A 72,089-nucleotide genomic window follows, 5' to 3' on the forward strand; every position below is an offset into this window, starting at 1 on the left:
AAAACCATGTAAGACTTTCTCAATGTTTAAAAATGCTTCTTTGGTTTTAAAATCATGATATACCATATGTTTTGGTTCTGTGTGTAGCAAATAGGACGGCTGATTAAATCTAGGTTCATGTTGGGGAATTATTCCTAACTTATGAGCTACTATGCTAAGATAAACGTCATCAATCCATAAATACCTAACATACGGGAAACTAAACACCATTTTATCGGCGACATCCCGTGATACAACATATGCACCCGCTGTGAGATAGGGAGGATATCTATCGAATGGGTAGTCCTCCAGTGAAACACACCATTTTGATGATGAGGACCTATGTGGTTCTGCTTCAAAGTATGCATAACCTACTATAAAATTGGCCATGTTTGATGTGTACAAATTGTTTATGTAAATAAGTATATTTGGCAGAACTAAATAGTGATCATCGTCCACAAATAAAATGTGACTGGCGCTACGACAATACTGGGATGCCCAGTTAAATCCCATGATAGTCTTGTATGTGTTATTGCTGTAAGCGTCGATAAAAGACTCCTGTATGATATCGCCATGGGCAGATGCTTCCTCATCAATTTGCAGTTGGTACTCCGGTCTGTAGGCGAGTAAATACACAATTTGGACTTTTCCTCCATTAGTTTTACCCCATGTTGCTCTAATACCATCACGTAGATGGGAATGGCTAACAGCAGATTTTACCAAAATTAACAGAGACGTCTCCTTATCCGATTTGAAGTCACATTTCTGTTTTAAATGAAGGTAATGAAATGGATGGGGATTTATTAGTTCCATATGCGGAGGCAGTTTCCCGTGCTTTTTGAAGTTCTTGTATACTGAGATAAAATCCATTTCTGTTGGATACGTGAATTCAGAGAACGGTAATATCTTGCTCACGTGCAAAACATGGACGCCTATTATTGCACATAATAACCAAACTAGTACCAGTAGGAATAAACAAAACAGACGGTTTGTTGTCAAGTTGTTTAATGTCCGGGTCAAGTACAACATGTCTCGTATGGAATCAATCCCGTTCCTGCACTGGGACATGATATCTCGAATATCCTGACGGTTTTTAAAAATCAACAGCCTCATTTAGGCATCAGACCTGTTCGAACAGAAAAAAAACATGTGTTATGTAGGATTCTGTATCATTAGACATTTACAATATTTTTTGGAAAAAGAATCAAAGGGATTGGGCACACGTTCTAACAACTTACTATACCCTATCCCGATAAAACAGCACAGTAACTTAATATATACCACGTGAACACAAAACGTTCAGCATATATACATGGACAATCTACTACTTGACATGAAAACAGCAAGGAGAAAGGGTATGAGGGACAGGGGGAGGGGGTATTTCTGGTTGATATGAAAACAGCAAGGAGAAAAGGTAGGAGGGACATTGGGAGGGGGTATTTCTGGTTGCATTAGTTGTCCACTAATTAGTTTCAAACCTCTTCGTTGATTTTATAAATGATTGAACAGCAAGTATGATGTTGACATTTGTTTGGAACGGAAGATCGTCATCTCCCCATATAAGAATATCCAGATGGGGGGATTGGTTGAATATCAATGTTTAAAAAAGCATCGAATAATCTCATTTGAGGATTTGAAAATTAGTGCACAGACTAAAAAAAACTTTTAAGAACACTACATTTACATTCTTGTCTATGTGCAGTAAAGTTAATACTACATCATCATTACCTAATCTGACGCTCTATAATGTAAAACAAAATATGCATTTAAAGGTGCGAACTATTCTTTAACTCATTAAATAAACAAATGAAGTAAAATATTTTCTACATAAGGAGTGCTGAGACAAACTTTAACCGGAAAATATCTGTCTAAAATAATAAAAAAAACCTTGAAGGATGCGCTGCCGGAACTCCGAAAATATATTTAAAAATCCATAATGAACATTATTATATTAATAACGCGCACACTACACGTTCATTGTTTTACATTGCGAGGATATTTTACATAATGGATTGTCACATCTTAATGTGAAAAAATAAAATATAATGTCTTTACATAAATGGGAAACGTTACGTTCACCCCTTATTCTGTTAATACTTTTTTTTTATTCTGTTATAAATGTTTATGGTCGGCAGGAAAATCTAGGGTAGGTCAAAACATGTATCTTTTTCGGTTTAATATATAGTCCCTCTAGCCCCTTAATGCAAAGAGTATAATAAGGGGTATGTGAAAAATCTGTGTTTTTTATCATTAAGGCTCGTGCATTACCCATCTAATGTGAAAAAAATATAATAAGGGATAAAGCGCGCCCTAAAATATTTTTTAAAGTATGATAACTGGAGTTGCTGAGACATTAAAATAGAAAGAAGGCATGGTAAGGGAATGGGATATGACACAAAGTATGAAACAGGTGTGAGAACCTAGGGATAGAAACATTTTTTGAATATTTTAAGAAACATCAATATTACGTATGTATTACGTTGTAAATGTAGCAAAACATTCGCTGTAAACGGCATTGCTTCAATATCTGTTGCTTCCTACCAGAGAACCGTCTCTACCAGAGAACCGTCTCAGTCATGTTATAAATTGTGTACTACAAGGGAAAACGTTAATGCCATATTTGGAAAACCGTTGTATAAATATAGTTTTCAAACGAGTGCTGGTTGGTTATCATGTTTATCTAACTAATGATTTGATGAATAACCCACATTTGCATATTGAAAGTGTAAACGATATCAAAACACTTGTCACATACGTTTGTTATCATTTTACTGGAACATATACTAAACTTCATTTATAATTTTAATATTTGACTTTACAATCGAGATATTGTCTTTGCACAACATTTCATACACACGCATACCTGTATATATATTTTGGCTGATATATAGCATGCAATAAGTAGAAGGATCAGTTCCAGTTTTATTCAGCAAGCTATCATAACAGATATACAAGGCAACTGATGTTGCTTATCCTGCGACAATGCAGTTACGTATGTATGTTAAGCCTTACTTCACTGTTAGAATACGTTATTACTCTGTCAAACAGCTGTTACACTAGCCAAGCACACAGCCATGTCTGTTTGATGTTAAATACGATGCAGTTTGCTAGACATGTTTGAAAATGAAAATAATACTGTGGATATCAATTCATATGTATAACCATTATATATGTGTGTCACATTTGACGAAATGCAAGTAATTTATCTTGCATTTTGGAGTAACTTATTGACTGTATTGTATCTTGCGGTGCGTGTAGATATAATACAATAAAAGAGTTAGTACAAAATGTAACACTTTCGTTTGTCAATTAACAGGACTCATAACGGTGAACGACAGTATATTTCAATATGGGCTCAGGATTCGAACACCTTAAATAAATTTTATGAAGAAGTACAAGCCACAGAGCGTTAGTAAAATTGGCAATTTCCTTTATATAACTGTATGGGTAGAAGTGATAAGGACAGAGAGATAAAGGGATATGTCTTGTTTTCGAGGCAACCGTATTCCGTCCCTTTTTACAAAACAGAAACAAGAACAATTACATATCACAACATATAACATAGAAATAAACAGTCAGTTCGAACCAGGCTACATCAAAATTAGTAATAACTTATTATTATGCTGGTGTTAACACGTATTCTTTCGGCCGGCAGGTAGCCGAATGCTTATTTTTATGATAATAATCTTCCGTTTAAATTATAATTAGCTACTAGTTAGTGTGAATTTAGCAAACCTCGCTAGTAGGGGGCTCCCCAACCCTTGGAAACCTAAATTTCACTACAATGTAGAACTAGAAAATAGTTCATTTTATTTATCACCATTGTTATTGTGTTTTTTTTAAAGACATCATGTTTTAAGGCAGTAAATGTAAAAGAAACCTTTTAACTATTATAGTGTTTAATATGTAAGGACAGAACCCAGGAGTTTGTTAGGTAGGGGCTGTCCCAATCACCTGCTCTCTGGATTGGCAAATGTGATAGTTTGTTTTAATTTATTAATTTATTATATATAATAGCTGTTCTTAACAAAATTATGATATGGTCTATATATTTTTACATTAAGATGATTGATCCCTGTTATGTAACTATATGTTTTTATACTGTGTAACTATATACTTGTACGATGTAATTGTGATATATGACACTATAATAAACAAAATTGACTTAACTTGACTTGACTTGTATAGATATTTGAACGGATGAGGATTGTTAAGAGATTGAGATACCCCCTCCCAACAACAACAACAACAACAACAACAACAACAACAACAACAATTAGGTGTTATCACGCATGTAACAAATCATTTTTTTGAGTCCTGGATAATAATTTCATTATTATTATTTTTACAGTTTCAGTTGTTCAAATCGTGTCATAAATGAAGAAAATATAAAAGTGATTGATACGAGTTATGTACATGTACATATGTGAGATCTTTTGATATTCGCGTATTTTTTCATTATTTTTTTTCTATTTACAAATATGATTCAGGTCAGTTGTCGCTAGCCTGAACAACAATCCCAAGAGCACTATTGATGTTACTGATCATATCAACTCTTATTTATCACATCAATCGAGCTGTCGTCATGATTGTATATTTTAATAACGAGTTCATAAATGGAGAACAATATTCATTAATAATTAAGTAATTCGTTTATTTTCCAGGGAAAACAGCATTATACATAGAGTGTTTATGCCAAACACAACACACATTACATATTTTTCATGAACTACACATTGTAAATAACAACATTTTACAATAAAACACTTCAGTTAGATAAAAATATGCAGTGGTAACCTTTAATATATGTACATTTTGACGTGCAGAGACACCTCGTTTCTCTCACAGTTCTTTCAAGCCGTGCTTGTAGTTTATTCATTACCTAAGTCACATTTTTGCTATCGATTCATTTGAATTAACGTTTTCAAGATGAATTCTTCAGTGTAACCAGCTTTTGGCTATAAGATAGCCGAACAAATATGCGATACAATTAGCAATCGGAAATGCATTACAGAAGAAGTAATTGATTTTGTAAGAGTATTTGCTGTTTCAATATTGTTTTATAGTGACTATGTATCTCCTAATTATACTTGTGATATTTTATCATACATTTTCGGTCTTGTACAAAAGGACGGATTGTCTCGAATGTAAAAAAAAAATCGCATTGTCCGCACTGTCGGTATTATTGTTTTGCATATATATATACATGTACTTTGAATATACATTGCTAACCGTCTGTGATGTCGTCCTGGACAATGATGACTTTATTGACTAGTAGAACTCCATACTGCATACAGTTTGACTCTAACTTAAAAAGTGCATTGCTGTTGTTCTTCGGAATTATTAAAACAGAATCCAAAATTCATTTCCGTCTCGAAAGTCAATCTACATCATGAGAAAATGTAAAAGCGCGAAACACATTTATAAGTTCACCTTGCGTGTGTCATACCACTTCATTGCCTCAAAACCAGTTATGTAGGCGCTGTCACGTCTCCAAACATACCTTTCTGTAGGCGCTGTCACTTCTTCCAAACATACCGTTTGGTAGGCTCTGTCACTTCCTCCAAACATACCGTTCTGTAGGCGCTTTCACATCCTCCAAACATACCTTTCTGTAGGCGCTGTCACTTCCTCCAAAAATACCGTTCGGTAGGCGCTGTCACTTTCTCCAAACATACCGTTCGGTAGGCGCTGTCACTCCCTCCAAACATACCGTTTTGTAGGCGCTTTCACTTCCTCAAAACATACCTTTCTGTAGGCGCTGTCACTTCCTCCAAAAATACCGTTCGGTAGGCGCTGTCACTTCCTCCAAACATACCTTTCTGTAGGCGCTGTTACTTCCTACAAACATACCGTTCTGTAGGCGCTGTCACTTCCTCCAAACATACCGTTCTGTAGGCGCTGTCACTTCCTCCAAACATACCGGTCGGTAGGCGCTGTCACTTCCTCCAAACATACCGATCTGTAGGCGCTGTCACTTCCTCCAAATATACCGTTCGGTAGGGGCTGTCACTTCCTCCAAACATAACGTTCTGTAGGCGCTGTCACTTCCTCCAAAAATACCGTTCGGTAGGCGCTGCCACTTCCTCCAAACATACCGTTCTGTAGGCGCTTTCACATCCTCCAAACATACCTTTCTGTAGGCGCTGTCACTTCCTCCAAGCATATCGTTCGGTAGGCGCTGTCACTTCCTCCAAACATACCGTTCGGTAGGCGCTGTCACTTCCTCCAAACATACCGTTCTGTATGCGCTTTCACTTCCTCCAAACATACCTTTCTGTAGGCGCTGTCACTAACTCCAAACATACCTTTCTGTAGGCGCTGTCACTTCCTCCAAACATACCGTTCTGTAGGCGCTGTCACTTCCTCCAAACATACCGTTCGGTAGGCGCTGTCACTTCCTCCAAACATACCGGTCGGTAGGCGCTGTTACTTCCTCCAAACATACCGTTCTGTAGGCGCTGTCACTTCCTCCAAATATACCGTTCGGTAGGCGCTGTCACTTCCTCCAAACATAACGTTCTGTAGGCGCTTTCACATCCTCCAAACATACCGTTCTGTAGGAGGTGTCACATCCTTAAAACCCACCGTTCTGTAGGAGGTGTACATGGTCTGTGTCGTACTGTCAGATTCTCCAGACACACCGTTCTGTAGGAGGTGTACATGGTCTGTGTCGCACTGTCACATTCTCCATACATACCGTTCTGTAGGAGGTGTACATAAGTCGTACTGTCACAATCGAAAGACATACCGTTCTGTAGGCGATGAGTCGTACTGTCACATCCTGTTTTATACAATGTTGTTTTACTATATAAGGGAGATAGAATTAATTTTGTTTAAATTGTACATCTTACCTTTGTAAACGTTCAGTTGCGCTGATGATATCCTTCTAGTTTGCAGTTAATATAACAATGACGTAACCATTTTGTATCAGTTTTACTGTAGTCAGTAACACAAGGTGCGTACAACTACTGGTTAAGGATATGTTCCCCGCTGGTGTTGACTGAACCCTGCTCTGTCAGAATTATCCAGATGTGACTTACAAGTTTCATCGCCTTTATTGTGTCAATAAGTTATTCCCAGTACTGTATTCATATTTTACCTGTTTGGAATCAATAACGACCGTCATCAGTGGAGCGTTCGCGCCATGCTTTAAGCTAGACATAATCATGGTATACAATTGATTCATGGCTATTTGGGAAACAGTCAAAACTATCATCCCGAGGTAGGGGGAAGCCCTGGGGAACTGCTTGCCCGAGGCCGCTAGGCCGAGGGCAATCAGTTCCACAGGGCTTCCACAGTTCCACAGGGCTTCCCCCTACCATTTTTGTTATTCTTTTCTGGAAGTTTAGATTGTAATACATCACTACAAGAATATACAGATTGAAATCGTTTTTTTTTTTATTCGAAATGGATATTTTCCTTATGCATTGTCTTTTACATATTTTCAAAATTCTGGAACAATTTCTTTATCTCATTTGCTACCTCAGTGAACTGGAAACGTTATCTATTGCTCCAGGTTCGACGTGTAGAAGCAACATATTGGAAAGAAATCATGCCAAAGTCTTTTTTCTTTATAGGACTGATAAACTGGAGAATGTTCAAATTTAGCCTTAATACCCAATTCTTTGATAACGTCGCAAGTTCACATGATCTGGTGCACCCCTGCAGGTCGGGGTTCGAGAAATGAATACACCTGCTGTTAGCCATTGCATGTATCGTAAGAAACGACTAATGGGTGAACACTCTTTTGTGTCCTCTATGTGGGGACACGGAAGCGACCAGAATAAATTTGCTGCATCCATTGCAATATTTGTGATCTTTATTTTTCTCTCTACTTCTAACTACCTTTTAGTTCTTAGCACTTTGCTTGGCAACACCTTTCGACTTTAATGTTGAGCGTTCGCCCAGGTGTTCTATTCCCAGGCCGGGACCTACCAAAATGGTAGTTGTTATTCCCTGCTACAAGTTCAGCATTAGATCCGCGCTATCACAAAAAGGCAAATACACCGATATACCCTGGCTCCGACATGCATACACACATGCATGCTCACACAACAAACATTGAGGCACGTCCTTAAATGACATTAGCTGTTAAACAATAAAAAAACAAACCAAACATGATCCGGTGGCCACTCCACTCTTTGGTTATAACTCATTATGGCTTATGGAAGGATAATACATGTTTTTATAAATTCGTACGCTTTTTCGGTTTCGTAATCATAAATGTTTTATCAATTTTTTTATCTTCACATCAGCGAAACAACAGACAGGAATGAATCATTCGTTGTTCTTATGCAAGGTTGTCCCATTCAAACAACACTATGTTACTTGATATCGAAGGCTTGGCCATGGCATCAAACTAGTATTTAACTATAATTATGTTATTTATTTCTTAAATTATGTTTTCGTTAAGGTCTAAAATTTCTTGAGTGTCAAATGAAATATTAAAATGTTTTTTTAGTGTTTTTTATTATTCACTTATGGATTTAAAACCGTGAATCAATTGAAGAAAACGAAATATGAAACAGATGAGGGGAATGTTAAAATATAATGCTATTCACATAAAGATTATAATTTCGTGAAACCAGGGACGTAGTGCCCAGCTCTGGTTAGCGTACACTTACCATTTTGATCACAAAAAACTATCAGATTCACATGAGGATAATCACTGTTATTACCGATGTTAATATCGTTCTATTTTATGTAACGTGTTTCGTCTAAGTATACTAAAGTCAGACGTGAGCAATATCTATAAACTTTCAAAATTTCACTTCTCAGATGCTAAACATGTAAAGCATAACCGATTATGTCCCTTTAACACTGTGCGGTCTCCTCTACTCCAAATATCGGACAAGTGGTCATATCAGGATACACATTGTAAACGTGTATGAAGAATACGATGCTTTGGTTACTTAGCAACCTTTATCTTCCCTCCCTAATCTCAAACAATCCTCATATCAGTTAATCCGTCCGGGTATAACCTACCCTCACTTTGTTGAACACACAAACACTTTGGCTGAAGACGGAGCAACATGAAGGTAAATATATGTATATATACGATTTTTGAATTGCGATCATGACAATATGTTTTATCAAGCAAACTTCTTTTTATATGTGTAGATCTTTTTGTACAAATTATCTTAATCGATCGAGACCAACTTTCACCGGCATTGTTTAACTTTAAGAAATTACATTGACATTAGTTTTTTTCCATTGGAAAGCATTGCCGGAAATTCGGGGGAAAAAACAGTCCAAGGAAATTTCTTTAACTCCAGTAATGCTTTTAGATTAAAGAAAATAAGTGAAATATTTTCTTTAAGGTTAAAGAACATTTATGAAACTTCAGTATTTTTGTGTGTGTTTTTGCTTTTGACTCCACTAATGTAAAAAGGAGTTCAGCAAAATATTTTACCAAAAAATCTGTTAAAAGGGATTTAAAGATATTAGATATTTTAAGTTATCATGTTTTCATATAAAGGCATTTGCTTAATCTATTTCACTAGGTGCATTCCCATTTTGGCTAGGGACACAGTTAATCTGGCCTTACCTTTCTAGGGAAAGACAGTTCACAAGCGCTAGCATTCTGAAAAAACGTCACTATTGCATTTTACTTAGAGGATTGTAACAAGGAAAGCTAAATCATTTTTTTCCTACATTGATACGCTCTTGATGATGGATCGGTGTGTTGTGGTCACCGTAAATATACCTTATTATATTACACATTTTTACCGTAGGAAAATGTGAGAAAAATAACCAATCACTGGGTTATTAGAGTGATAAATTCCAATATCTTAACTAGCACTCTATTTCTCTCTCTTTTAAACAAAATGCTCATATATATGTGTCTACTACTCTGAGTATTTTCAATATATGGTACGACATATGGTACCTTGGTGAAGATAGGGTAGGTTGCCAATAACAACTGAATGTAGGTGAAGCTGTCCTATTTTCAAATCAGTCAGGGAAGTCCCTCAGTAGCTAGAGACGATGGCACGAGATAAGGTGTGCCGAAATAGCATGTCGACCACAGACAGGACGTTGCCCTTGACATTTCAAACTCGTCGAGTATCAGCAGAAAATAGATAGTATCGCCTAGTTGTCACCAACAGTACTACCGGCCAGTGATAGTCCACACAGCTTAAGTCGTTCACAATGCTGAAGTCTACTCATGTAACATCCAATTTAGAATTTATACGAAACTTAACTTGCTTTGCTTATGGCGGGTTTAACGTGATCGTAACAGCTGAGGGTATATGAAAATGTTTCTTAGTGATACCGTTCAAATGATAGAAGAAGATTAAAGTTTTAAAGTCTTTTGGGTCAACAGATACATTTTTTGTCTATAATGTGCTCTAATGCAGAACAGACAGAAACGCCAATTCTGCAGAGGCCTCATATTAGTAGCCTTTACAAATAAAATGAAATTGGGTAAAGAAGACCTTTTTTACCCCGAACTTGCAAGTTTACTTAAGCAGTTTTTTTTCTATTGAAATATATGCAGATTTTTTTTTATGTAAATACTGTAAATCAATAAAATATTTTGGCGGTATCTTCAATGTTCATATAAAAGCAGATGTAAAATTAGATGTTATTTATTTATTAATGACTAAAAAATAGGGTGCAAAATTATTTATGAGGTTATATGCTTTGATATTGTGCTGTAACCTAAAAACTGAACATTGCTTGTTCATGTAATAAGCAACAATGCTTTATTTCCTGCACCTGTTAAAATCCATGATTTTTTAGTTATTGTAATATATTAAAGGTATAAGGTATACTTGGGTGCTATCCTAATCTTTTCTCTATTATAAGTACTGGTTCAGCATGAACGCATCGTGAAATTGATCATTGTTTTAATTTCTAACGTTTGAAAGATTTCTCTAGGAAAACATTTCGTGTTACTGTAAAATCCGGTGGTCATCTGCAATCATCTGTCTATCATTATTACCTATCTATTTCATGTATCAATTGTTATCCGCCTTCTGTCTTTCATAACTACCTGTCTATTACATGTATAAATTGTTACCCGCCTTCTGTCTACCATTACTACCTGTCTATTATATGTATATATTGTTACCCGCCTTCTGTCTATCATTACTACCTGTCTATTATATGTATCTATTGTTACTATCCTTCTGTCTATCATTACGACCTGTCTACTCATGTATATATTGTTACTATCCTTCTGTCTATCATTACTACCTGTCTATTACATGTATATATTGTTACCCGTCTTCTGTCTATCATTACTACCTGTCTATTATATGTATATATTGTTACTATCCTTCTGTCTATCATTTCTACCTGTCTATTACATGTATAAATTGTTACCCGTCTTTTGTCTACCATTACTACCTGTCTAGTACATGTATTTATTGTAACCTGCCTTCTGTCTATCATTGTTACCTGTCTATTACATGTATCTATTGTTACCTGCCTTCTGTCTATCATTGTTACCTGTCTATTACATGTATAAATTGTTACCCGTCTTTTGTCTACCATTACTACCTGTCTATTATATGAATCTATTGTTACTATCCTTCTGTTTATCATTATTAACTGTCTATTACATGTATTTATTGTAACCTGCATTCTGTCTATCATTATTACGTGTCTATTACATGTATCTATTGTTACCTGCCTTCTGTCTATCATTATTGCCTGTCTATTACATGTATCTATTGTACCCCGCCTTCTGTCTATCATTATTACGTGTCTATTACATGTATCTATTGTTACTATCCTTCTGACTATCATTACTACCTGTCTATTCCATGTATTTATTGTAACCTGCATTCTGTCTATCATTATTACGTGTCTATTACATGTATCTATGGTTACTATCCTTCTGTTTATCATTATTTCCTGTCTATTATATGTATCTATTGTTACTAACCTTCTGTCTATCATTACGACCTGTCTATTACATGTATCTATTGTACCCCGCCTTCTGTCTATCATTACTACCTGTCTATTACATGTATCTATTGTTACTATCCTTCTGTTTATCATTATTACCTGTCTATTACATGTATATATTGTTACTATCCTTCTGTCTATCATTACTGCTAATCTTTTACATGTATATATTGTAACCTGCCTTTTGTCTATCATTACTACCTGTCTATTACATGTATCTATTGTAACCCGCCTTCTGTCTGTCATTATTACCTGTCTATTACATGTATCTATTGTTACCTGCCTTCTGTCTATCATTGTTACCTGTCTATTACATGTATCTATTGTAACCCGCCTTCTGTCTATCATTATTACCTGTCTATTACAAGTATCTATTGTAACCCGCCTTCTGTCTATCATTCTTACCTGTCTATTACATGTATCTATTGTAACCCGCCTTCTCTCTATCATTACTATCTGTCTATTGCATGTATAAAGTGTTACCTGCCTTCTGTCTATATCTTACTGAATATATCAGACACAGATTTTTTTTTTAGATAACGAGTAACTTCCCCTGTCAAGTTTTTCAAATGCTTCATGACCCATTTATTGGACAATCATTATGATGCTGTTCTGGTATAATTGCCCATATGGTTTTATTGGTAAAGTGGAGATTTTGCAATATAAAGGTTCCGATTTAGACCCATGCAGCCTCTTGTTCTAATTATTATTATTTCTATTTGCAAACATTTAAATTTCAAACAACTATAGTTCTGTAAAATCCATTACACCATATAAATTGTATTGAATATTTCTTTAGAAAAGGATTTAAACAAATATTTTACAGAAGTGATTATAGCTATAATACAGTTCTTGATAACATTTACATGACTTCTCCTTTTAGAAGTCTATATTGAAATGTGTGACCGTTTGGCTAACTGAATATCATTGCTACATTTATTTTGCAACGTGACGACGTATTTTTCCCTACTATAAACATCCTTAGGAACCTTGATACATTTAAGAAACGCATCTTTATTTATATTGCAGTGATGATTTGTCACGCTGAAATAATTGCATTAACGTTTATTCTGTATACCAATATGTGTTGCAGCAGTCGTTTGCCTTGTTGGCCGTAGTGGCCCTGTTGTCACAGACATTCGCTCTGCCCTTCGTGGGATCTGTGAACCAAAAACAGCATTACATCACCCAGCTGGTCCAAGTACCCGATAGAGGCAATTTGGGTGTGGACCTATGTCCGACCTGTATCCAGTTCACAGACCAGGCTATTGACGTCCTTCTAAACATCATTCTCAGTAGGTATCCCGTAGTTGCTGTTATATAATTGTTTGAGATCAATACTTTGGTTGTTCGTTAGGATTGATTCAATATCCACATGTGATTTGTGTTTCATATTACTCTTATTATATTAAATGAAATGAAGTGAAACTTTTAGGGTCCCGTTATCATAAATACTCTTTTCATGAGCAATCCTCATCATTAATGGTTTGGAAGTTCAACTTTCGTTCTAATTTTGTTTCTAGGATAGCCATAAATGTTCAATTTTATAAATACAGACGCAATTCATAGAAACGTTCATTTACTCTTTTTTAAGACATTCATAAACTTTTCTTTAATTATATGTCGTTTTAAACCAGTTATGAAATACACACGACACGCCTGTCTTTATTTTTAAAGAAATAGTTTATGTGTTGTTCAATATGTAAGCATTACCAGGAGGTTACTTGCTTGTTTACAGACTCTGGGGTAGTGGGGACCTGTGGAACACTTTGTAGCGCTCTAGCTACCAAAACCGGAAGTCAGGCTCTCGGAGCTGTATGCAATATCCTCTGTGACGTTGTTGGTATCGAGGAATTCGTCAAACTTCTACAAAAGTAAGTAAATATACAATACATTTTTTAGCAATTCTCGGATATAATGAAATTATCTGTTTACCTGAAAAATCAACACCTCATTACAATTTAATTTTGCTTTGTCTCCAGTTATTCAAAAGATTAAGGAACATACTGTTTTAGTCACTCTTTGTTAAACTAATAGAAGTATTTTGTTCTAATCGATAACGTCAAATAAAACTAGTTGTTAATAAAGAAAACAAAACACTACTACCGCTTTGATTTTGAAAGTGCCAGGAGGAGTTTGATTTACCCCTTTTTATGTAACTTCAAAACAATTGACGTGTATAATGATCAGTTTGGTACTGAAATCCTGATAGAGTACATGATAGAAATATGCAGTATTCTATGTGTTGTTTACTATACCAAATAATGTTTTCCTTTCTATGTTCCATGAAGAGCCGACCTCGATCCCATTTATTTCTGTGAGTTACTGAAAACTTGTGCAATCAACGACAATGGGGACGCTAAAATCACAACCTTCTCAGTTTCGCCCAGCTCAGGACCCCAAGGTGGGTTTGTTTTACAGTATCACATCAGTGCTGCTTATCATATTGTCAACTTTTTCACTATTATTTTGTTTATTAAAAAGGAGAATAAGCTGAGAGATTGAAACACTGAATCAGAGAATTTTAAAAAAATCAAAAAAAGTCAAACAAATAAAAATCGAACGGTTTAAAATCCAGTTGTTATTACGGTTACCTATTCAATATAATAATGAATGTTAAGTTAATGGGAATTAATTTCATGTTTTTTTATTAATATATTTTCTCTCAATGTATTAAAAGTCTGTGTCATACATTCTGTTTCCCCCAAATGAAAACAGCTGGTAAATTAATTATATATGTTTATAAGAAGAAATGTTGCCTTACAAAATATTTCAACTAGACTCGAACAGGTATATACTGGTCATGACCTCCGTTGTGATTTTAGACACAACGGACCTTTGGTTTATTTTTTGTTTTATTCTTCTTTATCAGCATACCATTTCATGTAATTGTTCTTGTTCCAGTAATACTAACTGTCTTTTATATGCTCATTTTTATGAAGATATATCTTGCTATGTCATTTATTTTGTCGTCTGTTGTTGTTTGTCATAGACTTTGAGTTCAGTTTCATTGGGTGTTAATATTTTAGTATATTTTATTTTTACTTAACTTTCTTTCTCAGGCACATTCCGGATTGATTTTGGGTACACGTCTATGAACGGAACCGGTACTGGTGAGATCGTGCTGGAAGTCATGACTGTAGATGGTATTCCTGTCGGTAAGCTGTTACTGCGAAACTTCTTTAACAAGGGGAAACTGGATTGTGATAACTTTCCTGAATTCTTTTCTTTCACAAGACATTGTGCATTATGTATGAACTGAACAGAGAATGATAAAATGAGTAGGTGTGCGGGTTATCATAAAGGGAAAAGAATATTTAATTATGAAGGTAACTCGCTTATTGTATTTATATTTGTTTTAAATGGTAGGTAGTCATTGTGTCAGCATTAATAAATCACCATATTTATGTCAAAATATAACAATTACTTATCATAACTTAAACATGATCATTGTAAATAGAGGACTTACAATTTTTTCTCTTGCCTTTTGTTAATATATTTTGAATGACGTCAACTTTAATCATTATTATAATTTATGAAAATATGAAAGTTTTCCGTTGCTATATAAAGATTCTGTCTCTTATGTAGAAAGCGGATTCATCCATGAACTTGCTCAGGCTGGAAACTACACCTCCAGCTTCTCCCTGAAAGCTCAACCAGACCCGAACTGTGACCCCTCTCAGGGACCATGTGAACAATGGATTCCTGGGGACTATGACGTCAAGATAGGTAAGCAGCTATTGTATGACAAATCCTCGTCTAAGACATGAATGCATAAATGGATAGTCAAAACTTTCAAAGAATAAATGGTTGTCACACTGAATTTATCCTTACTACAAAGACAGCCTACACGCGCACATTGTTGAAAAATGTTGTCAGTATATACGCATCCTATTTTATGGAACAAGTTTATATCGTACTAACTGAAATTTATTATTGTTTGCAGCAATCTGTAATGGGGAATGCGGCAGTAAACATCCTCACAGTCAGACATATGACGAGGGAATGACAAACTTTACTATCACCAACTAGACTGCTTCTTACGAAAAACAGGTGTCAAATAAACAATAATATGTTCATATCTATACATTTTAGAACACCTAACTGGTCAATTATATCAACTGATTTTACAGTTTATATATAAATTTATCGAAAAAAAAAATCTCGTTCTTAATGACTTGTTTCATTAATTTAAAACACTAATTTCTTTGAGTCAATAATTAAACTCAAATGCGTTCTCTTCTGCTGTTTATTTGTTTACAATATTACAATAAAACGGATCAGAACAAATCTGTCTTTATTTTGTCATTCTTCTGTACTTTGGGTTCAAATGTATCGTATATTCGTTCAGTTTGAAGAATCGGGAAAGACCTGGAAAGAATCTGTGAAAAAAAAGAGAAATGTTAGAATGATCGAGATATACACATACCAAATAACACATACATGAGAAGTAATGATATATTTGCTTATTTTATAAAGTTGTAATGCCCCGTTGTCACAATTAACTAGGAGCACTGGATAGAAATGATAATTAAAAGGTTTAGACAGCAAGTTCAAATAATATGAAGTTAACACTGTTCATGCGAACACCTCTATTAAGAGACCAGATTTGTTAAAATATTACTTTTAATGTTCTCCATCTTCTTTTCTTTGTGAATTGATTATGTATAAAGAGATCACTTGTGTTAAGGCAACACTTTCTATGTTCCTCTTTTTAGTGATTTCATCGTTAATTGAACCTGTATTTAGAGATCATCTATGCTAACAGATCATTGTTATGACCTATAGGTGGTCTCTGAATTAATGTTTGACTGTACACTGATGAACAAATTTGTAGAAATACGGCTACAAAATAAAATGCATTAAACGAATATTGCATGTCATGTAGCGTAATGCATTTGGTGAATTAATTTTCCCCCTGGACCTCTATGGGAGAGGTTGTTCCATTGGTCAAATCATGCCGTATTAAACCAGTTATAACTATATCTCACCATGCAGCCATTGTTTGTTAACACATATATTGTTCTTTGAAAAACATTCACCGTTATCAGGCCGCCTCATAACGACACCCATTTTTTTCGGGGCTGAATAGTAAGGTTCTAGAGGTAAACTTGACCTGAACAATTGATGAAAGTATGTTGTAGTGTCATTTACATCATCAAAATATGCTACATGAATTCACCCTAGCATTTGAGGGTACTCAAGGGAGTTTTGAGATAACTTCCAAGTGTAAACATAAGATTTCCCTCTGAAAGGTCTTATCAAAGTGCTATCTATTTGAAATGTCAAAACCTTGACTCGGCAGCATAATACTTTACCTGGTCACAGTATTTTAACAACGGACTGTATATAGGTACATTGGTAGACACTAACAAATTTTACATAAAATGTTGGTTGGAGCGAAAGAAAATGTTCACATGTGTACATCAATGTGAAGATGTACAGAAAGCTGTACATCAACATAGAGACGCACAGTCTTGTGTACAGTAGCGTTAAGACGCACAGTATTGTTGTACAGTAGCTTTTATACCACCGGCCGTACTACTTACCCCCGGGTGTCGTAGTGAAGGTTGGTAATGAGGTTGTTACTGCTGATGATATCCCTATAAAACAATCTTTAACTGCAATAGCTATACAGATAAACATAATTATTTGTTATGCAAGTACTTATTTTGATTTAAGAAATATTAATATGGATTCATATGGTAAATGACTTTAATAATCAATAAAGATAATAAAATACCTTTAATTGAAAAGAGTTTCTTACAAGTGTATTCATTGTAGAACAGACAGTTAAAACGTGTTTAGAATCATCTTTGAATGAACGTGTTTAGAATCATCTTTGAATGTTTAAGTATACGTACCTCCACATATGGAATCATGGATGGTGTGTTTGAGGGTCAACAAACCATCAGCATTACTGACGTGGAATGCGTGATGTCCATCGTTTGCGAAAGAATTAATTTCATCCATATTTACTCCATTTCCTATCCCAATAGCTATACCCGTCATGTTGGTAGCCTGACGTAGACTCGTTGTCTCCCGTAGAAAGCTGGGATGACTAGAGGATTTCCCGTTTGTTATAAGAATAACGTAGGGTTTAACTCCAGGTCTCGCGCCTTTAGCAGTGGTGAGAGTGGTGTGACGCACAACGTACAGGCCAATCCATGTGTTCTGTGTCCCTCCAATGTATGACGTGCTCTGTATGGCTCTGATCAACGATGTTTTACTATTGTACTGCGACAGGTAAAAATTGGTACTAGCGTGAGACCCAAAAGTGACCAGACCGAATTTGACATTATAAGGAACACCTGGGAACTCATTAACAACTTCAGACATGAAAGCGAGTGACTTCTGGAAGTTGGATTGGCCCTCAACTCCGGACGCATCTATAGCAAACACTACATCTGCCAAACAAGCTGAAACATTTCTATACATTAATATTAATATATATTTTCTAGATAAACCAGCCAGCTCCAACATATTTTCATTGCATAAATACAAACATCTCTGGTTTACCTTAATAGAGGTCTATCTTATGCAACTTAATACCATATCTAATATAGTATGTAAATGTGATAATAAATTAAACTATTTAGACAACAGCACAATGTTTTACTGCATAATGCAGATGCATTAATATTATAAACCCAGATGTCAGACATTTTTAAGACAATTTTATGCGGCGAGGTCATCGTAGTTTCTTGCTTCTTGCCTGCGGGCTATATGTTGTTTACTTAAAAAATGCCTATTCAGGGCTATCTGATGCAGAGGGCAATAAGACGAAATGTTTCCAAACATCTTTAAAATGTGCATGTTATGCGGTATCTTTCAATTCCAAAATAGTGTACAACTTCAATTATAAACAAAAACATAACATAATTATAGAAATGCCCACATTTTATCATCGAACGTACGCTTGTAAGGTTTTGTCATATTACCGATACTGTGGGATATCTGTGGAATACTTAATGAAGTTCTAGGTGTCGAAATAGCTGTTAGCATCAGAATAATAAATGGCTCTATTGGTCGTTTTCGTATAAGAATAAAACATCTATCAAGTATATATAAATTGGAAGCATCGATTATTAACGTTGATAAATATTCAGATAAGTATAAGTGAGAGATGCATGTACCTAAAATGGTGATGTTTTGAGGTGTACGGGCAATACGCAAGAAATTACGGTAATCAAAGTCATGTAGTAATAATGTTACAGCAATATCACTAAAATGAAAAACTACAGAAAAATTAACAGAATAAGAAGAATTGTCTTACCGGAATTTGTACCTGTTGAGGCTGGTGTTGTTCCTTAATAGTACAGAACACAATATTCAAATATTTCACAGTCATAAATGTTATCATCAGCATAGTAGTAAATGGCATTAAAAACCCTATATCTTAAGCATCGATACATGTTTTTCTGTTCCTTTAGAGGTCTTTTCTACCATTCCAGCTGGTAAGAAGAAGCTTGTTACCCTGAAGGGGAAGGTAGTCTCGTGCAGGTTTACGTTATAATGGCATGACATCATATCACAGTAGAAATTTAAAGAAAACAAATTTGTGTCACTGGAATATGTTCAGATAATAATGATAATAAAAGATTACACAGACTCAAACGTTATTTTGAAACATTTTTTTTACGGGAGTAAAACAAGTGAACATCTAGCTGTGTCCAACTCTCGGCTTAAAGAATATAACTAATAGAGTTATTTATGGATATAGTTATATTTAGGATTTATCTGCTATACCTTCACGAAAAGGGGGTATACTATTAGTTCTATGTGATTAAGCAAACAAAATGATAGGAAGATGGGTGTTTTGGGAGACACAATCGAAAAGAAAAAGTTGGCAGAAAGAAAAGAGTATACCTATCCCAAATGTTGGCAAGCAGAAATCACCAAATAAGCCCCAGTTTCCACAGTCTATGCCTGCAGACGTATATGCAATGGCATACAGGAACCCTATTCTTTTCCCAAACATTTGGGGAGATACTATGAAGCAACACCGTCTAATAAAATTACAAAGAAATACAAAAACACATTTTGTTCCTACAAAGTTTAAACGGAGACAACTTAAGTACATACTTACCTCCTGCCCCTCCACCACACGAAGACTCCTTTAATTCGGACTGAATAGTATGTAGAGCGTCAAAACTGCCGACAGTGAGCACGTGCTGTTGATCTGCTGCCATAGACAAAAGTTCCGTTTGGGAGATGTAAGACCCTATTCCAATACTGATAATCTTAACACCCATTTGCTTTAACAAGTCAGCCTGGTGAATCGTGTCAGTACTGCTTTGTGATTGTCCATCTGTTAAAATTATTGCAATTTTTTGCGCATTTTGCCGAGCTCCGTGACTGGATGAAAACTGGAACTGCCTTGCATATTGTAAACCCAACTCTGTGTGTGTGGTACTACCGATATAGGCAATGTTTGTTAACTTGTTTGAAATGTCTTGTACGCTGTTGTATGTATTCAGATAGAACTCGTTTCTTGCTTGTATAGAAAATGTTACCAGGCCGAACTGGACATCATGTGGTCCTATGCTGAAGTGTTTGACGAAGTTAGACATAAATTGCAGTTGTTTGTTGAAGTTGTCGCCACCCTCACTTCCAGACGAATCCAAAATGAAAACGATATCCGCAGGCTTGGAACCACAAGCTGTAAACCAGTTTTAGATAGAGTCAATAAACAAATGAATTGATAAGTAAGATTTGGTTCTAAGAATTAAACATCAATCCTTTGAAATGAAGATAATATTACGCTTAAATTCTATACGATGGTATAATGTCTACTTATACCACTTTTATAATCGTCTGCGTATTTCCGTACACAGTGCAACAGTCATCCACTCTTGAAAGATTTTGTATTTTGAGGACATTATGTTATACCTTATCTTAATTAATTATCAATAGAAAGATATAGATGAATATATCTAAGATAAAAATTGATCTTTAACGTAAGTTCACTATTTATTATACAACAGTAAGAACGTGTGCAGTAAATAAGACCTAAAAGTATTTCAATCGTTACGTTTCGTCTGACAGATCGTGACAAGGTTTGACTCGAGATGTAACAAGAAACAGGTTAACCAATAATAAAGGTTTGAAACGAATGGCATTGTGGCTGCGATTTTTGGATCGGAAACCCAATTAACAGCAATGTGACTTACTTGTAGTGACAGGAGGAATGGTACCTGCAACAGTATACAAAGTTCTAATATGTAATGTGTTTTGGGTTCAACAATATTCCGAAGTGAAATTACTCTGACACTTAAACCATACGCGTACTGGGTAATTATCAATTTTACTAATGCAGTAACTTACCCTAAAATAGATATGACCAACTCATCTCAATAAAGTCCACGCACTTATTTATATTTAGCCATACATTAACGAACTTTAATTGCAATATCATAAGGTACCTGCTTCTGAACAATCAGCACGTAATCAGATTACTTATGGCTGAATATAAATTAGTGCGTGGCCTTTATTGAGATGAGTTGGTCATATCTATTAATACACAAGTCTTTGATATTTAGATGCTTTGGTTTTTGCATCTTTCCACTTAAGAATTATGTTGATTCAAATACCCTACTATTAATGCATAACTGATACCTACCCCCACAAGCGGTGTTTTCCAGTTCAGACTGTATTGTATGTAGGGCATCGAAGGTTGCTACGGTGAATGCATGGTTACTGTCTGATGCTATGCCGTTAATCTCCTCTTGGCTTACTTGCGTACCAATACCAACACTGATGATCTTTACCCCGATTTGCTTAAGTCTCGATGCTTCACTTAGAGTCGCTGGACGGCTATGCGATTGTCCGTCCGTCAGTACGACAGCAATCTTCGTAGCATTAGGCCGCGCGCCATGCCTGGAGGTGAACTGGAATTGTCTAGCATACTGCAAGCCTAGTTCTGTGTATGTTGTGCTGCCTCGATAGGAAACATTCTGTAGCTTGGTCATTATATCAAGTTTGTTATTGAAAGAATTCAAATAAAATTCGTTCTTTACTATGTCGGAAAATGTAACAAGACCAACCTGGATGTTCTGTGGACCAATTTGCACGTTATTCACAAAATTACTAACAAACTGGAGCTCCTTTTGAAAGTTATTTTGTCCTTCGCTTCCGGATGAATCCAGGATGAAGACGACGTCTGCCTGTGAGGTTTTACAGCCTAGAGCTAACATAAAAGGAGAAAAGGTAATTGCGTCTCATGTTCTAAACGTATTTGTAATGCACAATATGAATGGTCTGATTTCCTAGCTCCTGTGCTCTTCATATCAACCAGAATCGATAACAATATATGAAACTATTACTCCTGCAACCGTGAACCATACCAAATTTGGGAGAGATTTCTATGGATCTAACATCAACACCAGGATAACCACTCGTTGAATTTGAAATCGGATTTAGGTGTTGGGTCTGCAGTGCCATAATTCACATTCATGCCAAATTTCAGAAACATGGACAATATTTTGATTTTAACCAATAGCCCTGGCAGCCATGGCCAGATTTGAACTCCGATAAGGAATTAAAATGTATAGATGTACATTCGAAATTGTAATTAATATTAAAATATTGCATAAGCGTCGGCTGATTTTTTTTAAGGATAGAGGGAAACAATGGCAATGACAATGGTAAATCATGCGCAGTGCTCATCTACACATTTCCGGCAATACTCTTTGAAATTTCATTTCTATGTGGTCAATTCTTCTTGAGAAAATGTCCGGAAACATTTGACGGGATAGTAATGATTTATTGTAATATTATGAGGAACGTAACAAAAGCAATACCCTAAACGAATTTCGTCTCAATAGCTAACGTAACGCTTTAGTATATGATTTGTATTTCTTTCAATTAAGGATTTCAAATAGAATAAATCTAACTATTTTTTATATTACTATTGGACTTAATTTTGAACATTTTCTGTGAAACATAGGTAATTTGAGTACTCGGCAATGTGAACAGAAAATATAATCTTGACATATGACGAAAGGGAGGGAGAAAATATTCGTAATTATTTCAAGTCCAGATAATCGTTCTATTACAAGTAAACAATACGGTAACACAACTTACCGGTAAGGGGCGCAGGTGTAGCAACTGCAAAAGTAAACAAATTTCCCAAAACAACAACAACAACAACAACAAAATTATTAGTGAAATAAAACACCATGATATTAAATTACTTTAATTCCTACACCTGCATGAATTAGTCAGATGAAAATATGTAAAATGAAAAGAACATTGTACGAACTGAGCATCATAAAAAATATTACACTGATTTTGTTATCACCTTTCATTCGTACGTAAACTAAATTCAGAACAGTCTAGGGAAATATTTGATAATGTTACAGAATTGAAATCTTACTATTGCATGTAGCTGCTGCCACATTGTGCTGAATAGAGGCCAAAGCGAGGAAGTTCTCCACTGTCAAAATATGTTTAGGATCGCTGGCGATTGCCTGTAATTCAGACGTGCTCACCCCATCGCCTATTCCGATTGCGACCACTTCTATTCCTGCTTGGTGAGCCTTGGAAGCCATTGAAGCTGTATTTGTACCGTCTTGTGACTGACCGTCTGTCATCACCACCAGGATATTCGGGACATCATTACGCATACCATGAGCTGACGTGAAACCCTGTGTAGTGACGAAATTGATTCCCTCTCCTGTGTTCGTGTTACCGAAAGTGAACGGAACATTGCCGATAGCGTTTTGGAGGCTGGCCTGGTTATGGTAAGTATTTAACCAGAACTGATTGTGAACGTGCGATGAAAAAGAAGCAAGACCAATCTGGACGTTGTTTGGACCAATATCGTAAATTGCTGTCAAGTTCTTCACAAAATCCAATTGATGTTTGAAGTTTTGCTGGCCTTCACTTGTTGAAGAATCAAGCAAAAAGATAATGTCTGACTTTTGACCACGGCAGTCTGAAAGCAACGAAAAACGATGTATAAGTAATTTACTTCAGAGTGAGACACACAAAGTAATTACCATCTTTGTACGTCACTACTGCTTTCTTCGACCCTTATAAAATAGTACGTCAAACAACTTATACATTATACTGGTCGAAAAGAGAGTTCAAACAATTTAAAAACATACCTTGCAACCTAAAACCCAACCAGAGATTCCGAGTATTCAACAAAACCATCATTCGAACTCAAAACTGTGGCGAAATATGAACAAAGGAAAGATTAACTTGGAAATCCTTGAAAAAAGTATAAGGAAAATAAAACCGGAAAGGTAAGCGTCTTCTGCTTCATCGACAACAACCGCCATGTATATCTAGGTCAAATCCAAGTAATGTCACGTCCTTACATCGAGGATCCGGTAGTGACAACAACACCACAAGGCACACTAATGAGTATAATCAAAAGCATCGACTTTTATGTGTGGAGGGTGTCTGATGTCACGTGACGCAATATATATATATAATGCCCTGGGAAACTGTTCCCCGCTTTCTTTACCAGTGTATTACATATACTAATGTTTATGCTGGTGATGTAAAATATTTAGGACAGTCTGGAAGCTACTTTGTACACAACCTGTTATTCAACAGTGATCAATCATGCTCATTTTAACAAGTCAGTTTTATTGACATGACAGTATATATTTCCATTTAAAACGTATAAGATTTTGCTTTAAAACCAAGGTTATCTGTCACTTAGTGATACATTACTTACTGTCATATAAAAGATGCTTGAGAAATGTTTGAAAAAGTCATTTGCGTTTCTTGACGGTATGTGAACAGTGTGAATCCCCGGATATATCATAATTTTATATAATTATATTTAGTAATCAGCCATTAGGCAACCGAGCTGTGGTAGGAATGTGAGTAGAAAGATTATCGTGCTTTTCTTAAAAACAGGTAAGCACCCTAGCGTCCAAGTGTTGAGTAACTACCGTTTTACCCTAAAACATATTCATATGAACAATCACTCAGGATATCACAAGATTCCTTTCTGAGATCTCGAAGCTGTTTTGCTGCAGAAAAACTGCAACTTTGTCAACATGTGAAAGTTCAAACTTATCGATATTGCAATACTGCATATATAAAATTGTGAACTATGTGTTTGCTTGTACATGCTTGAAATATGACATACCTTAGCAGAAAGTTATCTTCCCGGCAAATTAAAAGGCAAAGCGTTGACCACACTGATGTGACAAAAAATATCTGAACGCTGCAATTGCAATTCACATTAAATTATACCTAATTTATAGAAATTGCTTTATACGGGTCTTGTTAAACTATGGAATTCAACAAGATGAACCCTAAATCTTAGTGCTATTCTGATTTAAGTCACACTCAACATGCATTGTGTATAATAGAATATTAGTCGGGGGTGATAACAACAAAGAGTATTTCATATTACTCTTCGCACGAACCCGAATTTTCTCTGGCTCTGACATCAGAAGTAAGACGTTTTTACAAATAGACCTATGTGTCTGGTTTGGGGCCAGAGCGCACAAATTTCATAACGTAGTGCGCTCTGGCCTCACACTAGACATCTTTCTGTCAAAATGTTTAAGTCTGGTGTCAGGGTCAGATGCAACTCGGGCTATCCCCTCACGTATCATAAAACCTGAAAAAGAGAAAGAAATATATATAACTCTTAACTGAACAGTTGATTTTAACACAATCACACTATCTCTAGAAATCGAATCTAAGAAAAAGAGAAAAATTACATATTTTATAACAATGAATGCTGGTACGAAATTTGTTTGTCGGTGACACGATGTGTGTATGGATTTTGTAAAGAAGAAGGGAGTAGAAAGGTGAGTATACCTTTTCAAGAAGTTTATTCGAACAATATTTGCATCTCTCGAAAAAGGATGAAATGTCATGTGATTTGCGATGGTCTTTCGTGGGTTTTGTAGTTGCTATGAAACCAATAATATAAATACAAAGACATTTGTTATTAACTCTGTACCTTCTGTATCTCATGTAATCGTTTACAAACTTTTTGATTAATCACATAACTATTTGATTAACCTGTATGTCACATCTTATTTGAATACAGAATTTCATAACCCCAATATCATTTTAAAATCCGTTTGATAAATTGCAAACATTCCCTTCCTTATCAGTACGTGATGTCAGTATTAACAAGAGATAACTTTGATAATTCATGGAAATTGTTTTATGTGGAATAATGTGGATTTTCTGCAGTATGTTAAGGTATGACGCATAGAAAAAAGTTGAACAATTACATAAGATTTGAAAATCAAAATTGCATGACCGTAATTTGTTTTTAAATCTGTACTTATAGAATACAAACATTTTCTTATCAGTGCGTGTTATAACTATAAATTGTGTCAATGGGAGATAACTTTGATGAATAATGGGAATTGTTGAGACTATTTTGTGTCTAAAAGTCCGGGTTTGCTGCTGTATATCAATGTTAATTATTCCCATTTCTCATATAAATTAGGTATGGTCTCATTGTAATATTTTGAAAACAAACTGTGATTTAGCAATAAAACGTATGCATTCAATCTAACCTTGTGTCCCTTGAGCCACGATCAAGGATATATAAAATCCAAACAGCACAGCTGTGACGCACTGGAAACGATTCGCCATCTTGAATCTCTACTTGGTCCTACAGGACACCTTGTTCATGCATAGATATCGCCGGGCTATCGATGTTTTGAAAAGCATTGTACAGAGTAAGATAAGCAATTATATACAGGAGTCGTTCAACATGGTTGACCCACATTCACAAGCCACACATACATATTCGGAATATATATATATCCTTATGTCCAGTGTGAACAAACGAGCCGATAAATTTGTTAAGAAAAATAAACTCCTACTTGTAACACTTTATAGTGTTATGTCACCATTATATTAATTGCATTACTTTGACATTTTACTGTCGACAAATGTACATTTCAGTCATATCTTGACATGAACGGACCCAGAAAGATATAAGAATATATTGAGATGATAAGATATGTTATTATGAAATTATGTAACGTGTTGACAATATGCAATAATAATGTTGACATTCGTGATGAAATATTTTGTCGATATGATATATGACTATCACGTCCATTCACCTTGATAAGATACCATTTTGATATACATATCACTTAATTTCTATGTTTTTATATATTGTTTCACATCAACGCAGCATCTCTTAACAATATGTATCTTTCAAGGTCAAGCTCGTGCTAAGATTATTTTCTTTTCTTGTCAGAATTTTCGTCCTTTTTGAAGGTTGGCGGCAAGAATTTGAAGCAGACTGTTGGCGTACCTAATGTAACAAGTCGATCTCTCTTGTTTTCATATCAGGAAGAATATATCAGGACAGGAAACAAAGACAATACCATGTCCATCAGTTTTGCTTTTAAATACATCGATGATGTGTTGCCATTAACTAACAAATGGATTGAATCTGCCCTTCTGAACTTCAAATTTAGATAATTATAGACTCTTTTACAACAGCTGCAGTTTTTGTATCTTTACTCACAGCATAAATAGCAGTGACGGCAAATTATCAAACTGTATGAAAACCGATGGATTTCAAAGGTGGGGTCAACATTTGGCCCCCACTTCGATTTCTTTTATTCTTTTGCCATATGTAGATCCAAGAAAATGATCAATAACTGCATAAATGATTATTCATAATTACTACATATAACCGTAGTGGACCTCCTTGCAGAACACCAGGTTGATTGACGGGGGTGTCCTAACAAATTGTCAGATAAATGTCACAGGCGAATGTTATTTTGAAAATGAATAACGATAGTGTATAGCGTATACAATTACTGTTATTTTGATATTAAATATGTCATATTGGTATACATGAAATAAGCGTAGTGATGCATTTAATTAGAAATACATCCAACATTTTCACAAAATTTAAAATAAAACCCGAATTGTCAACATGCAAATGGTAGTCTATATTTTCAACTTCTTTAATTTCACGTAATCACGGAAATTTGATTATCAATGTTTATTATTGTAAATACCGATACAAATACTGTTTCTGTATCATACCAACACACTTTATTATATTACGCTTGTTTTAAAGTTATGTTCAGCAGTAATAACTCGTGAATATGTATTCTGCCAAAATAATCTTTCCTCTGGAGAACTACTTAAGGTTGATATTGTATTATAGACAAAGCTATGCAATAATATAAAACAAAAAATTAATCTTAATAGTAAAAGTATTATACACTTTATTATCCCCCTCCCCCCCCCCCCCCCCCCCCCCCGAAGTTAGGGGGTGGGGGGTGGGGGGGGGTGTTATACTGGAATCAGCTTGTCTGTCCGTCTGTCTCTTCGTAGAACAGGTTTTTCCGGACAACTCCTTCTAAAGTAATGGACCAATTTCAACGGAAGTTTCCACATATGATAACTACCACCTGAAGTTATTCGTTCATTTTTTTTTAAATCAGACTCTTTTTTCACGGAGAAATTACCCTTTGTTAAAAACACTTGTCCAGACAACTCCTCCAAAATTATGGGGCCAATTATAACGGAAGTTTACAGATATGGTAACTGCCCCCTGACATTGTGCATTCAAGTGGTATGTTTTCATTCCGACCCTTTAAAAAGGAGTAATAGCCCTTTGCTGAAAAAACACTTTGTCTTCCTCATAAACTACTGGGCCGATTTCAATGAGCGTTTACTGATACAGTAATTACTCTCTGATGTCGTGCATCAGGGTAATATTTGTTTTCATTTTGACCCTTTTTAAGAAGTTATTGCCCTTTGTTAAAAGTCTTTGTCTTGACAACTTTTCCTCAATTACAAGGACGATTTCAGCAAATCTGGTTCATGTGGGTTGACGAGATTTGGTATGCAAGTATGTTTTTGCATTGGGGGGGAGTACAGGAAGTATGTCCGTGACCTATATACTTAATTAATTACTGGTGGGAGACAATGGATTATTTTACAATGCTTTGCCTTAGTTAGCTTTTAGCTTACAGTTCTGGTTTATATAGGAGCGTAGGTATTAGTTAACCTTTGACTTAGTTTAAATTTGTTGCCTATTACCGCTTCATCAAACAAAATATAAAGGAACATTGTATTACATTATTTTATATCGTTAACTTTAAACAAATAAAGCAAGGAAAGATATCCTTGTCTGACCCCCCATACATTTTGTTTTGTTTGAGCACGTTTGATTTTGTGACCTTGAACGAAGGTCAAGGTCATTATAATTTTCACAACTTCAATTCATTCACATGAACAACCTATTTGCCAAATGACAAGACCCATGGACCTTTGGTCATGAAGAAACACAAGTTAAAGGAAAGTGGAAAGAAAGCTATGTTTTTCTTTTTTTGAATAAAAAGTGTTATGTGACAAATTTACCGGTTGTCATTTTTTTTGAAATTCCTGATGTCGAAAGACATTATTAATAGCCAACTTTTAAGCAAGTGTGATACAAAGACTCGTTTTAGAAGTATGTACATTAACGTTTCAAAAAGGGAAATTTTCTCATTAGTAATGAAATTTCACATACTTTTCTGCTTAAATCTTCAATAAAAAGAACAATGCTTTCTTGAAATAGTGTAATATTCGGTATCAAAAAAACAGTTGGAATATGTTGCACATGATGATGATATACTTTTAAATTAATTGTGTCATCTAAATGCTCTAAGAGGAATTGTTTAACCGCACCTTTAACATCCACACAGGTGTAAGTCAATTAGGTCCAATTTATCATAAAATGAAATCTGAAACTAACTGTTCCTGATTTAAGCTTCCTATACCCATACCTTTTTGGAATTATCATGTTTTGAAATTCCAAGCGGGGCCCGACGCTAATGTTAAATCCCCGTAGGCGTTGACCCTACCTTTCTGATAGGAAATTTTCCCTTTCTTGATTGCAGTATACCTACTTGCACGTCTTTTATTAGGTAATATTCCTTTTGCTATATAAACTTCAAAGTTTGTTATTATGACCATAGGTGTGCCTTGGGTTCAGTTTTCACTGCCCCGGTTCTGTTTTTGACGACATGACATCAATAGGATTTCACTATATTTACCTGGCGCGTGTTGTCGATGAAGCAGAAGATGCTTCTCCTTTGGCATCACGTGATATTACTCTACTTTTACTTTATCAGGGTTCACTGCTTTCCTATGCGCCTTGGTTCATAGTTATCCCTATTTTTTGTTTCCACTTCAGTATTACCTGGTTTTACTATAAATGAACTATGTAAGTGCTATCACATCAGATAAATTTTCCCGTTTATTGGCATAATTTCAATGTTTTAAATAGACTCGACCAAATATAACAGTAAGTTATTGCTGCACCCAATAGAATATAATGTTCACTTAAGTTGCTACGTTCCATGAATCAGACCACGACAATTTGAATCATCGAAATGTTTTAATCGTAAAATGGTGATATACAGTATAAGGAATGCATCAAATGAACAGAAGAATATACGCCGAAAATGAATGGACAATATGGTGATTTTTTTGGCAAAGGAAGATTCTCATGTTTGCAAGGTCATAGATATTGCTTCATGCCACATGAGGAACTTAGTATTCTAACGGATATGTATGAAGTGTAGTGTATTGAAAACAGCGTGCATATTGGTTCTTAAAGGAACTATCCGCTTGGGTTATTCGACATCATTTCTTTTGTAAACTAGATTTACTGGTATTTTTTAAGATAAAAGAATAATTTAATATACATATAAATGGCTAGGTAGCACTTATGATATCTAATCTACATAAAAGAAACAGATTTCATTAAAAGTTGAAAAATTGTTGTACTGATATATATTTGTGATATAGTTGTCAAGTCTTATTTAAAAGCATTTTTTTATAGCGGTTTTTAGGACAATTCGTCATATAATGTCTCAGAGATGTCATGAAACTTTGCGAGGCTCCAATGAATCGTTTGTATAGTGATGCTGTGTAAATGTATTGTAATCTAAATTGGTAACTGATACATCATTTGGGTTTTGTATGCAACTAACTTTTTGTTCTGTTCGTTCTCCGTTGGGATCTGCTGCACTCATTGCGTTTACCCCATTTTTTTTAGGTATTGTCCGGTATCAGAATAATACGACTGGGAGGGATGTTGAACTACCGTCAAAGGTACGAACAATTCAATACATAACGTGTGCTGTGAGTGGCTCAACTACGTCTTGACACCGATCTCAGCTGCAGCAGTACTACAGAGCCATTTATACAACGAATATCCACTCTGTCTCAATGTGCTGTTGTTGAAATCAATCAAACCACAAATATTAGTACATCGAAGAATTTCACCTATCGGCTGAACGCCAAAATGGGAATTAACGAAATAGATTTGAAGAGTTAAAGCGTAAACGAAAGTACCTGCGATTATATCATCTTATATAATAATATATATAACACTTACTAATCCCTGACGATGAATTGTTTTAATGAAAGTGTTCCTACATAAGACAAAACTTATCGAAATTGTCTTTCTTACTCTGGCAAAAGATGTATTTACAAATGCATTTTACCAACTTCAAATTCCATGGAGATGAATATGATGTAGAACAACCTTTAAATACGTTTGTAAATTCCAACTCTTTCATGATAACGTGAGAAAGGTAGATAGAATGACTTTGCATCCCACATTTATACAATTTCGGGGTAATTTCATAACAGAAATGTAACACATACTGACACGTTGGTTGTATTATTTCACTGAGAACTATTGAGCAGATCACTGTGTAGCAACTGATTCTGACTGTCTGACAAAATAATGTCAATAGTATTTAATGAACACAATAGCATATGTGGAATCTCATTTGGTTTTTATTATCGTAACTGAGAATTTCGTTTATTTAAAAGCTAGGCAAGCTATCAATTGGTTGTAAAATAGAAACAAAGTTTAAACAATCGCAGTAAGAGCAAACCCGTACAAAATGATTTCATATTAGCAGGGATCACATATAAGATGAAAAACATACCCTAAAGGCGATAATTGAGGTCCCCAGTCAGTCATCTCTCTCTTCAGCGTTAACCCCGCCCCATTTCCATTTTAACTCGTAAGTATTTTTGTGTGCTGTATAAAGTTTTTCCAAAATAATTCTAAACATTTTTCGTAACATTTGTTGTTGGTCAAGAACATATTTACATAGAAAAGTCAAGGAATGGCTGTATTTTCTTCACGCGGGTTTCTGTCTACTTCCACATATAGGGATTGCGATATAAGACTGAGTCGATCACTGGTAGCTCTGTCAGATAGAACGTCCTCCTAGACTAAGAAATGTTAGACTTTGGATGTGTGGTCTCATGTTACGGTCAATGAAATGTTGTAAATGTTCTTATTCTAGCTGTGAAATTCTTTCATTTCTTTTCGAGCTTACTCAATGTGCTAAATTACTGTAACTGCTGTTAGTATTTGCGAATATAGGAGTGCCCTAAAAAAATGAGTTTAACAATGTACCCACGAGTTTTGATACACGTATAAGTCTTGTATGTTTTCGAGAATGAGGGAGAAATGTAGCGGGACTGTGGACGAGAGAGATCAATTGGTTAGATCGCTTCTGGAATAAAAAAAGGTCTGGAGTTAATTTTTTACGGTAAAAGTATGAATTAAAGTGATGTGAAAATACTCGTGTTTTCCGCCTCGAGTAAAATTAGCACGCGAAAATTTGTTTATAGATTAAAGATATATAACGCCTATAGATTTCAGCACTATTGCCAAGGCGGCAATTTCCATACCGATATCAGTTTAAAGAGTCTCAACGCGGCAATTTCCATACCTAGATCAGCTTAAAGAGTCTCAACGCGAAAATTTCCACACACAAAAACATCCACCATAACAGTATCCTCTGTTCACATAAGAATATAGATAGTAAGGCTGTAGGACCGTATCACAGACTTTGAATATGCTTTCGCAAAAGAAACTACCACTCAAAGTTGCTTCTTGATTTTATTTGAAAAAACTGTTTTACAAACACCATAGTGAATTTGGATACAAAACTGGATTTTGCATGTTTTCCTCCCCTGAAAAACAGGAAATTGAATATTAATCGAAATCCGTTTATTATGTACTTGCCTCAAATAATACAAAAATAGAAAATCAGTTAATGTTTAAGATAATCAAACCTCAAATATAGGGCCTTTACGATATTTAGGAAGAACTGTTTGCACCATTATTGCAAATGTGTAGGAAGATAAGCACTGAAAACAAATGCGTTCATACATTTGTGTATGTATGTGTGGAAAAGCAACAAAACCTAGCAAGGTTACCGTACATAATAATGAACTGGACGTTACCTTTATCCTCTCACCCAAGAGTGGTTGACGGGGGGTCTGTAACGTATATTTCACCTGAAATAAAAATGATCGCTAAAATTACCGAGATGTAACGACACTTTCCATTTTTTTCTGAATAACTGTGAGAAGTGTATGATCTATCTCGAAAAAATAAGGCATGCATTTCCCATACATCAAAATGCAACTTTCAAAACATGACCACTGGCTTAAATTGTGAATTTATGGCATCAGCTCAGACACAGGCTCATAGGTGAAGTGAACATGAGGTGTCACGTGAAAAAGTTTGCATGCGAAAAAAATGTACTTTTGAGAAAACAAACGTTTGAATAATTCTTTCTAAAATAAAATTCAAAAACTTAATTTTATTTTACAACGATTGCAAACAAGTTCTTTCAATTTATATTGATCACTCTCGGATGGTAGCGCGCATGTGGTCTTGATGTGCGAGTTAACCGGAGTACCCGGAAAGACCCCATGTAGTCGGGCAGGTGATCTCATACCGTTTAACGTCCGATCAGCGAATCGAACCCCAGTCGTCTTGGTGAAAGCGCCATCCTCTGCACCACCCAACCAACCTTAATTTATTGTCGAAAAGGCAAAGACTTTAATTCCCTCCCTATCGATATCCAGTTTACATGAGTTTGATGTGTTCTAAAATTTGAAACCTTACCGTCAGTAGTTGTTGGTACCGGCGTAGTGGTGGGCATTGGTGTGGTGGTGGTAGGCATTGGTGTGGTTGGTGGTTCTGGAGTGGTTGTAGGTTTCATTGTAGTGGGTAAGGTAGCTTAATATAAAAGGTACATACTTCAAACATGCTACCATCTTTAGTTTTATAAAATGACATATATTAGCCGACTTTCTAATTCAAACAAGAGTGCCATTACTGTTTAAATTTAGGATAACGATTTTTGACACAAAATCATACATGTTTGAAAAAATATTTAGCCTGTCCAAATTTGAATAGCACTCTGATATTAAAGTAATAAAGGAACTATTTTATTTTTTACTTAGAATGTTTGCTGTACTTATATCCTCTATCGTCATTCCAAGTGACCATTACTATGTGTGTGTAAACGATAAGTGACGTTATGCATCTCGTCTAAACGAGCGAATCACACTACAGTAACAAAGCAGAGTAGATGTTTTCACTTTTTTTCAAAAATCAAAGAGTATTTTTAAAACATAGCAGCTCGACGTTTTCCCATTTATATGGTTTTATATATTAGCATCGACATCACTACTTATAATTTTATAATTGAGATTTCACATATTCATCATGTGTAGCCACAACAAAACTGTTTCAAGCTTATCATTTAAAAAAACCGCAGTTTTGTTATGTATGTTTATCAAAAGTATGATGTAGATATATTTTGTTTCTATGTATACTCACTTGTCCCTTGTACTGCAAAGTGTAAAAAAGAATAGATTATATATTAACAGCATGCTATTTCTCATGAGAAATATACAGTAACTGCTCTGCACCATCAAGCCTGTACTTACGTGTTACTGTCGTTGGCGTAGGGGTGGTCGCTAAAACAAGCAGGTGACACATGGTGAAACAATAATAAAGCCTTCCAATTGATAAGCAAGCAAAGCAATGAAACTGTTTACTCTTCGAATGTTCTCAGTATTTACAAAAATGGCATTTACAAAGTGTTCATAGTTAATGCAAAACATAAGACAGGAGGGAAAACGACGGTTTAATTATAGCATTAAAATTCCCTTGAGATGCTCAAGTTCTCCTTTAGAGCAAACCCTGCATGTGCCACTGTAAGCATTATATACCTGGCATTGTTGTTGTTGGAAGCGGTGTGGTTGTCGTTGGTGTTGTGGTTGTTGTAGGCGTCGTCGTCGTTGTTGATGTCGTTGTCGTTGTTGGTGTCGTTGTCGTCGTTGATGTTGTTGATGTCGTTGTTGTTGTTGGTGTCGTTGTCGTCGTTGATGTTGTTGTGGATGTCGTTGTTGGTACTGGAGTTGTTGTAAGTTTACCACTCAAAGCTGTATAGCAAAGTTGTTCAAAGCAACAGCGGAAGCAGAATATGACATATACGTACAATGTATATGCGGATCATAGTAATGCTATTGCCATCGCAACATTACGCCAAAAGTAAGTGAAAGGCAACAACGAAAGCAGAGGTTACGTAATTTTGGATTTTCACTGTTGTTTAGACCGTACTGGTAAATGCAGTTACGGGTATCTCAAAATAGATGCTGATATTACCGCTTCGAATGTACTTTTATCACCTTACGTTCCAAAAGAAATGTATAATGTGATATTAACATGAAGGGAAAAGTGAATAAATAATTATAGTTGTAAAATGTTGGTACACTGTTAATTAAAGTAACTGTTATCAATGAAGTTTCGTCTTGCAGTTACCGGTATCGGTTTAACAACAGTTATATCAACTATCTTTAAATCGCAAAGCATAGGCTATTTAATCAAAAGGTAAGGTAAAATCAAATGGTTAAATCCCAAAAGAGATGCATGTTATAGTTACAATGTAAGAGAAAAAAAATATTGTTTAAACATTATACTTGAATATAGAATAAATTTAAGAAAATACATACTGAATTATTTGGTTATGGAATGTAAACAATACTAATTAAGAAAAACATTTTTACGGTAAATTATAAAATCGTACCGTCACATGTTGCCTTACGGACTTCGCTTCTGATGTTACTTAATGCATTAAAGTCAATTGCGTTGAAAACATGACGACTGTCAGTTGCAATGGTATTTAGCTCAGATTTATCCACGTTAGATCCTATTCCGATACTAATAACGGTTGTATTCCCATTCTGCTTTAACTTTGCAGCCTCTGCAACTGTTTGTGAGGAGTTGGTTGAAGCGCCATCTGTCAGTACGATCACGAAATGATGGGAGCTCGGTCTTGCTCCTGCAGGCGTTTGAAGACTATGTTCCCTGATGATCTTCAAGGCTTCGCCGGTTGCCGTGGTTCCAGACTCGTAGTTTGCTTTCTGAATTGCTGAGAGGACCGACTGTTTATCACTATATTGGTTTAAGTCAAATTCATTTACTGCGTGTGTGCCGAAAGTAACAAGACCGAACTGTACATGTCCAGGGCCAACAGGAAAACTGTTCACGAACTGGGCCATAAAGTCAAGCGACTTTTGGAAATTAGTTGAACCTTCACTCCCAGAGGCATCAATGGCAAAGACCATGTCGGCTCTGTCATCATAACCACAAGCTAAAATAAATTGAAAATTCAGGTTTGTTTTCTTCAGTAATCAATACATAAACATTATATAAATGCTATGATTTTGGCTATCCAAGTTCATATAAATGTATGCAAGTCAGAAATATCACATCGCGTGTAAATTCTACTTTTAAAAAGAACTACACGATTCAATACTCACTATTACATGTAGCAAAGGTGATTTCCGACCCAATTTGTGACAGAGAATTAAAGTTAGCAACCTCAAACATATGTGACGAGTCGGAGGCAATTGTTAGAAGTTCATCGCGGTTGACGCTGCTGCCGATACCGATGGAAATAACCTTCATACCAGGAATGTTCTTCAGAAGCGTAGCTTGTGTCTTGGTTAGTCCCGAACTATACGACTGACCATCGGTCATAACGACCACGATGTGGGTTGCGTTTGAGCGACCGCCATGGCTGGGTAAAAACCCAGTCTGTCGGGCGTACTTGAGTGCGTCATCTGTGTACGTCAGACCTCCATCGTAGGAAACATGGGAGATACCGGCCATTAAGGCCTGCTGATCATGGTAGGCATTCAATTTGATCTGCTCGGTGACGTGGGTGGAGAATGTTGCCACGCCTACCTGCACGTTATTGGGACCGATCTGGAACTGACTCGCGAAGTTCTTCACGAAATCAAGTTGCTTGTTGAAGTTAGTCCTTGTTTCACTTCCAGAGGAATCAAGTAGGAAAATTATATCAGCAAGTTTTTGTCCACATTCTAAAAGAAAATATAGTTGATAACTTTATACATTTAGTATGTGATTTTAAGTGTTCTCTATCACCCTGTAAATGTTGCAAATTATACCCATAGTTTGTAATATAATAGCTACATGGTTAATAAACTCCAAGTTCCAGGTTTTATGAAATTATGCTCCACTTTTCATTGAAAAATGTATAAAATAATTCATTTTGCGAAGCATTTAACATTTTTTGTAATGAACATATGTTTATCAATTGATGATATTGCGTTTAATTAATGTCTCGGTGTCCGAATCTAGTATTAGATATACGCCATGGTTTACTGCTCAGCATTGTTTAGTAACGATGTCTGTTTTTACATGTATGCTAACATACAGGTTATGCAACTGTAGTTACAGCGGCATCAAGTGCGGAATGTTTTTCTCAAAGATAGCATTTGCCAGAATTACACGAATTGAAACAGCTTTAATTCAATAACATTAAGTGAAAACACACTAACGGAAGACATTCTAAACACTTAAAAAGGAGGCAAACCAAGTGAATATACTCACCTTGGTCGACATTCGGCGCTTGTGTAGGAACTAAAAGGTTGAAAGTAACAAGTGTCATATTAGAGGTAGAGTATGTATGTACATAAGATTCTTCTGAGAGAATTAAAGAAGTAGATTTCTAGTTTAAAGATGATAGCACTTTACTACCAGATATGCACAATACATCTAGTTTAACAGGTCCGCAATATCAGTGACGGGTATCCCAAAATGGATGCCGTCGTAACCGCTTCAAATGTGTTTAAATTGTATATAACAAAATATCATTCCTACCTCCGCAAGCTGCATTCTTTAGTTCCAGCTCGATACTTTTGAGAACGTCGAAGCTGTTGACACTAAACGCGTGTTGAGTGTCTGTGGCGATACTCGTCAACTCTCTCGAATCAATACCAGACCCTATTCCGATGCTGATCACCTTCACACCCATATCCTTCAGGTACTGTGCCTGTCTACTTGTGCTTGATTTGCTGCTGGACTGTCCGTCAGTCATAACAACAGCAATCTTGTCGGCGTTTCTACGCGCACCATGATATGCTGAATTAAAGTGGAAGAGTCGCGAGTACTGCAACCCTTTGTCAGTGTGGGTGGTCCCGCCCGTGTAATGAATATTCTGGAGCTTGTTCAAGATACTTGCTTGGTCATGGTATGTGTTGAAATAGAACTCGTTGTGAGCGCTTGTTGAAAATGTAACGAGACCGACCTGGACATTTTTGGGACCGATCTGAAACTGCTTTACGAAATCTCCCATGAACTGGAGTTGTTTGTTGAAGTTGGCGTGTCCCTCGCTACTAGACGCGTCCAATATGAACACAATGTCGGCTGGTTGAGTACCACATTCTGACAAAATAAAATTATTTACTTAATTTTTCTTTTTATATATGTTTGACACTGGTTTCTCTTATTTCTGCTTTTGTTCAGAATTAAAATGGATAAAATTAAATAGTTTAACTGATACTGCAAGCCTCTAAGCTAATGGTTTTGCTATCTACGGACAAAGAGTTCACTTACCTTGATCAGGCCGTTCAGCTGCAACAACAAAATGAGGTTAATTATCAAAAGATAATTTTATATTAACATACATTAAGCAAATCAAATGGGATCACTCCTAGTGACCATGGTATACCAAGGGATAAGTAGAAGGTAATCTTAACTCTACAACTACACAGCGAATATGGGACCGTTTGATATGTAACACAAACAAAACAAAATGTATCAATTAGCGGATAACTTACACTTGCATGCAGATGCCTCAACCTCACTCTGTATCGTAGCCAGGGCATTGAAATCAGGAACTAAGATCATGTGATTAGCGTCTGTTGCTATAGCCTGGAGTTCATTTTTATCCACGTCGGTTCCTATGCCTATTGCCACCGTCTTAATACCTGCATTGTGCACGAGCTTTGCTATACTTGCTGTGGCCGCGGGGTCATGTGACTGCCCGTCTGTCATTACCACAAGGATGTGGGGGATGCCATCACGCATACCGTGCTCAGCTGTGAAACTGTTGTTGACGATAAATTGAAGGGCCTCATCTGTGTACGTATTTCCAGGTAAATACTGAACATTGTCGATAGCGTTCTCCAGAGAGCCACTATCGTTGTAGGTGTTCAGCCAGAACTCGTTATTCGTGAGAGTGGAGAACACGGCCAAACCCATCTGGACGTTGTCTTTACCTATCTGAAACTGCATGGTGAAATTCTTCATGAAATCCAACTGCTTGTTGAAGTTCTCGCTTCCTTCACTTGCAGAAGAATCCAGCAAAAATACGATATCGGCCTTCTGTCCACGACATTCTGAAACAGGGACACATTTTTCCAACACGAGATGACAGAGACATTACTTCATTAAAATGACAATATTATAATGCAGTTTAAAGTAAAATTATATTTAGATATTTACTGTTTGTGTCTCATTTAGAGGTATGCATGTGGCAAAAATGAAAAGAAAAGAACTTATATTTTCAAAGTTGTCATACATGGAAGTCATATATTGTATACGTTCGATTCTTACCGTTTGTTTTACATGTGGCAAGTTCAAGGCTGTGCTGGATGGATGACAATACGTCATAGTTCTGGACCTCGAAAACGTGTGCAGGGTCTGTAGCGATGGCATTGAGTTCACCCTTGTCGACTCCACTTCCTATACCTATTGCGACTACTTCTGCTCCCGTCATATGAAGCTTGTTGGCCTCGGCTATAGTTGCCTGGCCCGAAGTGGACTGGCCGTCGGTCAAGACAATGACCACTTTAGCTGCATCCGGTCGGCCACCATTGGCTGCAATAAAGGTCTCATTTCTGACATGTGCGAGGGCTAGGTTTGTGTACGTTGTACCGGTGTGGTATTTGATAGCAGATATGGCCCCGAGGACCTGCGTTTTAGCAGTAAATCGGTTCAAATGGAACTCATCAAATACGCTGTCGGAGAAGGACACCACACTGATCTGAGTGTCGTCTGGTCCAATGTCGAACTGGCGGACATTATTTTTGACAAAATCCAGCTGTTTAGTGAAGTCGGTGGATCCAATACTGCTGGAGGAATCGAGTACAAACACGATGTCAGCCTTCTTCTTACTACACGCTGAAAAAAGTGTTCAAAAAGGCATGTGTACACGAGAGACGCAGCACATTTATGTGTAACAACACTAATTACCATGTGGGGACAATTGAACAGGTACCGTTAAGAAAAGAACATTTGTTTCATAAAGTCGTTTTATTAAAATATTTTGAGTTTTAAGAAAATATCGACCCAGAAATGAGGTATCGAGAGTAACATTTGATGTTAATTTAGCTCGAGACAATAACTCGTTTACCGGCAGTTGGAGCTTGACAGGCGGCATTCGTCAGTTCAGTCTGGATGCTTTGTAAAGCGTCAAACGACGATACCTGAAAGACATGCTGTGGGTCACTGGCGATGACATTCAGTTCTGACTGCGTAATGCCATTACCGATTCCCACAGAGATAACCTCGACTCCGCTGTGATGAAGAGTGTTGGAAGCGGCCGAAGTTTTAGATGGACTTGTTGACTGACCATCCGTGAGGACAATGACAATCTTCTCGGCGTCTGGACGTCCGCCATTGTTTGCGAGGAACGCATTTTGTCTGGCAAAGTTCAAAGCTTGGTCAGTGTTCGTGATACCTGACTGGTAGTTCACGTTGTTAAGCGCAGACAGCACGGATGATTGGGTCTGGTGCTCGTTCAACCAGAAATTATTTTTTACGTGAGTCGAGAATGTGATGGCACTGAACTGTGTTTTGTCAGGACCTACATCAAACTGCTGAACAAAGTTCTTCACGAAATCCAACTGTTTATGGAAATTCGTCGTTCCCTCACTTGATGAAGAATCAAGAATGAAAACGATATCAGCTTTTTCGTTACATTCTGTAATACGAAAGACAAAATTATCATACTCTTTCTAGTTCTCAATTGCAAGCTCATTACTGCTAACACTTGTGGAAACATGTATAGCATATAACTGAAAACTCCTCCAGGACATACTAAAATAAATCAATAACCTTGCATTCTATATTTTGTATAGGTTTGAAATGAAATTTCAACATGCAGAAAGGTATAACAACAATGTAGGATTTAAAAACATCTATTTAAGCATTGAACTGCTTTTAGTCGGCATTTATATCGTCGATATGGTTGCTATTCAAATGTAACTCAATGAAGCAGTCTAGCACTGCATGTCGAATATATATATTCTACTCGTCATTCATATTGACTGAATAGAAATATATTGATGCCACAGAAAATCAATCAATTTTATCCAAATTAAGCTTACATTTCAATTAAGCGTTTTGTATGATGTAATACCAGCCATCTTTAAGGGTGGATCAGTGCTTTCCAATATAACAATCATGACGTCATACTAATGATGATATCAACAATTTGTCCTTGCCACTCATATTTGATATGAATGCAATTTGGTGAGGTTATTATATAGTGGAAATGCCATACAATGGAAAATGGTTTCCTTGTGTATTCAATTGTACTCGCTTTTACAAACAACCATATTTCCAGTGCGCACTGGAATTCACTTCTCGGTGTTTATAATGACATTTATGTCGTCATAAAGCTAGCGTTTGGGATTACAGGCAAGTCAGTTTCTGTCAGAGGCTGTTCTTAACATATAATAAGAGGGATTTGTGTCAAGATATCATATTAGGGAAGTCATTTCTTAAAATGCTTAGTGTTAATAATGATATACAGTTATAATCCTAAGAAATGTAAATCTAAGGGAAGATTAGGATGTTTTCCATTGCCAGTCCGGTATGAAGTTCAAGTGCCATCAGACATTTTGTTTGCTCATCGAATACATCTGATCGCTACTCCGTTTCAAACCTGCTTAATGAATTTAATCCTAAAATGCAACATCGGGAACATGTTAGTCTGGAGGACGAAGAAGGAGGGGAGAAACACACTGAATTCTGAATTTAATGGCAATGAGTTTTCTTTTGTATGAAAATCTTACGATACATTTTTTTAATTAATTCGTTCATTCTATATTATTGCAACATATCATATACTTGATACTCCTATAAGTATTCGGGGATCGTAAGGTAAAGTATACTCACGTTTAGGAGGTAGAGCTGAAGTTTGAAGGAATAACACTCCAAGTGCTGCTACAACGAAACTGAACAGTGGAGCACCCATCTTGTCGTCCGTCTGGCCTTTGGGAACTGGCACTTTACCAACACATGTTATCTACAGATTGTCGGTCCATGTCCTTATCGTCAGTAGGGGTCACGCTGAAGGCTTGGCCAGTTTGTCGGTCACATAATGTTGTACTTTTTTTATCATGGGCTTCCATTACATAGCCTTGACTTGGGAGAACATATGGTGTCTTATATATGACATTTCGTCTTTTCGCTCGCGAAATAACACCGAGCGAAAAAAACGAAATAACGAAAAGACAAAAACCCGCCGAAGCGAAAAAACGAAAGATCAGTTGGAATCTAAGCTTAACGATGAACCGACAGATTATACGGATTATACAGATTATTTATTTAAAGATGTTACTTTACGAATTTAAGTTTAACATTTAAGTATACATTACAGCTTCGTTCAAGGAGATTCTATGATGTTTGGGACTCAAAGTTGTATCACATACCATCATTAGTTTTGTTTACTTGCTAAACAACGACGGGAAATAGTTTCAACTTTGTTGATGGTTTCAAACAGTTTTACCAGATCGTTAAACAGTCACTTCTGAAGGAATAAGTTAGTGTTCTCTGTGGTTACCAGTTCTGTCAAGCGACAGGTGGCAATTATTTGAATTTGGAGACGTATTCAAACAGTACGACGGAAATATCCTAAAACTGTTCTATTCTATTCACTTTCAGAAGTTCTCGCTATAGTTATAGTATGACAACTAATGTGGTTGGTAGGTTTATCTAAGGGCTGTGCAAACAGAATGTTGTAAATATTTCATCTATTAATTTATATCTTTGTTTTTGTCTGTCTACGTTTTATAAGCGCCTGGCAGAAATAGCAGGTATGCCTTAAAATAATATTGATAATGTAATATGTCAAGGGCGAAATAATTAAGTCCTCTCATACTATCACTAATATCAAATTAACAACACATGTTCTTGTCATTTATAGCCTGTCAACCATACTTACCTTGTTTTAAAGTTAATCATTCCATTCGTCAAACTGTTAAGGTTTATACGCATACACTTGTACAGTAGCCATTGTGTACACCAATGGCTACAATGCAACTGTAACTACGATATGTATTGGCGTTTTGGTCAGCAAATGTTTTAAATGTCGTATTTCAGCATACAAATAGGTGCATTGGAAATTGTATTTATCAGCAGGGTGCGTTTTTAAGTGTGCGTTCCTTTTTACCCTATCATTAAACCTAACACTCGGAATTTCTAATGAGATTTTTTCTAATACAGGCCGGTATAATAGGGCAACCATACAATGCCACACAAGCTCCATTAGGAGGAGTGATTTAAGCAAACGGTGCAAACCTGCGTTACTAAAATATCGTTCTTATTGGAAGTTACAATTCATGAGCTCTCATCGTTTCGTGATGTGATTATTTCGTCATATCGTATATAATTTGACATTTGACACAACAGTCAAAATATACATTTCCCAGTGCAATCAATAGTGATTAGCTGCAGATTTCCGCATTTGAAATATCGTAACCCAGTTACTGAAGAATCACCTAGAAGAGATGAAAGTACTAAAGACTCGTTGTTGAGAATTTTTCTTTTTATAATATATATATATATATATTGAAACATCAATCCGCCTGAAGAAGCCCTAGAAGGCAGAAAGGCCTAGCGGACGATCTGAAAAATTTGTTTTTATTCTATATTTTCCTTCGCAAGGACTTATTTATTTATTATCTACTATATATTGTATATATATATATATATATTGTAGTGAATTCCTACCATTTCAAGATGTCTATCATAACGTTACCCGACAATGCCGGGGTCACTCTCACAGTTCTGGATCTGGACGGCTACTACCTCCCAACATCAAACACAATCAAAAATCATGAAGAAGAACTACGTTTAATACCTGATTGGGAGGCAACAGATAACGACCTGATGAGTTGTGCATATTCAAAATCAGGTAGGTATTAACGTTACCTTTCATCATAGCAATGTGAGAGCTTCTGAGAAATGAAAAAAATCGTTTAAACATGGAACTTCACCTACTCAGCCAATGGAGAAGGGTAATAATAAAACAAAAGGAACAGAAATAATGTAAATTATTTATAGGTTGCAACAAAAGGAATGAACTCAATGTGTTAACTTTGATTGTTCAAGGTTTGAGAGATCAACACAAAGACATGGAGTCTATGGGTGGCTAAAACATCATAAATTTGGTATATCTTTGTCTTCAGAAAACCAATTTTACGAATGACTTAACAGATAAAATTGACACGGAGGTCAGCAGCTTTGCGTAGTTTTAATCAAACAAATAGTTGAGGAGTTACAAGTTTGGTTAACAGAACGCTTAATTAATATTGATGAATTAAACACGCATGACACAGCTGGTAGATAAATAATCATATATATGGAATTAGATGAAACATTCTATCAATTTGTAAAACTGTAGGAAATATAGAAATTCTTTCTTGAAGGGTATTAGTTATGTTGTTGTAATCTTCAAGCAACGTATCTTAATTATTGGAGGTGATTTTAATGAGGTATTTGACAATTTGACTAAACTAAAACAATAGTAGAAGTAGAACCGTCAGCACATACAGGCTAGCATAATTATTTAAACGACATACATTATAACGGATGTATGGAGAATTAAAAACAAAACGAAAAATCGCTTTACACGGAGTCAACGGATGATGCTAGAATAATAGATCATTTTAAATTGAAAACTGAAGTGATGTTCCTTCTTCCGATATCCGATCGGCTTATTTATCCGTTAAAATAGGTTACGTAATACGCGAAAATATAAAGGACTTTGGAAAATTAACAATAGTATAAAAAAGAATAGCAGAATTATCAGATTCAAATAAAAAAATCCTTAATAGAAAGTCTTAAACAGGATGAATCATATTTTTTTGCAGAAACAACAGCAAATATATATCAAATGATATGAAAAATGTTAGCAAATAAACGAAATAAAGAGACAGACAATAATAGTATAGATAAAATAACTAAAATAGAAAAAAACACCACTAAATCGTATGTATGATGTGCAAGCTAAAAAGAGCTCATTTAAGATCAAGAATCAAAAAAAAAAAAAAAAGCGATTACTAGAAAATAAAGATATTGTAGAGGACCCGCCATAATATTGAGAAAAAGAATGATTTCATTTTTGCATATCTTTATAAGTAATATATAAGATCGTCCAAACTGAAGATGTATAGGTATGTGATGGCCTAATAGCATTAAAGGAATGTGAAACTGCTATAAACCAGGACTGATGGTTATCTGTAGAGTTTTATAGAACTGGAAAGTATCAACTATACTAGTATTGAGTCATTAAATGGAACATATTGAAGGATCGCTAAGTACATCACCAACAAGGGGGTGTTGTTTCTTTAATTTATAAAAAGAATGATTATATGGATTAAAAAATTGGAGACATACATCTTTGCTAAATGCTGACTATAAAAAAGCCGCACATGTTCTCAATACTACGTGAAAATCAATCATGCAGTGAGAATAATCAGCACGGACCAAAATAAATATCAAAAAAGATGTAAAGGTTTTAATATAAGGCAAATACAAGTAAAGAAAAGTTGTTTAAAAGTTTAAAAAAAAAATGAATTTGGGAAGTCATTTAAACTAGAAAATGTCTGTAAGACATTTATGCCCCCGCTGCCATGTGAAATTAATTTCAGTGTTCTATAAAAAGTTACAAGCACTTTGATCTTGATACCCTGAAACATGCACACACACAAAGTACTACACTTAAAGTTGATTTTAATATTCATTTGTTTTTTCTGTATGTTATTACCATCTCCATAACATATTGAATGAAGTTGCTAAGCGTTTAAATTGAATCAGTAGATGATTTTCTATATATAGCATCAGTGACCTTGGCCTTGACCTTGGATCCCTGAAATACAACGATGTCCGAAGTATACCCATAATTGACCTTTGTATAAATTTTGACCAAAATCTGTCAAAGAATGAAGTTGCTAAGTGTTTACATTGAATCGGGACGGGACGGGACGGGACGGAACGATTTTCTATATATAGCAAGTGTGACCTTGGCCTTGACCTTGGATCCCTGAAATACAAAGATGTCCGAAGTATACTCATACTTGACCTTTGTATAAAGTTTGACCAAAATCTGTCAAAGTGTTTACATCGAATCGGGACGGGACGGGACGCGACGCGACGGGGAAGGGACGGGACAGGACGGGACGGGACGGATATATGGGTAACACTATATGCCCCCCATTTTATGGCGGGGGCATAAAAATGGGTTACAATTATGTACTGAATTTTTCATAGGATGCGTCAAAAACAATAATTGGTTAAATGGAAACTACGATATCTCCAGAGGAATTAGGCAATGCTGTCAACTCTCTCCTGTTTGATCTTTGTAAGTGCCACTGAACTTTTAGCTACAAAGTTGAGAAACGATACCAATATGAAAAAGATAAAAATTAATCCAAAATATGTCATAGTTGCCCAACTTGCTGACGACGTTTTGAGTAAGATACAAAGAAATGTCCAAAGATTTCAAATTTGTAAAATAATTCGATGATGTTTCGGGATTGGTCTAGAAAAAAAAAAGGATTGTGAGCAGGATCTAATAAATATAAGCCAAATGTTTGCAGAAGTAAATACGAAAGAAACTGAAATAATTTGAAGGTAACTTCGGCACAAAGAATAAGTATGTAGCAAGCTTAACTGGGAATCAAACGTGACAAGTATTAATAAAATACCCCGACCAGAATATGACCAATTGTGTGTGAAAGAATGGAAATCAAGCCTAATTATAAAGGGGAAATAAATAAATAGCAAAATAAAAGAAAGAAAAACAGGAAACATGCAGATGTATGATGATGAAATGGCTCGGCGCAGAAAATATCTACATATACGTTTATTTATACCTAATAAACACATGTATGCTGACATTATACTCACAAAATAAACACAATGTAGTGCGGAAACGTATACGGTAGAAATGTATTTAAACATATGCTAAACAGTATGAGCCACACCGAGTACAAAAATAATGTTTATGGACAAACGAACGAGCTGAACATGGACCCTATACATATTCAGGCTACTTCAATTTGAACAAGAATAATACATTCATGTTAAGGTGTTGTACTGCATTGTGTTGAGATAATCATATTGATTATAATTTTTTGCAACCTGTTTAACGCATTGTGCAGCTGTCGCCTGTTTATGCTCACGGTCAATCACTTTCGAAATTCGACAAATAGCATTGTCTCCGCTGTAGGATAATACGGTAAGTCTCTTCTGTATAAACAAACTTTACGTATATAAAGGGTATTTCTATTCCAGGGAACTTGGCACATGTTTTCCTCTACTACTTCTCGTTATATTCTATATATTCATCACTGCTTTAATCAGTATGCATTTCGTATGTCGTGTTTGAGCATACGAATAAACGCATTGAAAATATTGGTAACCAACAACGTAGGTTTTTGAAGTCTGCATTCCTTTTTAACCCTTTTATTAAATATAACACTCAAAATTTCTAAATTATGAGACATATCGAGTTGGAATTAAATTTAGCTATGGGAACAAGTTAGACCTAGAGATGCAGGTGTCATTTTGATTTAGACGGGTCGCGAGGTTATATATCTTTTGTGTAGAAGAATCATACAACATGACATTCTACTTCAATATTTTAGGTAAGTATTCCATAGCCATACCAGTATAACATACCTTAAAAAATTCTATGGAGCAGGGGTTCCAGTATAGAAAACTCACTTATCAGAAATTGTTGTATTCCAAACTGTCATTTTGTTGTGCATGTGTATTTGAACAGAACGTAGCTAGAATAACCCCCCCCCCCCCCCCCCCCCCCCCCCCCCCACACCCCCCCCCCCACACACACACACACACACTCACCCCCGTATTAAACGTTACATTTGTGACGTCATAATGTTACAAACACAGAGTCGCAACTTCTATTACATTCATGGTGATGCGATATTAATGCAACGAGCCTTTGGTAGAAAATGTAATACCATACATAACTAATACGCCATGCCAGTACTCAAACAATATCATCACAACACACACAAACAATTAACGAAACACCAACAACAGGAATGGGAATGTACATAATGTACATGCGGTGACTGGTAAACGGAAACTTAAACAATATAAGTTTCTAAATTATAGACATATAGTAACGAAACAGGTAACAATAAACCATACGTCACTAGTTGTTAACCCTTCACTACACAATTTGTTAAAGACATCAGATGTACAGTATTCCACACACATTATCCAATTACCACTACCGGTATCTGTCTTCACATACCATTTTCCATACTTCTTTCCTGTTCTAGAACAGTGTATGCATGCTGTTGTTATATAGAGAAGACATTAGGAACACACGTATATCAGTAATAATGTTGCAGTGAATTTCATGCCCATCACAGATGCCTATTAAAAAGTTACCGGACAATGGTGGGGCCACTCTCACAGTTGTGGATGTTGACGGTTACTATTTCCCAGTATTCAACCTCAAAAACCTGGAAGAAGATCTGCGGTCAATATCCGGCTGGCAGGCTCGAAATGGCGATCTCATGATTTGTGCATATCCAAAATCAGGTATTTTTAAATTAAATAATTTCCCTCTCACCCGATCAATCTCTGATCATCTGCATACTAAGAGGAAGGAATTGGTTTGCATGACATGATCAAATGAAGAATCTTTTTACTTAGGCACAACGAAAAGTTTAAACAAAATATATTACTTTCACCTTCTTGTGGCGACTCCTTGTGGCTCTGTTGAAGCCAATGTTGGATAAATGTATCAAGGCGAGATGGTGCTATTATTTTGGTATGACTTAAGCGGTAAACCCTTAACAAACATACACATCATCAACCGTAAGTACCGGCATCACGCGTATTGATCCCAATTGATCACGATATTTTTGCTTCGTCCAGGGACTCATTGGATATGGGAGGTGGCTAGTATGCTGGTGAAGAAAAGGGCAGAACGGATCCCTTTTAACAAGGACACGGCCATGATAGAACTAACAGCACACGGAAACATAACATCCCCACGTGTTCTCAACAGCCATGTGTTCTGAGCAGCTGCCAAAAGATTTCGTCAAACGAAAGTGCAAGATAATTTACTTGATGCGAAATCCGAAAGACGTGGCTGTGTCATTTTTCAACCATCATAGTAACATACTTGATTATGATTTCTCGGGGAAATGGGATGACTACGTTCCAAGATACTTAAAAGGCGATGGTACGTAAAAATCACATATTTTATATATTACATTTAAAGACACGATACACACTAGCCAATGGTATTGTTTGCAAACGTAACAATATTTACATAGGTAAAGCATGATCTTATAAGATTACGAGTCTTACCTGATTATATGTACAAAAACATGACCCTACCTCCATCTATTGCGAAAATGTAATCGTAAAACCTAATCTTCCATCCATACCACGTACAACAATTTATAGTGACAAGGTATTCTGATTATTCCTCTTCCTTTAAATAGCGGCAACATATTGACAATATGGAAATATAATTTTTGCTTCTATCTTAACTGAAAACAACACAATGTTTTTTTTTAAATTTTGATATACTAAAATAATTCCGGAAATCAGTGAGGACCTATCATTACCAGACGAGGATAGTACATGTGCATGGAGTGCATACTATCAGTCCAGTAACGACCGTTTTGTTAATTGCAAATGTATGGTCGTTTTTCATTATTACTACCATTTTAATTTATAGTTGACTATGGGTCTTGGTTCGACTACACGGTCAAGTGGGAGACGTTCATGGCGGACAACCCAGAGTACCCTATTTTTATGACGACCTACGAGGACATGAAAGAGGTAACGAGGGCTGGTTTCATAAAAGCATTAAAATGGGAAAATGTATTTAGTATAGGGTTACAAAGCTTTGAGCTTGTTTCAACTAGAAGTGACTGACTGGAATGCTATCATATTCACTAGAAAAAAAAAGAACTTATATTGTGAAAACGGCAGAAATACTCTTTCCGTAAGTCGAAGCCCATCCTCTAAACTCAATCTTGGGTTATTCTTTAAGTATTCAACAACATTTAAGTTTATATCACATGCTATGGAAAACAACCACCGCGGGCACTTTTATTTTTTGGTCGTTTACATTCCTACTAAACCCTCACGAGAGTCATCTGGCAAAACATTGTCTATGATTCGGCGGCCTTTACATGGGAATACCTTACTAAGAATCGAACAGCATCTTGTACGTGTGAACTTTGATATTAACACTATATATATATACTAGATAATAAATAAATAACTCCTTGCGAAGGAAAATATAGAATAAAAACAAAAATCATTCAGATCGTCCGCTAGGCCTGTCCGACTTCTAGGGCTTCTTCAGGCGGATATATACTAGTATATATATGTTTGTGACTGCAGGACAGCCTCCGTGGGGTAACACAGCTTTCCAAGTTCCTCGAGGTAGATTGTGACCAGTCTTTCCTACAAGAAGTCACCAACCTGTGCCAGTTTGACCGCATGAAGAAGGAGAAAGCCAATATGGAGATGATTGGTTGTTGGAAGCGGAATGTGCCAGCAATATATCGAAAAGGTTCAAGATATATATATCTTCTACTATTCCATCATTTCCCGTCCATTTTATATTATTAAGGATTTTAAACGTACCTTTTTCGTTTAACTGTATATGGAAACTTAATGTCTAAGTCATTAGCCCTACGTATGAACACTCGGGATATATTCAAGTCGAAGGATACCAAAGTATTTGATGTATTATAATGAAAAAAAATTAAGCGATAGAGCTGCAAACCTACAGATATGCGTATCTGTGATCTACCTGAAATTTCAAGAGATTCAACTATCAATGCCATACTTACAGATGTCAAAATAATATGACATACTTGTGAATTGTTTACAAGAAGGTTAAAATAATCGTTAATAATATATGTGATTCATTGTTCCTCAGGTGAAGTTGGAGACTGGAAGAACTGGTTCACGGTAGCGCAGAGTGAACTGTTTGATCGTGTTTACCAGGAACAAATGAAAGACTCCAAGGTTCAACCAAGATATATGATATGATGAACGCACACAAAACGTGCAAGAACTTTTATAGACTAACTACTGATGTTGGTGGAGATTGTTACTTATCATTTACTATATTTTTCACACGTAGTTAACTAAAACTACATTACCTTTACAATTACATGAAAAAGGAGTTTTTAATGGGAAGTATTACTGATGAAATTGTTTAATAAACAGACAATAATGTGTGTTTCATTCCTGGCAAATGTTTTATATTATGAATAATCTGGCATGTACGTTGATTTTCTTGGAACTTCAAAAATCAAATGAAAACAAGAATTCCACAGGAGCGGATATTTGTCGCCTGCAGTCAGGGTAAGTTTTGAGGTTGAACGACCCAAGAAAACTGGACTTATCGCACGGAAACAGTTTTTCTTATTATAGTTACGGCGACATTGACCTTTGACCTTCTGACCTGAAAAGCAACCCCAAGCAAGCAGTATTGGTAAGAAAGCACTGTATGAAGTCGAACTCGGTCGACCAAAAGAAACTCAATTAATCGCATGGAAACAGATTTTCTATTTATAGTAACGGCGACATTGACCTTTGACCTTCAGACCTTAAAAGCAACCCCAAGCAAGCAGTATTGGTAAGAAAGCACTGTATGAAGCCTGAGTTCAATCAACCCAAAATAACTCTAATTATTGCACGTAAATATATTTTTTATTTATAGTATCGTTGACCTTGACCTTTGACCTTCTGACCTGAAAAGCCATCCCAAGCTAGCACTTTTGGTAATGAATCACTGTATAAAGATTGAGTTCAATCAACCCAAGAGAACTCAAGAAATGGCACAGAAACATATTTTCTATTTATACTAATGGTGACCTTGACATTTGGACCTAAACGGCAATCCAAAGAAAGCACTATTGGTAAGAAAGCACTGTATGTAGCTCTATCGACATAAAGAAATTCAAGTTATCGCAGGAAAACAGATTTTCTATTTATATAAAAGTGACCTTGACCTTTGACCTTAAGACCTGAAAAGCGATCCCAAGCAAGCAGTATAGGTAAGAAAACACTGTATGAAGTGTGAGTTCTATCAACCCAAAGACACTAGCTCCAGCAAGGAAATAGATTTTCTATTTATAGCAAGAGTGGCCTTGACCTTTGACCTTCTGACCTGAAAAGCAATCCAAAGTAAGCACTTGTGGTAAAAAAGCACTGTTTGAAGACTGAGCTCAATCGACTTATAATAACTTGTAATAAGTTATTGCACAGAAACAGATTTTCTATTTATAGTAACGGTGACCTTGAACTTTGACCTTGAGACCTGAAAAGCCATCCCAAGCAAGCACTTTCAGTAAGGAAGCACTGCATGAAGTTCCAATCAACCCAAGGGAACTCAAGTTATCACACGGAAACAGATTTTCTGTTTATAGCAACGGTGACCTTGACCTTTGGACCTGAAAAGCATTCCAAAGCAAGCACTTTTAGTAAGGAAGCACTGTTTGAAGTTTGAGTTCAAGTGCAGTAAGGAAGCACTGTTTGAAGTTTGAGCTCAATCAACCTAAGGGAACTCAAGTTATCGTGCTGAAACCTTGTTTAGGACGACACAAACGACGCCGACAAATTAGTACCTATATGGCACCTCGCATTGCAGCCTCGCATTGCAGTCAACACAAAAAAAGATTAAAGACTTACTTATTTTTAAAATACATTACAATTGTAGATGCACATAGCATATATTTCTTTGTGGTTTAATAGAGGTATCTTACTGTACTTATGCAGGTACCACAATTAGAACTACACAACAGAGAGACAATTCAGAAATACTGTTCATTAAGCAAGGGAGAGTAACTGAAAAAGTGGTCCTGTATATACACTGATTGATGTTGGTAAAAAATAGGCTTTTTTAAGTTATTTCATTTTCCTTACAAATGTTTGTGAAGTTCTTTGAACAGAAACGTAAGTGTTAACAATCAGATCAGTGACATCCCAATTGTACTCACCGAGCATAGAATTTTATGTACAAGTTGACTCATATTGCGCTCGCTATGCATTACCATGGGAAGTGGCGTAGCAAACCATTTTTCGGAGTGTATGGTTCCTAGGGGGTCAAGTGTCCGCGGGGGAGGAGGGAAAAAAAGGAATACTACTAGGCCCTAGAATCAATCTCTTGTATTCTGGGAAATCCTTTAATCTGATTATTAACAAGTTAAATCCGACTTTATTATGAATACTATTAAATTTTGTACTTTACTAAGTAGTTTTTTTTTATATAAAATTCTACATAAACCTTCAAGATTTTTCCCTGTATACAGACATAATAACGCTAATTTATCAGACTAAAAGTTTCAAGAAATATTTCTTATTATTTCTTTTTTATGATTGATACGGACAGTCCATATTAAACATAAAAAAAAAAAAAAAAAAAAAAAAAAAAAAATATATGATTGAAAAGAAATCTTGAAAACTTTAGTGTATGCTTGAGCATACAAGCATACATGTTTGCTACCCACTGATGGAAAGATGCAGAACTTACCAAAAATCTGTATGCATTCTAAACAAATGAGACATTGGTCATTGTGTTGAAAGTATTTTCTTTATTGATGAAATATATTTAGTCCAACTCTTTCAATGCAGCATTTGAAGTGCTATTCTAGCAATATGTTTGAAGTTTGTGGAATCAAATTCAAACCAGAAAACTGTGAAATTGATTTTCTTTTTGATATACAAAATCAGAGATGTACAGAAATCAGATACTGTTATTGGTCGGCACTGATCTCATTAGAAATATTATATTTATTTATGCAATATGAAGGTAAAGTATCCCCATAAGTGTGCATAGTGGTTTCAATGTCACTGCCCCCTCTCTCTCTTTGAGGACCTTGGATTACCTGGCTTTTACCTTGATTTATATGGTGAGAGTTGTAAATTAATGAGAATATACATACCCTTCCAGAACATCTGGGCTTGTATTTATGAAACCGTTCTTGTGCTCAAGCATGGATTCTGTACTCAAACCAACTTTCTTGTAACTCACTTAAATCATGTCAAATGATCAAAACGTCAAATATAAACATTGAAAACAATTTTCTGCCCTAAGTTTCTTCAATGTTTTCCCAAATCATTGACAGAATAACTTTTTCTTATTAATTTATAGCCGGAACAAGAAATTGGGGTTAAGCACAAAATCCATGCTTGAGCATGCAAACAGTTTCATGAATACTGACCCAGATATCCTGTAAATGTACATATCATTTAAGACAAAGATTGTTTACAAGAACATATAGTCTAGTTCAGTTTATCAATATGTTTGCATCATAAATTTTGGCCCAAACATAAGGCCGAAGTGTTCAACTTATGATGAATTCTTAATGAGTACAAGGCATGATTCTTCATTTTACACATCAAGTGGAAATTATTAACAGAGCAAGTGGCATTAGTTACATTTTACCAATTAAAAGATACATTTCCTGGAATTGCATGTTTGATGGTACCATTTCTTTTCTGTCCCGCGAAGTTCAAGTATGACTTCCTGTTGAATTACCAATTCAGTAGGAGATTGGTAGGTTATAAATTGAAATCAACTGTACATCTGTGGTATTGTATGCAGGAACAAGCTGTTCAAAGTTAATCCACATCACCTATGATTGCGGCAGCATTATCACCTATTGCTGGTCAGCTGATCTACCTTGATTCAGCTGGTGGTTCATCTGTGCTCATTCCACGTCTGTGAATAACAGGTAAATATTTATTTCACCTGCCATGTACTCTAGGCTTTCAGTAGATTCTTGAAATTATGTTTTGGGCTCCCTAATTGTGACTTTGGACTCCTAGTTTTAAAGGACAGGAATATTTGACATATGTTTTGAGTTTTTTTTTAACTTTATTTGACTTCTGAAATTGCTTAATGTCAAGGGTCAACTGAAAGTTCTCATGTACTCTATTTTTCCAAAGGTCTCCATGTAAATTGTTTCCTCGTTCAGACTTTGACCTAATTTTATCTTTTTAGGTTCAAATAACAGTTCTGTTCACATTTCGGTGTTCTCTGTTGTTTCCGTATATTTACTGAAAAAAGTTTAAAATAATTCTAGGATCTTATATACTGCTTTATCACAACCTAGTTCGTAGGTCATAGTTCGTAGGTCATCTCAAAGCGGTTCACAAAATATTATTCGTGGTTATAGGGCCTTTGCAACCAGCCAATATCTTTCTCAACTCCCTGGGGAGCATACAGTCGGTGCTGCCATTTTGGCACTCACAGCTAGCATTCAACAATTCTAGCACTGCCCAACCTGGTACTCATTCACAGCTGATCAGTAGACTGGAACAAGTGGAGTAAAGTATCTTGCTCAAAGATACAACACAGTGCCGTGCCGTGACTCAAACTTGCAACCCTTCGTTCACAAGTCCGTTGTCCTACCACTAGACTACCGTGCCTCCAATATAATATAAGGTTTATTATACCTTCAACTCTGCAGTTAAGAGAGATTATTTATATTCAAGTGCTTCATTTTCTGATCTGAGGTATTTTGAAATTTTATACCAATTTGAACATTATTGAAGGCATCAGAGCATGATCTACAGGAGAATAACATCATTGTTCATCACATGGTTTCATCTTCTTTTCTGGGGGCTCTTCATCTGAAATACAATAACATTTAATGAGCTAACTCTAAACTGAACAAATGAACTCTTAAAAACATGTCTGTAAAATAGAATTGGATAATGTGTGATAATTATATAACTGACACCCGTCTAGATAAAGGCATGTGCATATTTATCATATGATATAAGTCAAAAGGTTTATATAAATGAAATACATGAAGCAATAGAGTTGTAGTGATGCAGTGATAAAGTCTAAGATTGGGGGATATACACACAATCAGGAACATGTAGTTAACATAGGTTTTGTGACAGGTAGATGTGTGCAAAATGCACTGAAATCAGTGTTGTACCTTAGGAGAAGTCTGGACTACATTTAAAATTCATTTTATACTTAAGCAGTTGTAGGCCTAAGACAACTGGGCTTTCAGGAGACAATCAAGAGCATGATTTAGACTCCCAAAAATTAGTTTTGACTCTTGGGTTGTAAAGGATAGGTCTATGACTCTCCATACATTCAGGGAAAATTCCATTTGACTTCTGAAATTGCAAAATGTCAAAGGTCAACCGAATGCCTGGCACAAGAGTTTGTTCAGCTGGGAAAAGTCATACATATAAAGGCATATTTGATTAATTATGTGTTTGCAAAGTTTAATTAAAATCAGCACAGGACTGTCATGTAATGTGGATAAAATGTGGATAAAAATAAAGACAGATGGACAGATAACCTGATTTTGGTGTTTCCAGTAACTTCATTGTAGGGATACAATTAATTAATGGTTAGATATAGACAACAGATACAGCAGGATAGAATTATTTACTGTTTTCACACAAGTTACAGTACTGACTGTAGTGATTTACAGCAGATCCATCAAGTCATAGGTGATCCGTGGTGATACATGTTTTACACAAGAAACATCAAACCATGCATTTCACATAGATATCTACAGTATTTACGTAACTATGATATTTTTTTATATGAATGGGATCGATACTTACTTGCATGTTGTTGTGATGTTGTAGTGTTTTTGTCACTCCTAAATAGAAGGTGTCTTGGAACATTGAAGGCCACACAATACATGTCCTTGTTAGGGGCCACATTCCTCACAAACTTTATGGTGGCATCATCTGGTAGTGACTCCCCTAGGTTCTCCTCTGCAAGCTCCCTGGCAGCTTGCCTAGTATCATCTGCTTTCCCAAAGACATGGCAGTGAACAAAAGGCAAGAGATGGTCTGGGTATTCGTCCTGGTCACAAGCTTTGTCCGATAATAAACCTATGAATTCATCGAGAAACGTCACAGCTAACCCCGGCAGATTCATAACAACAAAGGTCTTGTGAATGTTCATATAATCTAACTGCCATCTTCTGAGAAGTTCAGGTTTCATCACAGACCTGATGAAATCTCTTCCATCCAAATTGCTACAGGTCACTTTTGTATTTATCTTATTGAGGGTAGCATTTTCCAGCAAGCTTTCGTAAGAATGAGGATTTAAGTCATTGGCGAACACATCAACACCCCTCCTTCCTGCTAAAACTGCAAATGGTCCAACTCCAGCAAACACATCAAACATCAAATCCCCCCTCTGGAGTTGATTAGCAATCCTGGCATGTTCAGTACCTGATTTTAAGAAATTTAAATTCTATATATAATATGAACCGGAAAAAAAAGGCAAATTTTTACTGTGATGTTGCTGGATCTCTTTCAAGAGCAACAAATCCTATATACTGTAATGACCTAGGCAAAGCAGGATGGTTGAAAACTGAAATTCAGACAGAAAGTATATATACACTGTAATCGTTCTTTACCTCCACATTATGCTATTTCACAGTTCTTTAGATAATAAAATAAGTATTCTGACCTTGACATTCCATGAAGATTCTGAAAGGTCATGGATATTTAACATTATGTTTTGAGGTGTGACGGTACTTAAGTGTAGTAAGTTTCATAAATATGTACATAGGCAATATAAATTTAAAGTTTCCATTAGAAGGGGACCCACATTATTATAAAGCTACTTTTATGAATTTTGTCATAACGTTTCCTTTTGCCCAGCCACCAATAACTATACAAAAAGAACTGATAACACTATGTCTATATACATGTACGTATACAAACGTATTTGTAAAGGTGTAAATATGTACCATTTTCACAAATCCCAATACCCTTTGATCCTAAGTCTTAATTTCACATGTAACATAGTGATGTTTTAACGTCTGCCATTTTTTTTTAACAAGTTGCATCTAATAAATGATGATTATTGACATGAAATGTTTACCTAGTCTTGTATTCCAGTAGACTTTTGCAAAGTCAAATTTAAATGTAACTCCGTTCTCTTTGACTGTTGTAATGGTGTCATCTTCACCTGCGAGAATCTCCATCTTGAAGTTTCTGAAAGTGTTGTCAATGGTGCTGAGTTTGTTCACAACTGTTCTGATATAGTGGTGTTTTTCCAATAGCACTTGACCTGTAGATAAAAGAACACATGAAGACAACACATTTTTACCAATATAAAAATAGCATTTCATCAACTTATGTAAATGATGTGAAATAAAGCATGGTTCTCGTTGATCATGTTCAGGAAATGTTATTATCATAAATGTAGTGAAATAGTCAGATCTATAATGACAAGCATCAATATTTCATTATTACCAGTATTGTATGTATTTGCTTAGAGGAATAATTGCCAGGTGTAAAGGTTGCATTTGTATGGCCTTGTATTGGCTCTTCCACATACATAAATCTAGCAAATTGAGCAGAGGAGTACAACTACATGTATATTATAATTATTGTAACAGGAGAGGAAAAATGCACGGCAAGACCGGGGATCAAACCCTGGACCCTCCAAACTCTAGACGGACGCTATACCAATTGAGCTACTATACCTGGTCGCTGACGATCGACCCAGTCCATGCAGTTCTGCTACATTATGTATTTAGAATACTAGCCCATGCAGATTTTTTTTTTTTAATTCTGTCCTGACCATTATTATACATGGTAGTATGCAAGATACAAGATTGTATCATGGTGCGAACATAAATGTAGTCTATATACATGGAAGTGCCAATTTATTACTTCCAAGTACAGACTATGTGTTAACTTTTTCAGAGAGTACCAGCAAGAGTGTAACTTAAGTCCTTTTATTCTATCCATTTCTTGCTTAACTGGTCACATACAAAGACACTACCCGGTTGTTTCGCCCTAAATCCTGTTTGCACCAGGTCATTTAACTTTGTGATAGGTAGTTTCCCTTTTTAGCCTGTTTAGTTGTGTATGGCTAATACAATCACATTTGAGGATTTCTCTAGTCTTGCATTTGTCTTTTCTGGTATTAGATATGGTCGACCAGACCTGCATATATGGCCCGAACTAATAATACACCCGAAATTCTTCAGATAACTTAGACAACACAACCATTCATGAAACATGAAGATAGTAAGTTTTAGATGATTAAAAACATTTACTGAACTGAAATTTATTACTTATACACAGATTACACACTTATATTTTTATATGGGCGATACATCCCTCGGACAATTGGATTCAGGGCAAAACAACTCGTAAACTGCAAATGGGACTCTGAACAAAACAACCTGAATCACATTAGACAGCGCACTTTTCCCAATGTCTTTCCAGCCTCCAAGAGGGCCTGTATTCATGAAACCGTTCTCATGCTCAAGCATGGATTCTGTGCCTCTCGGAGGCTGGAAAGACATTGGGGAAAGGGTGCTGTCTAATGTGATTCAGGTTGTTTATATCAACAACTTACCAATGATTTCTTTATACTCAAGAAGGTTTTCCCTCAGGTTCAAGTGTATGATGTGGCCAACAATTGAATAGCCAGACACATTCCCCAACTCTTTTGGAATTATTGCCAGTAAAATTTCTTTAGCTTTCCAACTGTCATAGTTCAATTCTACATCATCTTCAAACCATTCACTCAAGTCAACTTCAGCTTCAATCAATTTATTTTTAAAATCCTCTCCAAGATCTTCCACACATGTAACTTTATCTGGATGAAAAACTACAATTTTGAAATCTTTTTCTTTTTCTGTGCCCATTCCCTTCACAGTTACAGGACATTCTTTAAATGTCCACTCTCCAAAATATTTAGCAAGCAATTTCATTTTTTTTCTTCTTACGGGTAATGCTTGCACTGTGACTTTCTTCAAGAATTTCTCTTTATCAAGGACTTTCATTCCAAGTACAGAGACTGGGGGCGATGCTTTTGGATGCACATCTGTTTCTGAGAGACCATTAGGTGAGGTTTGGGAAGCTTCCGAACCATCTGTTTGAAATCTGATGGGTTCTTTTGACTGATCATTTTGTGCACAAGTAGGTTCAACTTTTTCTGAGGTAGCCATGTATCTTGCTGATGTGCAAATCCGTTGCGATTGTAAACAATCTAAAATCTGACGTCGTATGTTTGAATCCACATAATTTGACACGTAACGTACGGCTGATACTTTTCTGTGTATAAAGCTGATTGTTCTTATCGTTGTTCTGAATATATGCAATGGAATCATTAGGACATTACTAGTGCCAAATGTGGTGTAAGGTAAGACCCGTAAGGTTTCTGATGTAAAGTATTGGTAACACGTGAAAAGTAACCGGAAATGCGGTTAATTTTACCTCAACGACAAAAGAGCATTTCCTCTATGGGGGTAATTAATTTCAGAGAGATTCCTGAAGATAATTTGGCGTCATTTTATGCTTTTGTTCATTATGTAAAATTCAATAGTTATACATATTATCAGCTAAACCAAAGATTATAGTCTTTGATAGTACATGTCTCATTCAGCCTTAAATTGAAATCCGATAATAATGAATCATCCCCCATAGCTTTATTACGAGTTATCGTTCTTGGACTGGTGCAGCTGGAAGTTGGGAAGTTGTGTATCATTACCTAGGCTGGTGATGGATGAACTTGGATGTCCAAGATGTAAAACAACCAAATATCGGAACCCATCTCTCAAACTACTCGTTAACATATGTGGCCATTCTCTGTAAGACATGAATGTTTCCATTAACTGATCAAGCTGTGTTGCATTAGTTTGGGAACAGCCCCTCAGGGTCTGTTTACAGGAACAATTTTATCGCTGAAGTGGGGAGTAAAGTGAAATACAAGGATATATTTTTTAATAGTAACAAAAGAGGGCGTCATTCGTTCAACATAAATCCAACAAATTATAAAATCGGGTACAATTTTGTACCACATGAGTCTTATAACACTGTATAAAAAATACCCCTTATAGTATATTTTTATACAGATTGTTGTTTTTATATTGATAAAACGTTAGACTCCTTTAATTGTACAGATGATGATTAGATCAGACCTAAAAATGACAAACTGTATCACCTCCATTATGCCTATGCTGTGGTCGAGTAATAATAGCCGTATTAATTATAAATAGAACATACATACTTTCATGTTCACCTTTCGCATTGCACTGGGTGCTCCCAGGGACCAGTGTAACAGCTAAGGAATAATAAGGGGAAGTGCTGCCTTACTGGAATTAGCTAGCTTTTCCAGTTTATAATGGGGCATATTAAGCCTTGGACACGCTCACTAGGTAGCAACACCAAACCTGCATGTGGTCAGTAGATAAATGAGTGCCAGTAACGCAAGTGAGCTCCTTCTACTTCTCTACTTAACTTCTGCTTCTACCTGCTCCTGCTCCTGGGCATATATATATTTGATGGCAACATCATTACCCTGGCTACCAGTGTAGGTAAGGCCAATTTCCAGTGATTAGGGAAGGTGCACTGGTACACAAAGGCACCACATGATTCCCCACTCACTGGGTAAGTCTTCGAATGATCGAGACTTCTTGGAGGAGGCATGGTGTAACACCCAAGGAATAAGAGGGGGAAATACTGGCAATTCAGCTTTTCCAGTGATATGGGATAACCCTTGGACACGCTCCCTTGTTAGTGATGTCAAGCATGGCTTGATTTGGGCTCACCTCATGTTTACACTAGTCAACGGAGAATAAAGGCGGTGATATGAATTGTCATTTTAATAAAAAGTTGGACATGATCAGAAGAAATAATTTTTCACACACAAATTTACCTCACTATATTATTTATTGTGTAAATGTTGAAAAATGATACCCTTTTTAGTTCCTTTTTTTTACATGATCATTTTTATGTTTTTATTTCTCTTTATTCCCCCAATCAATTCAATAAAAGTTTTACTGTAAACAGTACTAGTACACATGTTACCCAAATGTAGGATTATTTTCCATATGAAGGATTGCGCTCAACCTCACCAGTTATGACAAAATTGTTTCGTATATTTTGTTAAAGTCTGTGTTGAGAATATGTTATGTGTCACCACCTTACACATATAAATGTATTTAATAAGTGTTATTGTAACAGAGATAATCAGCATTATTTAATGCCTCTGCTTAGGAATCTAACTGGGGACTTCTGGCTCACTAGTCTAATGATCTATCAAATAAGATGGAGAGAAAGTTTGCCATGCAAATGTTCAGCAGAAAGCAGTTAGTATTTTACCAGGGTGATAATATTACTCACCGTTCAGAAAAGAACCTGTCTCAAGGGTTTGGGTTAATATCCAGGGGTAACAGCGATGCTTATAAGAGTAAGGCTGGATATTGTGTCAGATATTTTTCGGGTCCCTATATGTGGGCACCAGTGTAACTGATGAGATGCTTATTATTCATTGCCTCCACAAGAGGTTGAACCAGAGACTTATTGTTACATAGATGTAGCTTTATATGCCTCTGGCTGAACCAAGACCTCTGGTTAACTATAGTCTGTCTGACACTCTTAAGAAGCCTTTGAATTGGTCACGTGGTTCCCCAGGCTGTGGCAAATACCAGACATTTCATTCAAATGTCATTTCCTCCCTTCCTGTACCATGCATTTTGCACAATATACAGTGTATGAGAGAATGCTTTTTTTAATCATAACATTGCATTGTGTTCTGACGAATCGTTTTGATCTGGTATTTTATTACAGATGTGAGAGCTGTGTGGATTTGTTGTTCATCAAAGGATCTGGGGCCTGCCCAGAATGTGGTACTGCTCTGCGCAGGAACAACTTCCGACTGCAACTTTTTGAGGACTCCTACATTGAGAAGGAAGTGGAGATAAGAAAGAAATTATCCAAAGAGTAAGTAATACATGTTCTATAAAGTGCTTTGTCAGAAGAATATCAGGTATGTGAGTTTCCTCATTTGATCACAAGTTCTCTTACCCTAAACAGGCATATCTACACTTTTCCTGTTGAGAGATATCCTTGTCTCACTCTAGGACCTGGGTTGAGGTGGGGTGATCCCCCCATTCATAAAAATTGTATGATATGTCACGTCAACAATGCATTGAACTTGTAACATGAACATTATGTATATGAAAGGGTCAACAGGGTAGGAGAAAAAGAATCATTCACCTCCTTAATGTGAGATGGAAGGAAGGATTCTTATGCTGCAAAACACTCAGCCAGCCTCATGTTTGGTAAATTAAAAAGCTTTGCCATCGAGTTGAGATTCCCCTATCTCAACCCCAAGGGGGTGAAAGATTCTATTAATCTCATATATGTATGATTGAACAAGTATATATATAATTATATTCCTCCGAACAATCAGGGAATGAAATTGCCCTATAATAGCAGTCACCTTCTCTGCTATTAAGTCATATTTCAATCCAACTTGATATAGGGAAGTAACTCTTGCCTACTGACAATCGTATCAATTTTATATGAGGTTTTGTTTCTGTAATTATGTCTCCCCTTCGAATGAAGGGAGACATTGTATTAGTACTGGTTCTTCTGGTTCTGGTTCTTCTAATATGATCTTGTCCGGGTGGTAGCTTTTCAGCTGTTGAAGATATCTTGATGAAACTTGCAGTATACCTGCATCACCCATAGACGATGTGCAGCGCATGCACTGTCATAAGGTCATTGTGGCCTTTACCTCAAGGTCAAAGGTAAAAAAAAGACTTGATCGTTTCAAACATTTAAAGGTGTACGCCAAGGTGATGCCAATGGTCCTCACTGTGACTAATTTTGATGGCATTGGTTTGTTTTAATCTCAACTCTATCAAAGCATCATTTGCGACTATAGGGTCAGTTTTGAGGACTTCTGTAATGGTCCCCATTACGATTAGAACTTGCTCCTATACAGATTTTATTGTTCACTGTGACCTTGATCTCAAGGTCAAAGGTCATCTAAGTGCAATGTTTTCAGGAATATCTTGTCTGGGCCGTAACTTTTAAACCGTTAAAGGGGAGAGACATATGTTTTTGCTCATAAAAACATATCTCTATTAAAATAATATTAATTGTTTCAGTAAAACTTTGGCATTAAAAAGAATCCAGAACATTTATAGGGAGATGTATAGAAACAACATTCAATAAATTGTATCAGTTTGGAAACATGTTTTGAACAAGTTTTACTTTATTCACAACATGTGTATAAGTTTGTTGAACCTTTCAAGACAGTAACCTTTGAAAGTATTGTAACACGTTCATACATACCTTGTTTTTGTACGAAGTAAAATTCGTAAATCACAAATAAAGGAATGGTTAAGAAAACAGGAAAGAGAACCATGAGATAGGTAGGCAGTAATATAAGCGAGATTGCAAAATAAACAGGGGACATTCATTATACTGAGATTTTACTGTTTTTGAAAGATTTTGGAATTTCACTGATGATCAATGTCTTTGAACAGCTTTAACAAGAAAGAAGAGGACTTTGATACACTCAATGGCTTCAACGACTACCTAGAGATGGTAGAAACAATTGGTATGTAGTGGACTAAGTTATCTTCATAGGAATGCTACTGATGTTTATTTTTTTTAGCTAGGTACACATGATGTTTCTTCAGTTTTTCTCTCCCTTATACAAAAACAATGTATCTACTCTGATTGTTCCTAATCATGGCTTTTTATTTGAACATGGTTAATAACCATCATATTTATGGGGAACTTCTTGATTTATTTACATCTATAATGGTGTCGTATTTCTAGTGAGCTGTTAAACTTGACTAATATTTGCAGATATGCTAGCTAGAGTCTAATATGAGATGTCACACATTAATCTACATCCTCATTGGTTGGATCATGATCACATGGACGTCGGTGATTTTTGATATTGACTTGGTGTTACTATTTTTAGAAACAGCAGGTCAATATTCACTCTATGACGTCACTTCAATTGTAACATCACAATGCTTTCTGCCAAATGCAGTGCTTTCCTCTTGACATTTTTCACACATTCCATCTGGTTTAATAATTTAAACATCATCTCAGTCCATATAATTTTCTCAGGTCCACATAACCCATATAACCACATATTCACCTCAACAAAAAACCATAATTGATCAATTTAATTTCAGTGTTTAATCTCACAAATAACGATGATGTGGAAAATACCAAGAAGATGATAGACGAGTACCGTAGGGACAATAAAGACCAGATTATGAAAAACAAATCCAAATTGGTATGTTTATGTAGGACAATTCAAACATCTTATATAAATATAGGTAAACAAAGGTTTTGATATGATGTGTTTGGTATTTCTGAATTTGTGTTTAGTAATAATAAAGAATACTTAAAAATGCTCGTTATTAATTCATGTTTTTGCACGGACTTTTCGTGTAGGGTCTTGAAAAAGAATACCTAGAGATGCTTATTATTAATTCATATTTTTGTGTTGACTTTTGTGTAGGGTCGTGAAGAAGAATACTTAGAGTTGCTGATAGAACAAGAAAAACAAACAAGTGAAGTCAGAAAACATCTGTATGAAGAAGAGGCCAAAATGGACAAAAAGAATCTAAAGAAGAAAAACACAGAAGCTCTTTTAGATGAGCTGGTGAATTATTTTAAATTCTAAGTCAGAGCGTTCCTAAAAACACTACTAACTTGTATCGAGAAATCAATTACTTTAGCCCCAAAAATTTAGGTTTTATTTTTGACAATTTTTGACAAAGAGGATAAGTTCCCAAATACATTTCATGAAATTCTATTCATTTTAAGTTGCCTCCTTTCAAAATTATCACATGACGCCATATAAGTAAGAGTTCGACTGGGAATCCTTGAAACATCAAGAGAGTCAATCTGAACAACAGAAATGAAATTAAACCTTTGTTCATTTGAAGGAAATATCTGTGTATTAGAACTTGTTGATTTTGTTTTAAATACATACATGTATGCCTTAGAACATGCTTAAACTGTAACATTTAAAATGAGACTCTGATTATTCCATTAAATCCGGATTTTGTTGTTGTCAATCCCTTTCACTTGCAGCTATTTATTTGTTAATTGATCTTTTTTAAAGATTTCAAATTTCTGGTTTTATGTATGGAATTCTGGTCAGATATTATGGTGCCACTGTGAAAGCACAATTAAAGTGGTATAAATATTTTGTCTTAATTTTAAGTCGTGTATTCATAAATGAATACTTTATTAGTTAGTATTGAAATTACTCCAGGGAAAAATTCATAAACAGGTTATATATAACTTTGACGGTATAGATCAACCTTCTCTCACTTTCCAGGAATTTTCTGACCTACCTGCCTCACACATCATGGCCACACACAAGGCCGATATAGAACATCAGGAGGAGGAGACTGCCACAAGCATTCCTATTCAAGCTGCAACCAAGTTTTCAACAGGCATTCGATTGGTACATATTTTCTCTTGTCAGGACATCTGACATGCTATTTTTGATAATGGCACTATTTTTGATAAAGTAAAATAGCAATTTATATCTTAACATCATCCTTCAAGTAAATGATTATTTCATTTTTTTTCTCTCTCATAAATGTGGTACGATTAAACGCTTATTTTTTTTAGTTCCATCAGTCTAGTCCATAAAAGGTAAATTATGCTAGGGTATTATGTACGCTTTATTTACAGTCTGAACACAATCTGCAAATTTGAAACACCTTCAGATTTATCAATGTGAGAACCATAATCAACATTGCCATGATTTAGTAAAGAATATAAAAAAAATTGGTCCAGAGTAATCAGCGCAATAAAATGTATAGAGTAAACATAAAAGGGAAAGTTTTAATATTCTGCTAACAGCAATGTAGATAAACAACCGTGATATGTGCTATATAACTCTAAGTTTAAATTTATTCAATCTGGTAGTTGATATTTGTCCACTTAAGTGGTTAATATTCTAGTGTTGATATTTGTCCATTCTAGTGGTTGATTTTTGTCCACTCTAGATCTAGTGGTTGATATTTGCCCATTCTAGTGGTTGTTTTTTGTCCACTCCAGATCTAGTGGTTGATATTTGTCAATTCCAGTGTGAATACTTTTCCACTCTAAGTTGATATTTGTCCACTCTAGTGTTGACATTTGTCCATTCCAGTGTGGATATTTGTCCATTCCAGTGTGGATACTTTTCCACTGGTATTTGTTCTCTCTTGTAGTTGATATTTGTCCACTCTAGTGGCTGATATTTGTCCACTCCAGTGGATGATATTGGTCCACTCAAGTGGATGATATTGGTCCATTATAGTGTTGATTTTTTTCCACTCAAAGTTGATATTTGTCCAAGCTAGTGTTGATATTTGTCCACTCCAGTGGTTGGCATTTGTCCACTCTAAGTTGATATTTGTCCACTCTAGTGTTGATATTTGTCCACTCCAGTGATTGATATTTGTCCATTCCAGTGGATGCTATTGGTCTATTCTAGTGTTGAAATTTTCCCACTCAAAGTTGATATTTGTCCACTCTTGTGGTTGATACTTGTCCACTCTAGTGCTAATATTTGTCCAATTTAGTGATTGATATTTGTCCACTCCAGTGGTTGGCATTTGTCCACTCTAGTGTTGACATTTGTCCACTCTAGTGGTTAATACTTGTCCACTCTAGTGGCTGGTAATTGTCCACTCTAGTGGCTGGTGTTTGTCCACTCTAGTGGTGACATTTGTCCACTCCTGTGGTTAATATTTGTCCATTCTAGTGGCTGGTATTTGTCCACTCCAATGGATGATATTTGTCCATTCTAGTGGCTGGTGTTTGTCCACTCTAGTGGCTGGTGTTTGTCCCCTCTAGTGGCTGGTATTTGTCCACTCTAGTGGTTACATTTGTCCACTCCTGTGGTTCATATTTGTCCATTCTAGTGGCTGGGATTTGTCCACCCCAATGGATGATATTTGTCCATTCTAGTGTTGATACTTGTCCACTCTTGTGGTTTATATGCATCCACTCCAGTGGATTCTATTGGTCCATTCTAGTGTTGACATTTTCCCACTCAAAGTTGATACTTGACCACTCTTGTGGTTGATATTTGTCCACTCCAGTGGGTGATATTTGTCCACTCTAGTAGCTGGTATTTGTCCACTCTAGTGGTTACATTTGTCCACTCCTGTGGTTAATATTTGTCCATTCTAGTGGCTGGGATTTGTCCACTCCAATGGATGATATTTGTCCATTCTAGTGTTGATATTTGTCCACTCTAGTGGCTGGTGTTTGTCCACTCTAGTGGCTGGTGTTTGTCCACTCTAGTGGCTGGTATTTGTCCACTCTAGTGGTGACATTTGTCCACTCCTGTGGTTAATATTTGTCCATTCTAGTGGCTGGTATTTGTCCACTCCAGTGGATGATATTTGTCCATTCTAGTGTTGATACTTGTCCACTCTAGTGGTTTATATGCATCCACTACAGTGGATTCTATTGGTCCATTCTAGTGTTGACATTTTCCCACTCAAAGTTGATACTTGTCCACTCTTGTGGTTGATATTTGTCCACTCCAGTGGGTGATATTTGTCCATCCTAGTGTTGATACTTTTCCACTCTAGTGGTTGATATTTGGCAACTCTAGTGTTGACATTTGTCCACTCTAGTTGCTGGTATTTGTCCACTATAGTGGTGACATTTGTCCACTCTAGTGTTGATACTTTTCCACTCTAGTGGGTAATATTTGTCCACTCCAGTGGATGATATTTGTCCATTCTAGTGTTGATACTTTTCCACTCTAGTGGTTAATACTTGTCCATTCTAGTGGCTGGTGTTTGTCCACTCTAGTTGCTGGTATTTGTCCACTATAGTGGTGACATTTGTCCACTCTAGTGTTGATACTTTTCCACTCTAGTGGGTAATATTTGTCCACTCCAGTGGATGATATTTGTCCATTCTAGTGTTGATACTTTTCCACTCTAGTGGTTAATACTTGTCCATTCTAGTGGCTGGTGTTTGTCCACTCTAGTTGCTGGTATTTGTCCACTATAGTGGTGACATTTGTCCACTCTAGTGTTGATACTTTTCCACTCTAGTGGGTAATATTTGTCCACTCCAGTGGATGATATTTGTCCATTCTAGTGTTGATACTTTTCCACTCTAGTGGTTAATACTTGTCCATTCTAGTGGCTGGGGTTTGTCCACTCTAGTTGCTGGTATTTGTCCACTATAGTGGTGACATTTGTCCACTCTAGTGTTGATACTTTTCCACTCTAGTGGGTAATATTTGTCCACTCCAGTGGATGATATTTGTCCATTCTAGTGTTGATACTTTTCCACTCTAGTGGTTAATACATGTCCATTCTAGTGGCTGGGGTTTGTCCACTCTAGTGGCTGGTATTTGTCCACTCTAGTGGTGACATTTGTCCACTCCTGTGGTTAATATTTGTCCATTCTAGTGGCTGGTATTTGTCCACTCCAGTGGATGATATTTGTCCATTCTAGTGTTGATACTTTTCCACTTTAGTGGTTAATACTTGTCCACTCTAGTGGCTGGTGTTTGTCCACTCTAGTAGCTGGTATTTGTCCACTCTAGTGGTGATATTTGTCCACTCCTGTGGATGATATTTGTCCATTCTGGTGTTGATACTTGTCCACTCTAGTGGCTGGTATTTGTCCACTCTTGTGGTTTATATTCGTCCACTCCAGTGGATTCTATTGGTCCATTCTAGTGTTGACATTTTCCCACTCAAAGTTGATACTTGTCAACTCCAGTGGCCGGTATTTGTCCACTCTAGTGGCTGGTATTTGTCCACTCTAGTGGCTGGTATTTGTCCACTCCAGTGGACGATGTTTGTCCATTCTAGTGTTGATACTTTTCCACTCTAGTGGTTGATATTTGTCCACTCTAGTGGATGATATTTGTCCACTCTAGTGGCTGGTATTTGTCCACTCCAGTGGATGATATTTGTCCATTCTAGTGTTGATACTTTTCCACTCTAGTGGTTAATACTTGTCCACTCTAGTGGCTGGTGTTTGTCCACTCTAGTAGCTGGTATTTGTCCACTCTAGTGGTGATATTTGTCCACTCCTGTGGATGATATTTGTCCATTCTGGTGTTGATACTTGTCCACTCTAGTGGCTGGTATTTGTCCACTCTAGTGGTTTATATTCGTCCACTCCAGTGGATTCTATTGGTCCATTCTAGTGTTGACATTTTCCCACTCAAAGTTGATACTTGTCCACTCCAGTGGCCGGTATTTGTCCACTCTAGTGGCTGGTATTTGTCCACTCTAGTGGCTGGTATTTGTCCACTCCAGTGGACGATATTTGTCCATTCTAGTGTTGATACTTTTCCACTCTAGTGGTTGATATTTGTCCACTCTAGTGGCTGGTATTTGTCCACTCCAGTGGACGATGTTTGTCCATTCTAGTGTTGATACTTTTCCACTCTAGTGGTTGATATTTGTCCACTCTAGTGGATGATATTTGTCCACTCTAGTGGCTGGTATTTGTCCACTCCAGTGGATGATATTTGTCCATTCTAGTGTTGATACTTTTCCACTCTAGTGGTTAATACTTGTCCACTCTAGTGGCTGGGGTTTGTCCACTCTAGTAGCTGGTATTTGTCCACTCTAGTGGTGATATTTGTCCACTCCTGTGGATGATATTTGTCCATTCTGGTGTTGATACTTGTCCACTCTAGTGGCTGGTATTTGTCCACTCTAGTGGTTTATATTCGTCCACTCCAGTGGATTCTATTGGTCCATTCTAGTGTTGACATTTTCCCACTCAAAGTTGATACTTGTCCACTCCAGTGGCCGGTATTTGTCCACTCTAGTGGCTGGTATTTGTCCACTCTAGTGGCTGGTATTTGTCCACTCCAGTGGACGATGTTTGTCCATTCTAGTGTTGATACTTTTCCACTCTAGTGGTTGATATTTGTCCACTCTAGTGGCTGGTATTTGTCCACTCCAGTGGACGATATTTGTCCATTCTAGTGTTGATACTTTTCCACTCTAGTGGTTGATATTTGTCCACTCTAGTGGCTGGTATTTGTCCACTCCAGTGGATGATATTTGTCCATTCTAGTGTTGATACTTTTCCACTTTAGTGGTTAATACTTGTCCACTCTAGTGGCTGGTGTTTGTCCACTCTAGTAGCTGGTATTTGTCCACTCTAGTGGTGATATTTGTCCACTCCTGTGCATGATATTTGTCCATTCTGGTGTTGATACTTGTCCACTCTAGTGGCTGGTATTTGTCCACTCTCGTGGTTTATATTTGTCCACTCCAGTGGATTCTATTGGTCCATTCTAGTGTTGACATTTTCCCACTCAAAGTTGATACTTGTCCACTCTAGTGGCTGGTATTTGTCCACTCCAGTGGACGATATTTGTCCATTCTAGTATTGATACTTTTCCACTCTAGTGGTTGATATTTGTCCACTCTAGTGGCTGGTATTTGTCCACTCCAGTGGACGATATTTGTCCATTCTAGTGTTGATACTTTTCCACTCTAGTTGCTGGTATTTGTCCACTATAGTGGTGACATTTGTCCACTCTAGTGTTGATACTTTTCCACTCTAGTGGGTAATATTTGTCCAATCCAGTGTATGATATTTGTCCACTCTAGTGGTTGATACTTGTCCACTCCAGTGGTTGATACATGTCCACTCTAGTAGTTGATATTAGTCCACTCTAGTAGTTGATATTAGTCCACTGTTGTGGTTGATGTTTGTCCACTCAGATGATGGACTTTCATTCACTCTTCAGGTTGACTCCTGTTCAGTGCAGTGGTTGACATTTGTTGGATCAAATGATTTATTTTCACTATTTTCTCCACTTAATGGTTGTCTAATGTATTACAGGGCATGTCGACATCAGAATTTGAGCCTGCACCCGAACAGAAAGTGGAGGTTTACAGCTACAGTCCCATAGAACTTATGATGTGTGGACCTGATCCGCCCTCAGAGGAGCGCATCATGCAGGAAGGGTAACTCAACATTTAAACAG

At 36.2% G+C, this 72,089-nt stretch overlaps 5 protein-coding genes across 6 annotated transcripts in view; 3 read left to right on the forward strand and 2 right to left on the reverse strand.

The window, feature by feature from the left end:
* Positions 1–8,924: 8,924 nt before the first annotated feature.
* Positions 8,925–16,141, forward strand: LOC110466066 (countin-1-like). 2 transcript variants are annotated; one of them, XM_021522341.1, is made up of 7 exons: positions 8,925–9,020; positions 12,995–13,196; positions 13,640–13,775; positions 14,193–14,305; positions 14,964–15,059; positions 15,490–15,630; positions 15,848–16,141. In XM_021522341.1, exons 1-7 carry the CDS (start codon positions 9,015–9,017, stop codon positions 15,931–15,933), a joined length of 780 nt encoding a protein of 259 aa, XP_021378016.1. In that variant the 5' UTR covers positions 8,925–9,014; the 3' UTR covers positions 15,934–16,141. The 2 variants fall into 2 exon arrangements, with proteins under 2 accessions (XP_021378016.1, XP_021378017.1); XM_021522342.1 differs by having other exon boundaries at positions 8,957–9,020; positions 12,998–13,196.
* Positions 16,142–16,201: 60 nt separating this feature from the next.
* Positions 16,202–42,320, reverse strand: LOC110466068 (collagen alpha-6(VI) chain-like). Its single transcript, XM_021522344.1, has 23 exons — positions 42,191–42,320; positions 40,422–40,991; positions 39,623–40,189; positions 38,845–39,405; positions 38,621–38,638; positions 37,886–38,449; positions 37,616–37,645; positions 36,520–37,083; positions 35,784–36,350; positions 34,532–34,543; positions 33,812–33,925; positions 33,156–33,195; positions 32,817–32,868; positions 26,412–26,499; positions 23,279–23,839; positions 22,987–23,010; positions 21,524–22,090; positions 21,075–21,098; positions 19,991–20,563; positions 19,178–19,210; positions 17,766–18,320; positions 17,451–17,504; positions 16,202–16,283 (listed from the first exon to the last, which is right to left on the reverse strand). The coding sequence occupies exons 1-23, from the start codon at positions 42,267–42,269 to the stop codon at positions 16,249–16,251; spliced, it is 6,252 nt and encodes a 2,083-aa protein (XP_021378019.1). The 5' UTR covers positions 42,270–42,320; the 3' UTR covers positions 16,202–16,248.
* Positions 42,321–44,135: 1,815 nt separating this feature from the next.
* Positions 44,136–51,538, forward strand: LOC110466045 (sulfotransferase family cytosolic 1B member 1-like). The gene is made up of 6 exons (XM_021522294.1): positions 44,136–44,210; positions 48,706–48,877; positions 49,217–49,526; positions 50,031–50,134; positions 50,705–50,876; positions 51,249–51,538. The coding sequence occupies exons 3-6, from the start codon at positions 49,352–49,354 to the stop codon at positions 51,359–51,361; spliced, it is 564 nt and encodes a 187-aa protein (XP_021377969.1). The 5' UTR covers positions 44,136–44,210; positions 48,706–48,877; positions 49,217–49,351; the 3' UTR covers positions 51,362–51,538.
* Positions 51,539–55,533: 3,995 nt separating this feature from the next.
* On the reverse strand, positions 55,534–60,523 carry LOC110466074 (tRNA (guanine(37)-N1)-methyltransferase-like). Its single transcript, XM_021522353.1, has 4 exons — positions 59,685–60,523; positions 58,194–58,382; positions 56,915–57,535; positions 55,534–55,954 (listed from the first exon to the last, which is right to left on the reverse strand). Exons 1-4 carry the CDS (start codon positions 60,439–60,441, stop codon positions 55,908–55,910), a joined length of 1,614 nt encoding a protein of 537 aa, XP_021378028.1. The 5' UTR covers positions 60,442–60,523; the 3' UTR covers positions 55,534–55,907.
* A 252-nt stretch (positions 60,524–60,775) lies between these two features.
* Positions 60,776–72,089, forward strand: part of LOC110466063 (CDK-activating kinase assembly factor MAT1-like) — a 12,649-nt gene continuing 1,335 nt past the window's right edge. The window contains exons 1-7 of the mRNA XM_021522337.1: positions 60,776–60,921; positions 62,903–63,055; positions 64,612–64,685; positions 65,278–65,381; positions 65,610–65,753; positions 66,438–66,566; positions 71,945–72,069. Of these exons, the coding sequence (XP_021378012.1) occupies positions 60,833–60,921; positions 62,903–63,055; positions 64,612–64,685; positions 65,278–65,381; positions 65,610–65,753; positions 66,438–66,566; positions 71,945–72,069 (818 nt within the window). The 5' untranslated portion in view covers positions 60,776–60,832. The remainder of the gene's footprint in view (positions 60,922–62,902; positions 63,056–64,611; positions 64,686–65,277; positions 65,382–65,609; positions 65,754–66,437; positions 66,567–71,944; positions 72,070–72,089) is intronic.

Source organism: Mizuhopecten yessoensis, unplaced genomic scaffold (assembly GCF_002113885.1).
Source record: "Mizuhopecten yessoensis strain PY_sf001 unplaced genomic scaffold, ASM211388v2 scaffold11115, whole genome shotgun sequence".
In the NCBI taxonomy this organism is placed as follows: Eukaryota; Metazoa; Mollusca; class Bivalvia; order Pectinida; family Pectinidae; genus Mizuhopecten; species Mizuhopecten yessoensis.

Bases quoted from the DNA above. Each gene is read 5' to 3' on its own strand.
- LOC110466074 (XM_021522353.1), bottom strand. From the start codon at position 60,441: ATGATTCCATTGCATATATTCAGAACAACGATAAGAACAATCAGCTTT. The intron at 57,536-58,193 runs GTAAACATTTCA...TCTTAAAATCAG, and splicing joins CTACTGGAATACAAGACTAG to GTACTGAACATGCCAGGATT. The intron at 55,955-56,914 runs GTAAGTATCGAT...ATTGTATTTCAG, and splicing joins AACATCACAACAACATGCAA to ATGAAGAGCCCCCAGAAAAG.
- LOC110466066 (XM_021522341.1), top strand. The intron at 13,197-13,639 runs GTAGGTATCCCG...GCTTGTTTACAG, and splicing joins CCTTCTAAACATCATTCTCA to ACTCTGGGGTAGTGGGGACC. The intron at 15,060-15,489 runs GTAAGCTGTTAC...TCTCTTATGTAG, and splicing joins TGTAGATGGTATTCCTGTCG to AAAGCGGATTCATCCATGAA.
- LOC110466045 (XM_021522294.1), top strand. From the start codon at position 49,352: ATGTGTTCTGAGCAGCTGCCAAAAGATTTCGTCAAACGAAAGTGCAAG. The intron at 50,135-50,704 runs GTAACGAGGGCT...TTGTGACTGCAG, and splicing joins CCTACGAGGACATGAAAGAG to GACAGCCTCCGTGGGGTAAC. The intron at 50,877-51,248 runs GTTCAAGATATA...ATTGTTCCTCAG, and splicing joins GCCAGCAATATATCGAAAAG to GTGAAGTTGGAGACTGGAAG.
- LOC110466068 (XM_021522344.1), bottom strand. From the start codon at position 42,269: ATGGGTGCTCCACTGTTCAGTTTCGTTGTAGCAGCACTTGGAGTGTTA. The intron at 37,646-37,885 runs GTAGGAATGATA...TCAACCTTTTAG, and splicing joins AAAGAATGCAGCTTGCGGAG to TTCCTACACAAGCGCCGAAT. The intron at 23,840-26,411 runs GTTAGATTGAAT...CGTTGCTTTCAG, and splicing joins CGTGGCTCAAGGGACACAAG to ACTGCCGTGGTCAAAAGTCA.